The 53,288-nt window shown below is 38.3% G+C and overlaps 4 protein-coding genes across 4 annotated transcripts; 2 read left to right on the top strand and 2 right to left on the bottom strand.

The window, feature by feature from the left end:
- Nucleotides 1-9,028: 9,028 nt before the first annotated feature.
- Nucleotides 9,029-16,728, bottom strand: LOC128690407 (antifreeze protein Maxi-like). Its single transcript, XM_053779085.2, has 3 exons — nucleotides 16,642-16,728; nucleotides 16,457-16,485; nucleotides 9,029-9,915 (listed from the first exon to the last, which is right to left on the bottom strand). Exons 1-3 carry the CDS (start codon nucleotides 16,676-16,678, stop codon nucleotides 9,217-9,219), a joined length of 765 nt encoding a protein of 254 aa, XP_053635060.1. The 5' UTR covers nucleotides 16,679-16,728; the 3' UTR covers nucleotides 9,029-9,216.
- An 11,126-nt stretch (nucleotides 16,729-27,854) lies between these two features.
- Nucleotides 27,855-29,701, bottom strand: LOC128690408 (antifreeze protein Maxi). Its single transcript, XM_053779086.2, has 3 exons — nucleotides 29,569-29,701; nucleotides 28,814-28,869; nucleotides 27,855-28,705 (listed from the first exon to the last, which is right to left on the bottom strand). The coding sequence occupies exons 1-3, from the start codon at nucleotides 29,609-29,611 to the stop codon at nucleotides 28,016-28,018; spliced, it is 789 nt and encodes a 262-aa protein (XP_053635061.1). The 5' UTR covers nucleotides 29,612-29,701; the 3' UTR covers nucleotides 27,855-28,015.
- An 11,034-nt stretch (nucleotides 29,702-40,735) lies between these two features.
- On the top strand, nucleotides 40,736-43,047 carry LOC128690618 (antifreeze protein Maxi). The gene is made up of 3 exons (XM_053779346.2): nucleotides 40,736-40,817; nucleotides 41,590-41,618; nucleotides 42,089-43,047. Exons 1-3 carry the CDS (start codon nucleotides 40,778-40,780, stop codon nucleotides 42,818-42,820), a joined length of 801 nt encoding a protein of 266 aa, XP_053635321.1. The 5' UTR covers nucleotides 40,736-40,777; the 3' UTR covers nucleotides 42,821-43,047.
- A 5,754-nt stretch (nucleotides 43,048-48,801) lies between these two features.
- LOC128690472 (antifreeze protein Maxi-like) lies at nucleotides 48,802-51,429 on the top strand. The gene is made up of 3 exons (XM_053779143.2): nucleotides 48,802-48,959; nucleotides 49,461-49,498; nucleotides 50,657-51,429. The coding sequence occupies exons 1-3, from the start codon at nucleotides 48,920-48,922 to the stop codon at nucleotides 51,335-51,337; spliced, it is 759 nt and encodes a 252-aa protein (XP_053635118.2). The 5' UTR covers nucleotides 48,802-48,919; the 3' UTR covers nucleotides 51,338-51,429.
- The last annotated feature ends 1,859 nt before the right edge of the window (nucleotides 51,430-53,288 follow it).

Raw genomic sequence — 53,288 nt, 5'->3', positions numbered from 1 at the left:
CGCCTTCCTTCCCCTACATATTTATACGCTTTCCATGTCATTCTATTTTGATCCATTCTCTCTAAATGACCAAACCACCTCAACAAACCCTCTTCAGCCCTCTGACTAATACTTTTTATTAACTCCACACCTTCTCCTAATTTCCACACTCCGAATTTTCTGCATAATATTCACACCACACATTGCCCTTAGACAGGACATCTCCACTGCCTCCAACCGCCTCCTCGCTGCAGCAGTTACAACCCAAGTTTCACACCCATATAAGAGTGTTGGTACTACTATGCTTTCATACATTACCTTCTTTGCCTCCATAGATAACATTTTTTGCCTCCACATATACCTCAATGCACCACTCACCTTTTTTCCTTCATCAATTCTATGGTTAACCTCATCCTTCATAAATCCATCCGCTGACACGTCAACTCCCAAATATCTGAAAACATTCACTTCTTCCATACTCTTCCCCAATTTGATATCCATTTTTTCTTTATCTAAATCATTTGATACTCAATCACCTTACTCTTTTCTATGTTCACTTTCAACTTTCTACCTTTACACACACTCCCAAATTCGTCCACTAACCTTTGCAATTTTTCTTTAGAATCTCCCATAAGCACAGTATCATCAGCAAAAAGTAACTGTGTCACTTCCTATTTTGTTAATTCCCTATAATTTAATCCCACCCCTCTCCCGAACACCCTAGCACTTACTTCTTTTACAACCCCATCTATAAATATATTAAACAACTATGGTGACATTACACATCCATGTCTAAGACCTACTTTTACCGGGAAGTAGTCCCCCTCTCTTCTACACACTCTAACCTGAGCCTCACTATCCTCATAAAAACTCTTAACAGCATTTAATAACTTACCACCTATTCCATATACTTGCAATATCTGCCACATTGCTTCCCTATCCACTCGATCATATGCCTTCTCTAAATCCATAAATGCAATAAAAACTTCCCTACCTTTATCTAAATACTGCTCACGTATGTGCTTCAATGTAACCACTTGATCTATACATTCCCTACCCACTCTAAAACCTCCTTGCTCATCCGCAATTCTACATTCTGTCTTATCTCTAATTCTTTCAATAATAACCCTACCGTACACTTTTCCTGGTATACTCAGTAAACTTATTCCTCTATAATTTTTACAATCTCTTTTATTCCCCTTCCCTTTATATAAAGGGACTATACACGCTCTCCGCCAATTGCTAGGTACCTTCCCTCTTTCATACATTTATTAAACAAAAATACCAACCACTCTAACACTATGTCCCCCCCTGCCTTTAACATTTCTGTCATTATCCCATCAATTCCAGCTGCTTTACTCCCTTTCATTCTACGCAATGCCTCACGCGCCTTCCCCACACTCACATCCTGCTCTTCACTCCTAAAAGATGGTATACCTCCCTGGCCAGTGCATGAAATTACCGCCTCACTTTCTTCATCGACATTTAAAGTTCCTCAAAATATTCTCGCCATCTACCCAAAAACCTCGATCTCCCCATCTACTACTCCCCTACTCTGTTTTTAACTGACAAATCCATTTGTTCCTTAGGCTTTCTTAACTTGTTTAACTCACTCCATTGTCTCTACGTCCACAGCAGGACTCGAACCTGCAAACTCTGTATCAGGCGCCCATACTTATCTGGGGTCTAGCTCCGTGGTAAATTACTGGTTACTCTGATACAGAGTTTGCAGGTTCGAGTCCTGCTGTGGACGTAGAGACAATATATACATTTATATATATATATATATATATATATATATATATATATATATGTGTGTGTGTGTGTGTGTGTGTGTGTGTGTGTGTGTGTGTGTGTGTGTGTGTGTGTGTGTGTGTGTGTGTGTGTGTGTGTGTGTAGAATGCATTGACAGAAAACACAAACATGAATACATTGGTACAATATATCAAAGATTACGAATCTCCTCCAGTTCCTCCGAAGCCGGACGCTAGCCCAGTACACAGCATACATACATACGTATATATATATATATATATATATATATATATATATATATATATATATATATATATATATATATATATATATATATATATATATATATATATATATATATATATATATATATATATATATATATATATATATATATATATATATATATATATATATATATATATATACGTATATATATATATATATATATATATATATATATATATATATATATATATATATATATATATATATATATATATATATATATGTCGTGCCGAATAGGCAGAACTTGCGATCTCGGCTTAAATAGCAACGTTCATCTTGCCATATAGGACAAGCGAAAATTTGTGTATGCAATAATTTCGCCAAAATTATTCTGAACCTAACGAAATCAATATATTTCATTGTGTTTGTTTAGTATTAAATTATTGTAAACAAATCTAAAATATATTTAGTTGGGTTAGGCTAAAATAAATTGCTCTTGTTATAACAAGGTTAGGTAAGTTTTCTAAGTTTCTTTTGGAGCAAAATTAAAAAAAGTTACATTATGAAAAAAATATATCTTTAAACGTATAAGAGAAAATTTTGGAAAGGACTTAATTTTAAATGAGTTCTTCCTAATTGACCAGTTTTACATATTCGGCACGACATATATATGTATATATATATATATATATATATATATATATATATATATATATATATATATATATATATATATATATATATATATATATATATATATATATATATATGTACATATATATATATATATATATATATATATATATATATATATATATATATATATATATATATATATATGTATATATATATATATATATATATATATATATATATATATATTATCAAGTCGGCCGTCTCCCACCGAGGCAGGGTGACTCAAAATGAAAGAAAATCCCCAAAAAGAAAATATTTTCATCATCATTCAACACTTTCACCTCACTCACACATAATCAATGTTTCCGCAGAGGTGCTCAGAATGCAACAGTTTGGATGCATATACGTATAAACATACACAACATATCCCTCCAAACTGCCAATATCCCAAACCCTTCCTTTAGAGTGCAGGCATTGTACTTCCCATTTCCAGGACTCAAGTCCGGCTATATAAAAATAACCGGTTTCCCTGAATCCCTTTACTAAATATTACCCTGCTCACACTCCAACAGATCGTCAGGTCCTAGCATATAAATATATATATATATATATATATATATATATATATATATATATATATATATATATATATATATATATATATATATATATATATATATATATGCAATAAGATCACGGTAAACAGGTCATTTTAAAATAATAAGCAAATAATAAACCTTATTTCTTGGGTAGAATATTTTGTTAGTGGGACTTCAGTAAGGCTTTCGATAGAGTTCCACACCAGAGGCTATTGAGGAAACTTAGGGCACTGGGAATAGGAGGAGAAATTTTTTCCTGGGTAGAGGCATGGCTGACAAATAGACAGCAGAGAGTTTGCATAAATGGGGAGAAATCAGAATGGGGGCACGTCACAAGCGGTGTTCCTCAGGGGTCAGTGTTGGGCCCGTTGTTGTTCACAATTTACATAAACGACATCGATGAGGGAATAAATAGCGACATAAGCAAATTTGCTGATGACACCAAAATAGGCCGTCCAATTCATTCTAATGAGGACATTAGAGCACTCCAGGATGATTTGAATAGACTGACGCAATGGTCGGAGAAGTGGCAGATGCAGTTTAATATTGACAAATGCAAAGTTCTAAATGTTGGACAGTTAAATAATCATGCCACATATAAACTAAATAATGTAGATCTTAATACTACTGATTGCGAAAAGGATTTAGGAGTTCTGGTTAGCAGTAACCTAAAACCAAGACAACAGTGCATTAGTGTTCGCAATAAAGCTAACAGAATTCTTGGCTTCATATCTAGAAGTATAAATAATAGAAGTCCTCAGGGTGTTCTTCAACTCTATATATCCTTGGTTAGGCCTCATTTAGACTATGCTGCTCAGTTCTGGTCACCGTATTACAGAATGGATATAAATGCTCTGGAAAACGTACAAAGGAGGATGACAAAGATGATCCCATGTATCAGAAATCTTCCCTATGAGGATAGACTGAAGGCCCTGAATCTGCACTCTCTCGAAAGGCGTAGAATTAGGGGGGATATGATCGAGGTGTATAAATGGAAAACAGGAATAAATAAAGGGGATGTAAATAGCGTACTGAAAATTTCCGGCCAAGACAGGACTCGCAGCAATGGTTTCAAGTTGGAAAAATTCAGATTCAGGAAGGATATAGGAAAGCACTGGTTTGGTAATAGAGTTGTGAATGAGTGGAACAAACTCCCGAGTACAGTTATTCAGGCTAAAACGTTGTGTAGTTTTAAAAATAGGTTAAATAAATGCATGAGTGGGTGTGGGTGGGTGTGAGTTGGACCTGACTAGCTTGTGCTGCTGGGTCTGGTACAGTGCTCCATCCTTGAGTGGGGATGACCAGACTGGGTGGGTCATTGGTAGATAATCCGAGGGGTGGGTCAATTGTCTAATCCGGGGGGGGACATGGACCTGCTCCGCATGGGTCAGTAGGCCTGTTGCGGTGTTCCTTCTTTCTTATGTTCTTATGTCGTGAGGACCTGTCTAGTTGGACCAGCGGACCTACTGCAGTGTTCCTCTTTTTTTATGATTCCGGTTTTGTCGCGCGTCAGGTGTTTCTTTGTTGTGGGAGTTGACTGTGAGGTGTAGTCTAAGCCCTTTAATTGCCTTCCTTTGATGTATTACATTCATAGTTCCTTGACAATGTGAGTAGTCACGAAATCGCTTGGAATTTCATTACTCTTTCACAGTGGTTGTTTTGCATATATATATATATATATATATATATATATATATATATATATATATATATATATATATATATATATAGAGAGAGAGAGAGAGAGAGAGAGAGAGGTACTACCTCTAGAACTGTCCTAGGGACCCTCATCCTCAGAGAAAAGAATAAACTTGCTTCAGGGAAAACTCAAGGTTCTCCGTGAAGCTGTTTGAGAATTTTCTCCTACCACCCCTATATTTAATATATATTTTATTTAAAGACAAAATACATTGACAAAACATTCACAAAGATACAATAGAAAGTAAAACAACATAGGTAACTCAGAGCTACATCTCGAATACTTCGTCCAGCTCCATGGCGGTGGGCCGTGTGCCCAGAATGCTGCAGGCATTTCCTCTCTGGATCTCAACACTGAGTCTCTGAAAGAGGAAGTTGGTCGCCCTGTGGTCCTTGGTTTCTATGATGAGCGTTTCACCCAGCTCTTTGAGGAACTTCAGAGCACACTTGCCCCATGCTCCAAGGGTCTCCGACCCTATTGGGATGAAGTTATAGCAAGGGGGAAGGTCTTCATATTTGTGGATCTTCTGGGTCTCCCTGTGGCTGGCAGCTCCACCCCCTTTCCACTATGGAGTATGGCAAGTAGGTGTCTGCCAATGTGGCGGCACAGGTGTAGTCCCAGGCAATCTGCTTTACATCCTTCCAAAGTAGCATAGTGGCTCCATCAGGACGCTTTTGACTTCCGTCAGACTTCTGCACTTGGGGTTCCCGTTGAGCTGGGCAACGGGCTGTGGCGAGGCCTCTCTTTATGATGTCATTGACCTCCTCATGCCTGGCATACTTCCCTTCTGCTGTGTGACACACGAGACCATGAAGTCCGAATTGATCAGCTGTCGCCCTGCCGCAAATACACTTACGTTCGGTGAGGATGGGGGCGGCTAGGCGAAGAGCAACACCAATCCGAATGGCCTGTGGGTCTAGTCGAGTGCCCAAGGAGGAATTGGGAACAGCTATCAGGAAATCTTCTGAGTGTGGTGCTTTCACTGCCAGGAGGCGAGCTTTGTCCTTTCCTGAGGCGTTGGAGAGCATTGTGTTGGCGATTTTTACCATGATTGGTTTGTCCCAGTGGGACTGTTTATGTTCTTTGGGAGGAGCTGGTCTACTGGGGGAATCTGTGAGGGTGTCCCACCGAATCGTTGCTTCAGTAAACCTGGGGTTTTGAGCTCCTACCACGTCTCTCAAGCGTTCGGGAACAATCTTCTTTTCTAATGCACTGGAATCCAAACACGAAGACAGAAAAGCAGGTAAAGCAACATGCGTAGCTTTGCGCACCCCTATACCTCCCAGTCGCACTGGGAGGGTTGCCTGATCCCAATGCTGATCCTCTAGTGACAGGTTCAGTGCCTTCTTAAAGGTTGACCTCAGGTGTGCGTCATATATATATATATATATATATATATATATATATATATATATATATATATATATATATATATATATATATATATATATATATATATATATATATATATGCAAGGAATTCGCAAGAGCAGGCGAAATATACACAAACACTGATCTCTGGCTGAAGGAGACTCGAACCTACGAACCTTGGAACAAGGTACGCAGTGCTTTACCAATCTACCCACACTGGACCAATACCTTGGAGTCCAGCTTGCGTTAGACTTTGATCCAAGGCAGCCAGCTTTCAGGGAGAAGGCTTACAGCTTTTCATCTGAAGGTTCGAGTCTCCTTCAGCCAGAGATCAGTGTTTGTGTACATTTCGCCTGCTCTTGCGAATTCCTTGCATTGTTCAAATCTCTAGTAAGGCTGATGCATGCAGGGGATGAGATGAAAAGCTGTAAGCCTTCTCCCTGAAAGCTGGCTGCCTTGGATCAAAGTCTAGCGCAAGCTGGACTCCAAGGTATTGGTCCAGTGTGGGTAGATTGGTAAAGCACTGCGTACCTTGTTCCAAGGTTCGTAGGTTCGAGTCTCCTTCAGCCAGAGATCAGTGTTTATATATATATATATATATATATATATATATATATATATATATATATATATATATATATATCAAATGATGAAAGGGCACGGCAATTTTTTAATTTCAAAAATACTTAAGCATTGACCGAATATGCGATGTTATTTTTAAAATTTTATGCATGTGATTTCAGCCCAACGAAACAAAATATGTTAAATATTATTGAGTGATATATGTATTAAACAGACTGAAATAAGTAAATAAGAGTAGGATTGTATGATCTATTCAGGTTTAGCGCTTGTATTCAATAATAATAATAATAATAATAATAATAATAATAATAATAATAATAATAATAATAATAATTAGGCCTAATACATAAATATGTGGCATACATTTTTTCTATAAATCCGCTACTGAGGTTGTTTGCTTTAAATTTATCAGTCAACAGTCACCGAAATGTATTGCACAGGTTCTATCAGATCCTGGTGTAAATAAATGCAAACTGATACTGCAGAATACACGTTTGTTAGTTTAGCTAAGTAATGTGAAAAGTGAACACACTATACAAATTTCAGGCATATGATCATTGTCGATTAAGTCTCAATTTGTTTTGGATTTTCTTACATCTATCTCTTAAAAATTTAGCTAAAAAATGATAAATGTTGGACTTAGGGGCTACCTACCTGGAGGGTGTTAATATTTATTGAGTTCTCTCTCTATGTACTTGTTGCTCCCTTGTTTTTCATTGGAGGTATCCAGCATTGTCTGCCAAGCTTCTCCAGTATCTTCCAGGTGTAGATTATGATGATCTATCTCACCTGCTTCCTAAGGTGCACAGTTCAAGGGACTTCAAGGGCTCCCAGTAATTCAGGTGTTTGACTAAGTTTAAACGTGCTGTGAAGGTTCTCTACATTTTTCAGCTCAACAATTTCGTCTGCCTTGAAAGGCGCCGTCAGTACACAGTAATACATGAGCCTAGAGAGAACGAGTAACCTGAAGAGTGTCATCATTGGTCTGGCATCCTTTGTTTTGAAGTTTACAGTTATCTAACCTATCATTTTTCTTGCAGTTGCAATAATAACGCTGTTGTGCTCCTTGAGTGTGAAATCTAACATTATCACTCCCAGGTCTCTTACATTTGACTTACGTTCTGTTGAGTGATTTGAGTTTGCACTCTGAAATTGTGATTTCCTCCATTATTTTATGGCGTAATAACTGAAATTTGTCTCACTGAAATTCACATTGTCGACTGTGGCCCACTGAAGATTTTGTTTATATCAGGTTGGAGGATTCCTGTCTTCAATGAATGACACTTTGAAAAGGCTCTAGTATCGTTTGCAAAGGGTGATACAGTGCTTTGATTGATGTCCCTGTCTGTGTTACAAATGAGAATAAGGAAATGAAGTGGGGCGAGTACCTTGCCTTGCAAGACAACTTTTCACTGTAGCAGCCATTGATTTCACTCCGTTTACTATTACTCTCTGGGCTCTGTGAGGAAGTTAAAAGTACATCTGCCCAGCTTCCCAGTTATTCCTCTTGCACTGATTTTGTGTGTAATTACCCCATGGTCGCAATTATCAAAGGCACTTACAAAGTCAGTGTATATATACCACACCTATATTTTGTCTCTCCTCAAGAGAATCCAAGACCACGTCGTTGCCTTTGGCAACTGCAGGACCATTACGACCTGTTCTGAACCCATGTTGACTTGGGTTGTGCAATCTGCTGCACTGGTCGCCGTTGCCCAGCGGTGAGAGTAGCCACTCTCATTGCTGAGGTCCAGGTAATGAACCCTGGAGATTAACATGTGCAGTCTGCTGCGTTCCTATATGATTGGCAATCTTGCTTCTTAAAATTCTTTCAAAGATCTACTTAATGTGGGATGTTAGGGCTATTAGTCCGCAGTTTTAAGCCAATGCTTTACTAACACCTTTGCTGTGCAAGAAATAAATATTTTTACAGGGCTATGGATAGACTGCTCTTGTTATAGAAATGAAAATAAAGAATTAATTTGTTGGAGCCCTTGAATTCAATATTAGCCAAAAGAAACAATTATGTATAAAAGCAGAACCATCATGGGTTCAGGTGATTATACGGATGTTTAAATTACTGCTTGACAAGTAACCTGCGGCAAACCAAACTTTGTTGTCATCGCCTTATATTGGTCGGAGGAGTATGCAGGGAGATATATTGAAAGCAGGGAAGATAATTTCATATTTAGCTTTTATAAGGATCGCATAATATATACATATAAGATTATCCATCAGGGATAAACATGTGTTATTACCATTGACAGCCTCACACCAGCCTCGCTAATCTCCTCATTATTTGAACGACACACGGGTCTTCTTCACAGGTAATATAATGAATGGAAAATCAAGAGGAAATTAGAGATCGTTAATGTCCGTAGCCATAGCCGCCGCCGTAGCCACCCCCAGTACCCTTAGCCTTAGCTAAAGCCTTGGCAGCTGCTGCCTGAGCTTGATTTGCTGCTCCCTGTGCAGACTGCAAGTCGCTAATGACAACAACTTGCTGTTGATGGAGGGAGGCGGCCGCCTGCTGGGCTTGCCAAGCCATGGCCTCCTGTGCAGCTCTCACTGCTCGGGAAGCCTGCAGAGCATTGAATGCCTGGGCAGTGACAGCTCGGGCCTCCTGACGGGCAGCAGCCAAATCATTAGCTACAGCAACGGCCAAGTTGTAGGTATTTTCTGCAGCCTGCTCAGCAGCAAAGGCTTGCCCGGAGAGAGAGGACTCGGCAAAGGCTGCTGCTTGCGCACCCTGTGCAGCTTGTGTAATTTGTGCGGCTTGGGACTGCTTCTGTGCAGCTGCGGCTTGAGCAGTTTGTGCCGCGGCTACTGACACTGCAGCAGCCTGATTAGCTGCGGCACGTGCAGCTGAACTAGAGGCTCCTTGAAGACCTGCGGCAGCAGCAGAAGCCTGAGCAGCAGCCTGGTTGGCGATGTCAGCAGAAGTGGGTCCGTGGCCGCCTCCTCCACCAGAACCAACAATCAAGTAGCCACCACCGCCACCGCCGCCACCATAACCGCCACCGGCTCCATACCCAGCAGTAAAGGCTGTATTAAATCCTCGCTTGTCCTGCGAAGACATAAGGTCAAAATGACATACAAACTATGCATATTATTGTTACTATGTTAAAAAGTCAACGATAAACTTTTAGATACTATATGCTTATGGCAAATTTGGAGTTGTTACACTGAGGAACACAGGCAAATACTACATAAGCTAACAGTTATGAAACATTGTGAAACGGATATTAGTCTTTGTGTATCACAGTTTTTTCTTTTTTATATTTTGAGAGTAAATGTAATATACCAGACCTTTCATATGCTCGGTTTCAGAATTCATAGATCGGTTGTACATTTTTATCGACTCTTTGAAATCATAGTGAAGTATAAAATTTGACGGTTTCGACCATGGTAAGCAGTAACACTTAACCACTTGTGACACAAACCAGTCATTCTAAGTCCGTTCAATCTAGCCAGTGTTCAGTTTGGTATCAAGGATACCCTGATAACTTACCTCACGTAACAAAAATAGATAAAAATTCCATGGAGATGCTGAAACAACTGAAACACACTACAAAGGTAAATGGAGTCCTGAAATTCTTGTTGAATGCTGCTGGGTGTTAAACAAGACCAGCCAGCTAAGGTCTACAGATGACAAAACCTGGCTAAACACTTTTAAAATGTTTGTGTGGTTTATTGATATTATAACATTCTTCGCAAATGTTAATTGGTTGACTAACTGGATTTAAAGCCTATGGACTACACAATAGTCTTAATATTAAGGCTGCATAGAATTTCTTCATACCAGTTAATACTTTAATCCCTAAAACAGAGATTAACGAAAGCTCTCACCATATATAATATATTGAGACAAATACACGTATTGTTGTATGTATCATTGTGCACATGTTGATTGTTTGACTAACTGGGTTTAAAGAGCAATTAACTACACCAGGGCCATTAAGGTTGCGTATATTTTTAAAACTTAAATTTTGTTGAGCAGTATTATTGGAAAATCGAATTATATAAGTTGGAATACCAGCTAAGCAATTTGCTTGATACTGTGATGCTTAAATTATTGTCAAATAGATGCTCTTTTATATATACATGTCAGTATAAATTACTAATGTAAAAAGAAAAAGTTTTTGTGCGTTGCAAAAAAAAAAGTATGTATATAAATATATATATATATGTCGTGCCGAATATGTAAAACTGGTCAGTTAGCAAGAACTCATTTAAAATTAAGTCTTTTCTAAAATTTTCTCTTATACGTTTAAAGATATATATTTTTTCATTAATGTTGATGTAAAAATTTTTAATTTTGCACCAAAAGGAACTTAGAAAACTTACCTAACCTTATTATAGCAAGCGCAATTTATTTTAGCCTAACCCAACTAAATATATTTTAGATTTGTTTACAATAATTTAATACTAAACAAACACAGTGAAATATATTTTTTTCGTTAGGTTCAGAATGATTTTGGTGAAATGATTGCATACACAAATTTTCACTTGTACTATATGGCAAGATGAGCGTTGCTATTTAAGCCAAGATCGCAAATTCTGCCTATTCGGCAAGACATATATATATATATATATATATATATATATATATATATATATATATATATATATATATATATATATATATATATATATATATATATATATATATATGTACATGTTTACAGAGGGGCAATTGATATATCGGATCATTATTTAGTTGTACCTACAGTTAGAGTAAGAGGTAGATGGGAAAAGAGGAAGGTGGCAACAACAAGTAAGAGGGAGGTGAAAGTGTGTATAAACTAAGGGAGGAGGAAGTTCGGGTGAGATATAAGCAACTATTGGCAGAAAGGTGGGCTAGTGCAAAGATGAGTAGTGGGGGGGGTGAAGAGGGTTGGAATAGTTTTAAAAATGCAGTATTAGAATGTGGGGCAGAAGTTTGTGGTTATAGGAGGGTGGGGGCAGGAGGAAAGAGGAGTGATTGGTGGAATGATGAAGTAAAGGGTGTGATAAAAGAGAAAAAGGTAGCTTATGAGAGGTTTTTACAAAGCAGAAGTGTTATAAGAAGAGCAGAGTATATGGAGAGTAAAAGAAAGGTAAAGAGAGTGGTGAGAGAGTGCAAAAGGAGAGCAGATGATAGAGTGGGAGAGGCACTGTCAAGAAATTTTAATGAAAATAAGAAAAATTTTTGGAGAGTTAAACAAGTTAAGAAAGCCTAATGAAAATATGGATTTGTCAGTTAAAAACAGAGTAGGGGAGTAGTAGATGGGGAGATGAAGGAATTAGGTAGATGGCGAGAATATATTGAGGAACTTTTAAATGTTAAGGAAGAAAGAGAGGCAGTAATTTCATGCACTGGTCAGGGAGGTATACCATCTTTTAGGAGTGAAGAAGAGCAGAATGTAAGTGTGGTGGAGGTACGTGAGGCATTACGTAGAATGAAAGGGGGTAAAGCAGCTGGAACTGACGGGATCATGACAGAAATGTTAAAAGCAGGGGGGGATATAGTGTTGGAGTGGTTGGTACTTTTGTTTAATAAATGTATGAAAGAGGGGAAGGTACCTAGGGATTGGCGGAGAGCATGTATAGTCCCTTTATATAAAGGGAAAGGGGACAAAAGAGACTAAAAATTATAGAGGAATAAGTTTACTGAGTATACCAGTTATAATTGAAAGAATTAGAGATAAGACAGAATGTAGGATTGCGGATGAGCAAGGAGGTTTCAGAGTGGGTAGGGGATGTGTAGATCAAGTGTTTACATTGAAACATATATGTGAACAGTATTTAGATAAAGGTAGGGAAGTTTTTATTGCATTTATGGATTTAGAAAAGGCATATGATAGAGTGGATAGAGGAGCAATGTGGAAGATGTTGCAAGTATATGGAATAGGTGGTAAGTTATTAAATGCTGTAAAGAGTTTTTATGAGGATAGTGAGGCTCAGGTTAGGGTGTGTAGAAGAGAGGGAGACTACTTCCCGGTAAAAGTAGGTCTTAGACAGGGATGTGTAATGTCACCATGGTTGTTTAATATATTTATAGATGGGGTTCTAAAGGAAGTAAATGCTAGTAGGGTGTTCGGGAGAGGGGTGGGATTAAATTTTGGGGAATCAAATTCAAAATGGGAATTGACACAGTTACTTTTTGCTGATGATACTGTGCTTATGGGAGATTCTAAAGAAAAATTGCAAAGGTTAGTGGATGAGTTGAAAGTGAACATAGAAAAGAGTAAGGTGATGAGGGTATCAAATGATTTAGATAAAGAAAAATTGGATATCAAATTGGGGAGAAGGAGTATGGAAGAAGTGAATGTTTCCAGATACTTGGAAGTTGACGTGTCGGCGGATGGATTTATGAAGGATGAGGTTAATCATAGAATTGATGAGGAAAAAAAGGTGAGTGGTGCGTTGAGGTATATGTGGAGTCAAAAAACGTTATCTATGGAGGCAAAGAAGGGAATGTATGAAAGTATAGTAGTACCAACACTCTTATATGGGTGTGAAGCTTGGGTGGTAAATGCAGCAGCGAGGAGACGGTTGGAGGCAGTGGAGATGTCCTGTTTAAGGGCAATGTGTGGTGTAAATATTATGCAGAAAATTCGGAGTGTGGAAATTAGGAAAAGGTGTGGAGTTAATAAAAGTATTAGTCAGAGGGCAGAAGAGGGGTTGTTGAGGTGGTTTGGTCATTTAGAGAGAATGGATCAAAATAGAATGACATGGAAAGCATATAAATCTATAGGGGAAGGAAGGCGGGGTAGGGGTCGTCCTCGAAAGGGTTGGAGGGGGTAAAGGAGGTTTTGTGGGCAAGGGGCTTGGAGTTCCAGCAAGCGTGCGTGAGCGTGTTAGATAGGAGTGAATGGAGACGAATGGTACTTGGGACCTGACGATCTGTTGGAGTGTGAGCAGGGTAATATTTAGTGAAGGGATTCAGGGAAACCGGTTATTTTCATATAGTCGGACTTGAGTCCTGGAAATGGGAAGTACAATGCATGCACTTTAAAGGAGTGGTTTGGGATATTGGCAGTTTGGAGGGATATGTTGTGTATCTTTATACGTACATGCTTCTAAACTGTTGTATTCTGAGCACCTCTGCAAAAACAGTGATAATGTGCGAGTGTGGTGAAAGTGTTGAATGATGAAAGTATTTTCTTTTTGGGGATTTTCTTTCTTTTGTTGGGTCACCCTGCCTCGGTGGGAGACGGCCGACTTGTTGAAAAAAAAAATATATATGTATATATATATATATATATATATATATATATATATATATATATATATATATATGTATATATATATATATATATATATATGTATATATATATATATATATATATATATATATATATATATATATATATATATATATATTATTGTCGTGCCGAATAGGCAGAACTTGCGATCTTGGCTTAAATAGCAACGCTCATCTTGCTACATAGGACACAAGCGAAAATTTGTGTATGCAATAATTTCGCCAAAATCATTCTGAACCTAACGAAAAAAAAATATATACCCCCGGTTAACGAACTTTTTTCATTCCAGTAGTATGTTCAGGTGCCAGTACTGACCGAATTTTTTCCCATAAGGAATATTGTGAAGTAGATTAGTCCATTTCAGACCCCCAAACATACACGTACAAACGCACTTACATAAATACACTTACATAATTGGTCGCATTCGGAGGTAATCGTTATGCGGGGGTCCACTGTATATATATATATATATATATATATATATATATATATATATATATATATATATATATATATATATATATATCGGTCAGCAAATTTCTGCAGGGTGATAAGCAAGGTGATGAGAGAAAGAAGCCAAAGAAAGACAAGACTGAACGTGAGACTAAAAGGAAGGCGTATGGGAAGAGTAAATATATATATATATATATATATATATATATTTGTAACCACGAACGAGTGGTATTAATTAATAACAAGACTGCGACTAGCCGAGGATTCGAACCCATGTCGTTTTGGCCCGCCTCATGGTGAGCGAAAATCACACATGACGCTCTAACCCACGGGACCACACAATCCTACATGAATCAAGCACCCAGCAGAGCTAGGTGTTTTACCTTCATCCAAGGACATACGGTGGTGTGGATGCTTCAGCTAATTTCATTCTACTTCCCGTTTGGTGTACTAGCCTCATGAGCAGTGGTATTAATCAATAACAACACTGCGACTAGCCGAGGATTCGAATCCTCGGCTAGTCGCAGTGTTGTTATATATATATATATATATATATATATATATATATATATATATATATATATATATATATATATATATATATATATATATATACATATATATATGAAATTGTAAGAATGAAAGAATGTAAGAAGACTGTCGGTAGAAATAAAAAGGGGAAGGTATCAGAGCATAGTAGTGACAACTCGCTTAGTATGGGTGTGAGGTATGGTCTTTAAATGTTGCATCATGGAGGTTGGAGGCAGTTTAGATACATATAAGTTACTGTATAATATTTAATTACTCTGATACTTTTAAATAGTTGAGGTGTAACTTATTTTATCGGATAATAGACAATATTTTTTATAAACTCATTTTCAATCATCCAATATTTGTTGAATTGTATCTGTGAAATAAAGAAATAAAACATTTCAAGCCATTAATCAGATATGCAAATTGAAGTTTTCAAATGATCTTGGTACAAAGAATATTTCAATGTTTAAATTAATACTATAATTCCAAGTATTGTAGGTCCAAGAATTATGCTTCCTATCCACAAAATGATACATGACCTACTATGTCATCCCATTTCAAGAACATTTTCACCTTCGTTTTCTTTTTTAAGTTTGTAATGTAATTGTTCATACATTTCACTTTCATAAATTTTTAAGCTAGCATGTTTGATTTCTTACCTTTTCTGTTGATATTTTATAATACTTATGTTGACCATTTGTGCTGGGTATTAATTAATAAACCTGAGCTTTTCCGTGTACTGAGAATTTAACGTCAATAAATCAGTGAATATTTATAACATCAGTCATATTGCTTGTTAGTTTATCTCATATTTGGCATCTTCATAAAAAGTATTTGAGAGAAATGGAACTTAGGTTAGACTAGGTAAGGCTCGTCAGGAAACAGAACAAGTGTTTCTTGACGCAGGTCTTAGTCGGATGATGACCCGCCGTTACAGCTTTTTGTCATCTGACTGAGGCCTTCCGCTGGCTTACCCCTCCACTCCTTAAAAATAATGGTGATAGTTATAACCATTTAGTAATAATAAATGGAACTGACCCGGCAGCCTCACATTTGCATGTCCACGGTTATTCCCCTGGTTCGGTTCTCAACAAATCATACACTACTTATAGAATTAGAAGGCTGTTTATAGCAATACAGTTATTAAGAGTAAATAGCTGCTAATTCTTAAAGATTTACACAAGCACTAAAGCGCGACAAAATGAGTCTTGATTGTTTAGAGCCTTGATCATTTATATTTTTGGAAGCAACATTAACCTAAAATTTTCCAAATAATAATAATATAATCTCAAGAAAAGGTAAGGAAATACATTATTAAGTTACAAACAGAAAATTGCTTAAATCACAATTAACTAGACTTGCAGTACTCACGCGCACTGCTTCATCGCCGACCACAAGGCCTGTATGGGAAAGTAAAAAGTAAATATTTATTAGAAAAATATGTAACTACACTTGAGAACAAATGTAATTCACTTTTATCACAGTTTTATTTAGATAATCTCAGATATGTAGGTGCTGGCTTTTTTTTTTTTTACGGAAGTCATTGGGTGACAGACCCACACATAGGAGAGCAACGAGAGTCTTGAGTGTCATGGCAGTGCTGGCTGGCCGGGTGTGCGGTGACTGGAGTGTGCGAGGTGGGTTTATATAGTGGCCGTTCCCACTGTGGCATGACGCTGCTTAACAGACAGTTGTGTGCCAGCCTAACACCATCTATTGTACTACACTCCGCACCTCACAGTACTAGCACATTTAGCACGCTTGTGGGAATGCAACCTGACCACCGGGTTCGATTTCATATGACTCCTCGTACACAGAGGATTTTATCCTGCATTTTTTTTTTACACAGGGTCTGACAAGGTTAAGGATCCCTAGTTTTATTGACAAGCTATTTAGAGGTTAAGGATTCCTAACTTTATTGACAAGCTAAGAGCTGTTACCTACATCAGCTCATTTGAAAGCAATTTTATTGTTATGAGATATACAAGTAGGGAACAGGATGAAGTTGGAGCCATCTGTGGGCCAGCATTTTCATTTGATCAACTGACGTTATCTCGTTGACATCATTATGCTGTACGAATGTGTTCCATACTCGAATCATCCTGGGTATATATGATCTCAGATGGAGTGATGTTCTGGAGAAGGGTACAGCCAAAGTGAAGTTGCTGCTTTCTGCCCGTCTTGTGGCATAAAAGCTTGTTTCACTCTGTCCTCGAAGTGGATCCAAGTGAGGTACTTTGACAATATTGGTCTTATACATAACAGTAAGGCCACCCACATCCCTCCTGTGTTGAAGGCTCTGCTGAAATGACAGATCTATCCAGGATGGGTCCAGGCGAGAGATGAGACGTCTTGCTCTGTTCTCCACTCTGTCAAGCAGTCGCAGATGAGAGGGGGGGGGGAGGCAGGCAAACCAAGAAAGTGGAGCATACTCAAGGTGTGAGCGTACTTGTGTCTCGTACAGAATCTTGCAACCCCTACTGTCAAGCAGATGCGAGATACAGCGAAATGCTGTAAGCTTCCTGGCTGCCTTGTTTGCTAGCTTTACAACATGGTTCTTCATGGTTAGTTTGGAGTCAAATTTCACCCCAAGGATATCAACTTCTTCTCCAGGTGCCAACACCCTCCCATTCATCATTACTACTGTACCAGCATTACCATCATGGTGCCTAGAGACGATCATCATTTGCGTTTTCTCAGGTGCAAATGTTACTTGCCATCTATTTCCCCAAGCTGATATAGCTCTTAGCTGGTGATTGATGTAGCTTAGAGCAGCTGGCATTTCTTCTCTTTGATAAGTGAATGTCAGTGTACAGTCATCTGCATATGCATGTGATTCTGGGATGAGATGAAGAAGATCGTTGAGGTAGACATTCCATAACAATGGTCCCAGCACGCTTCCTTGTGGAACACTTGCCCCAGTAGGATGTCTTGCTGATTCCGTTCCATTGAGAACTACCCTTAGAGATCTACCATGAAGGTAATCATTGAGGAGACATAGCGTAGAGCCTGCAATTCCCAGTGCTATATTTTCATTGTTGTGAATTGTAGTGTCATCCTGTTCCACCTTTGAACTGTAATGCCTATCCTTAGTCAGTGATAATAACCCCGTGGCAGTCGCCCAAATTACGTATTGTTGTGCTCTTTAAGGCACCTGAGTTCTTAGATTAAGTCTTGGATACGTTGTGTGTTGGCAGGCGGAAGCCATGCCTAGTTATATGCCAGATGTTGTATCATGTTGTATAATACGTGATTGCTTGTGTATGTGTGTACTTTTGTGTGCTTGCTACGCTATGTCTCCTCAATGATTACCTTCATGGTAGATCTCTAAGGGTAGTTCTCAATGGAACGGAATCAGCAAGACATCCTATTGGGGCAAGTGTTCCACAAGGAAGCGTGCTGGGACCATTGTTATGGAATGTCTTTATATTTTCCTGTGTTTTGATTTTATTATTTATTATATAATAATAATCTTGTTAGTGCCTGGTATCTCGTTGACATATTATTTTATGCACCCATATCTATTTTGTACCTGAGTTTTAAATAAATAAAAAAAAAAATCCCAGTGCTTGAAGTTTTGCTAAGAGGCCCTTGTGCCACACCCGGTCGAAAGCACCAGCAATGTCCAGTGCTACCACACAGCTGACTTTGGATTCATCCAGTGACTGGTGCCACTTAGTGGAGAGGTTTAGCAACAGATCAGCAGCAGAGTAACCTTTCCTGAAGCCATATTGACGATCACAAAGTAGTGAGTGGTAGTCAAAAAACTCTGTCATTTGTCTGAGATTGTTGTCTCAAGGATCTTACCAGTGATTGACAGGAGTGACACTGGTCTGTAGTTGCTGATTTCTGCTCTGCTCTTCTTTTTGTGAACAGGGACTACATTTGCCTCTTTCCACAGAGAGGGCCATTTACACTGTACTAGGCAGTGCTGAAAGATGCGAGTTAGAGGTGCTGCTGGCTGGTCTGCACATCTTCTCAGCAATCTTGGGCTCAACTTGTCTGGGCCCACAGCCTTTTCTTGGTCAAGCGATTTAAGAAGGAAACGCACCTCCTCCTGCCTTATTGTCACCACTGACAGTTTTGACACAGTTCTTGCAGCTAGCCAAGGAGGGTCCCTTGCTGGATCAGGAACTTGCATTTTGGTAGCAAAGTGTTCAGCAAATAGGTTTGCCTTCGCTTGACTACCGGTCGATTTAGAGGTGTAATGAGTTCATCAGGCAGATAACCTTGTCTGTCCTTGACCAGGGACCACCAGGTTTTGGAGCCTACCCTACCTGATGCTAGCTTTCTTTTTGTGTCCACCTCCCATTTAGCAACGGCCCACTTTTGAACGTCACCCATATGCCTACTTTTAATTTTAGGATAATTTACCTTACAGGTTCCTGTGAACTTCAATGCATAACAGGGATCAAACGGTTAAAGATTTTATCTTTACTTGAAAGGTAAAGAAAAGAACTAATTGATTACGATTAATAAATATCTACCCAGAGGATAAAGTTGTGAAACTAGCATATTGCCCTTAACCTTTCTTCGTACAGCATTCCCCAAAGCACTTGAACTAGTCCTGTTGCAAACCTTTGCACCGTCTCTAATTCTTTAACGTGCTTGACCAGTTGTGGGTTCCAAACTGGTGCTGCATGCTCCAGTATGGGCCTGATGTACACTGTGTACAGAGTTTTGAACGCTATCGGAACGCTATTCTCAGGTTTGCCAGGTGCCCATATGCTGCAACAGTTATCTGGTTAATGTGCGCCTCAGGAAACGTGCTCGGTATTATACTCACCCAAAGATCCTTTTCCTTGAGTGAGGCTTGGAGTTTTTCCCACCTAGCCTATACTCTGTCTGTGGTCTTCTTTGCCCTTCCTCGATCTTCATGACTTTGCATTTGGCGGGGTTAAATTCAAGGAGCCAATTGCTGGACCAGGCATGCAGTCTGTCCAGGTCTCTTTGTAGTCCTGCCTGATCCTCATCCGATTTAATTCTCCTCATTAACTTCATTAAAGCATTATGTTGCATGTGTCTCCTTTTTTTCGATCAGGTTATATGCAACCTTCATGATCTTCATGTAGTCGATAGGCTTTAAGCCTCATCAATCATTAACTAACAGAATATCACTGAATATATTCTGATAAATATACATCTCTGAGTGTGTTTGTACTGAGAACACCAGTGCATGCACACGTGGAGGGATACATATCTCAGTATTTTTTACTCAGAGTTTATTTTAAGGCAAATAGGGTCGTTTTTGGAATTAACGTATTGACTGATGGTGAGCAATTGACCTGGTTAAATGACTAGTAGGATATAAGCACCTAGAGATGTTTATCTCTTAGTATATATACAATGAATTTACTTTAATCCCTAAAATAGTATTCTTGACTGGTGGTGGTTCTAGATTCGCCGATTTAATTGCCCGGCCCGGACTTTTTCCAAGGGGTGGCCCGGCCTTGGCTCCCTTTCGCGGGAGAGTCTCAAACCAATGTCTGCCATGGGAGGAGGTACAAGTACCTCCTCGTCTTCTGGGACCAGCTGTCCTCAGGCCTAGGCCCATTCCCCGCCCTCCAAGGGGCTCGGAGGGAGAAGCTAGGCACCTTGGGTTGCCACAAACCCCGCCCACACTGGGCTCGAAGGGTGTGGCAGCTGCATAGCACCAGATGATGTCAGGAGGTGTAAAGGCAGCAAGCACTACAGGATCCTTTTCGAGCCACACCCTAGCTTTGGGCTTAAAGCCCGAGCACTGGGGAAGCTCAAGAATGCCTCTTGCTGTGAGTGTTTCTGCTGCTAATTCACTTGTCCGTTGCACTCTGATTTTCTTGTGATTGGTGGTGAACTGGTTACGTGCAACTTTAATGACGCTCGAGTAGTCAATAGGCTTTGAACCCCATTAACCAACCAACTATGGTTCTATCTGTACATGTTCTAACGATTATTTCGTGATGTGTGCACTGAGGAGGGCAGGGCGTGTACACGTGGAGGGGTATATGTTTTAGAGGTTACTTTAACCCAATAAGCCTATATTTGGAACTAAAGTATTCTTGACTAGTGAAGATGTGATATGCAGCCTTAATGACCTTCGTGGTTCGAAAAGCTTTAAGCCTACTTAAGAAACGAAAGATTCCATCTTGTTTAAGCAAGGGTCCAATTCTGTAAGCTGTAAGCAGTGTTTGCCTGTGATTTTGCAAGGGTTTAGTTAATATACTGCTTGATATAAGACATGGAAAGATTGATGTATGGCTTGTGTTTATGTTAGAAAATTTTCGTTGGAGTAAGTATTTATGGCTCTGATGGTACAGTCTCTGGGTTTGACTTCTACTCAACATGGCTTCCTCTTTTGGATTTAGCAAAATTAGGTACACCTGCAAATATACTGCTGTCCTACGTGACATAATAATTGCATTCTGGAAACAAAAAGATTATTTTTCCCGTCATATTTCATCACCTGGTATAGGTTGCATATATGAAATAATGAAATCTGTCAGACTAAGGTGGGAGACTTCAGAAGGATAAAAGGATATCGTCAAGCAGTTCACTCTTCAATTCAGTTGTTGTGAGAGCTTAAATACGGTTTCCTGCCAACTGAGCACCTCATGACTTAGTCGGCGAACTTGAACTTGTATGACCAGAGCTTTGATAAAATGGGGAATGAAGAAGGATGGGTAACGATGGAAATATAGGAAAAGGGTGGGTGGGGGAGGTTAGGTGGGATAATAAAGGTAAGTGGCCTAACCACTTTGGACTTAGTCGGCGGGTGGGTGGGGATGACTGCAGGAAGTGCTTGGGTGCGTAGTTACAGGTAACAGTTAGATTGACTTCCCAGTTCCTCCTCCTAGTAAAACAAATAAGTATAGTTACAAAAATTCATAATGTAAATTTTTGCTGTATGATATTACGAAAAAAAAAATATATAAGCTTCGATTGCTTAGTTAGTTTAGGTGCAAAAAAAAATAACATTAGTTTACTAACTTTCCTGGGAAAAGGGTGAAACTTCAGGTGATCTGCAGCATATGAGCTCAAAATTTTATTTGGTTCAAATGAAGATATTCTTCAACTGTCAAAATTTCAGTACCGTATAATTCCAACGTGTTTAACAGTTTATCATCAATAAAATATATTAAAGTAAGAGTTCATTGTGAAATTTCACAACTAAATTTTAACAATTTAGATGCACATACAAGGCTGCTCACTGCAGTCACCTCCTCCCGTTAATTTTTCCAACTTCTGCTCAAATAAAACTTGTTTTTAACTATATTTCTCCAAAATCTGTATTTTTTCAGTGAAACATTTCCAAAATTGTTTCCAATTTTGTGTTTTTATCCACTATGGTTCAGACTACTGCTTGTTTTGTTTTCAGAGTAGCTTGGTCTAACATTAAACTAGTTCATACACTCACTTTTTGCCTAGTACAGACTCACCTAACATACCTGTGACCTAGAGGTGATTCATATCTCATCCTTAAATCGCCTATTCCCCATTTTTTCCAAGGCAGTCACCAGACATGTCTTCATAACTCTCACGACATCACTTGTGTAAACTTATAAGCAGAGGACAAAAAGTACTAGTATTATTATATTTTAAATCTTTTTATAGTGTTTTGACCATCAAAATTTGCACAAACCAGGAGAGATTTTGAAAGCAGTATCATGTTACTTTTATGTTTGATTGAACTACCTGTTAGTGACTGACTTTAAAACAACATTTAATATGTTTGAAAATTACATGTGAGTAATGGCTTGTGTTTTATATATATTAAGCAACAATAGTAAGGTGGCTGGCTTGATTAATATCGAAGATTTTGATCCAAGGACTCGGAGCCATTTTCCCCTCCCTCGGATCAAATGTGTTATCTCCCATTTGCCAGGAACTATATGATGAGATTGGGTTTAGGGCTCCCATATGAATATAATTATAAAAAAATAAAATAATAATAATAGCAACAGTGTTAAAATTGAGAAAGATCAGTGACAAACATAGCAAGGATTATTTTTCATTTTTCTTTGTGCCCGTAGGTTTGAGATTTAATTAATTTGCATACCTAATGGTTTCCTTCGCTTACAGAATATACCAGTAGGAGCGCCCAGGGGTTGGTTGGTAGGCTTCACCCCACTACCCTCCCCATAATCTTCACCAGCCTTCCATAGCCACCAAAAATAAAAAATAATAATAAGAATCCTTAGACAGCTTTGGTGTTTATTGATCTGCAAATGTAGTTTCAAGCCAAGTCCCAAAGTCCACTTTCAATCAGTGTGACACCCCTAAGCCTCTCCTATATAGAAATTATGGAGCCGGCCCTGGTATATCATTGAGGGATATGTACCTCAGTGTATATATGCACCGAAAATTTATATTAATTCCTATTCTAGAGATTAATATTTTGAAAGCTAGTGTGCAATTGGCCTAGATTTAATGGCCACTGGTGTGGGTAGGCATTATACCTTACAAACTATCTCAGTGAGGCTTTCCCTTCAGACTCGAGATTTTTGTGTCATTTCTCACATCTTGTGTGTCATACTAATATATACGTATTGTTAAATTACATATTATTAAAAAATCACCGACAGATATAACATTCAATTTATTTATTTGGAAAGTCGACGTTCAGTACGTTGTGTTTCTTCGCAAATAAACTTATATTAGCAGATTTTACGAATGAGTATTATATTTAAACAAATAATGATTTTTAAATAATATAACTGCATATTATTTATTTATAAATAATAATTAAAGAATGCAAGTTTTTAAACATGACACGAGAAGTCGAAGGTTAATAAAACACGAGCCCGGAGACCAGTGATGGAAGTGTTTCGAGAGTCGAATTGGTTTTGTGCATTTCCGGACAGAATTCTGGAAAAATCTGAGCCGTAGTGTTTTCACAATAAACAGCAATGTGACAAAGAAATATGCAAATTGCCTTTAGTGATGCTACTTTAAAGCAAAAGCTCAAAATATGTGTTAGAAAATTTGTGAAGCTGGAAAATGCCGCCAAAATTACGTACATCATTTAGAGGAGATTCATGCTCACATCGTGTAAGTTTGTCCACGATGGAAGTAACAGTAAGTGTATAATTAAGCTTCGCATGTTTTCTCATTATTTAGTCTTTTCAAAGAGAGGTTTCGTGATGCTGGTGAAAGACTTCATCCAAACAAGAATATAAGAATGAAGGAACATTACAGCAAGCCAGTTGGCCCATGCTTGGCAGGTCAAACTCGCACACACACCCACACCCTCATGTACCCGTAAACTTGTATTAACATTTATCCAAAGTTCTTGTGTCATTGACGCTGCCTGGAAGTTTCTTCCATTCGTCTACAATTCTATTGCCAAACCAGTACTTCCCCAATATCCTTCCTAACACTAAATTTCTCACACTTGGATCTGTTGCTGTAAGGCCTATCTTGGGTATATATTTTCAACACGCTATTTATAACCTCTATTTATTATCAAAAATGGTTTTAACCATAACCATAATTTTTAAAGGGGTGGACTAGCTGAAGGCCTCGGTCAAATGACCAAAAGCTCCAGCTGCGGGCTATCAATTGTTAAGACCCGAGTCAGGAAACACTTGCTCCTATTTTACTGACAAACCTTACGTAACATAACCTTGATTTATTAATCTTTTTCATTTGTAAACTAGTCATGTCCCCTCAAATTTCGCGTCTTTTGTTTTGCTCACCCACAACTCCGTTGCCAAACAAAGTTTTCCTTATTTTTAGGTCTATTTTGACCAACTTGGATCCCCTTGCAAAGAAGGCTGGTTAAAGTTCCTGGGAGGCAATTGGTAGGTCATTTGCAGTATATGGATAAGAACTAATATTGGCCGAAGAACGCTACCTCCTGTGGTACCCAGGGTTGATAATTTTGGTAAATGAGATTGTGTCAATGATAGTCACAGGCTGACGTCAGACCGTAAGATAGGACTTCATGGAAGTAAGAGCATGACCTCTGATTCCATGGTGTTCTAGTTTCAGCAGGAAGATGTTGCAGTCTACAGTGTCAAAAGTTTTTGTTAGATTAATAAAGAAGTCGATTGAATATTTATTATTTTCTAGATCTGAATAGACAGTCAAGCATCATTGGTACTTTTTCCTGGTTTGAAGCCAAACTGGCAAGAGTTAAAAATATTTTGTATAGCGATAAGTGTGCGTATATTCGTTTATTTATTACGTTTTCAGATATTTTTGATAACAAAGACACGTTAAGAGATGGGCCTGTACTTAGTTAATTTCAGCTAGGTCTCCATTTTTATGTTTTGGGGGCAACTCGTACAAGTTTAAGTATTGTAACTGTAGCCATGTTTTATATATTTAAAGTGCTAGATTATATTCACAAGATAATATAAATTCAAATAAGGATTTTTTTAATAATTTTACAGGGCAGTTCATATATTCTATAGAGCGAATTTTTATTATGACTAAGGTTGTAGAGACCAACTTAATGGGGTTGTCGACTCTGTATATGGTTCTTTTTTCCCACTTGCAGTCGCCTCCTCTGCACATGCAGCCTACTAACACTAACTTAATCACAGTAAACAAATAAATTACACTTTCGCCTGCCGAGTAAGGTGATGATGGTATCAAGCGAGTTACATAAAGAAAAACTGGATATTACATTGGAGGGAGGGAGTATGGAAGAAGTGAATATGTTCAGATATTTGGGAGTAGTCTTGTCAGCAGATGGGTTTATGAAGGACTGGGTAAACCATAGAATTGATGAAGGAAAAAGGGTGGGTCAAGCATTGGGTATCTGTGGAGACAAAGAACGTTATCCACGGAGGCAAAGATGGGAATGTATGAGAGCATAGTGGTACCAACATTCTTATATGGGTGTGAAGCATGGATTATAAATGCTGCAGCAAGAAGGAGGCTGGATGCAGTGGAGATGTCGTGTTTAAGGCCAGTGTGGTGTAAATATGCAGATAATCCATAGTGTGGAAATTAGGAGGAGGTGCGGAGTTACTAAAAGTATTATTCAGAGGGCTGAGGAGGGGTTGTTGAGGTGGTTTGATCATTTTGAGAGGACGAAGCAAAATAGGATGACTTGGAGGGTATATAAATCTGTAGTGGAGGGGAGGAGGGGTAGGGGTCATCCTAGAAAAGGATGGAGGGAAGGGGGTAAAAGGTTTTGTGTGCAAGGGGCTTGTACATATAGCAGGCGTGTGTGAGCGTGTTACATAGCAGTGAATGGAGACGAATGGTTTTTGGGAGTTGATTAGCTGTTGGAGTGTGAGCAGGGTAATATTTTGTGAAGGGATTCAGGAAAACTGGTTAGCCGGACTTGAGTCTTGGAGGTGGGAAATATAATGTCTGCACTTTAAACGAGGGGGTTGGGATATTGGCTGTTTGGAGTGACATCTGAACTGTCGTATGTGCGCCTCTGCAGAGACAGTGATTATGTGTGAATGATGGTGAAAGTGTTTCTTTTTCGGGGCACCCTGCCTCGGTGGGAGACGACCGACGTGTTGAAATTATATATATATATATATATATATATATATATATATATATATATATATATATATATATATATATATATATATTATATAGCACTGCTTACCATGTCCCAAGGTTCGTAGGTTCGAGTCTCCTACGACCTGAAGTTTGTGTTTGAATATTTCGCTTATTCTGCGAATTCTAAACATATGTATAATGTGTATATATATATATATATATATATATATATATATATATATATATATATATATATATATTTTTTGTTGTACCCACGAACAAGTGGTATTGATCAGTATCAACACTGCGACTAGCCAAGGAGTCGAACCCATGCTGCTTTGGCCTGCCTCATGGTGGGCTAAAAACTCATGCTGCCTTAATCCGTAGGAGTCGTGTGGTCCACAGGACCACACGACTCCTTGGCTAGTGGCAGTGTTATTGATATATATATATATATATATATATATATATATATATATATATATATATATATATATATATACATACATGCATACATACATAAATAATATAGGGAGGTACCACCTCTAGAACTTGACTGGGGACCCTCATCCTCAGAGAAGACAATAAACGTACCTCAGGGAAAACTCAAGGTTCTCCCCGGAGCTGTTTGAATATTTTCTTCTACCACCCCCAATAATTTATATATATAATGTGCCGAATAGGTAAAACTTGTGATTTTAGCTTAAATAGCAACGCTCTTCTTGCCGAATAAGGCAAGCTAAAATTTATGTATTCAGTAATTTCGCAAAAATCATTTTGAACTTAACGAAACAAATAGTATATATTTCAATGCGTTTGTTTATTATTAAATTATAGTAAACTTACCTAAAATATAGTTAGTTGGATTAGGCAAAATTAAATTGGGCTTATAATAAGGTTAGATAAGTTTTCTAAGATTCTTTTGTTACGAAACTACTAATTTATACATTAACATAAATGAAAAAATATATCTTGAAACGTAAAGAGAAAATTTTAGAGAGGACTTAATTTTAAATGAGTTTTTGCTAAATGACCAGTTTTATCTATTCGGCATTTATATATATATACATATATATATATATATATATATATATATATATATATATATATATATATAAATATATATATATATATATATATATATATATATATATATATATATATATATATATATAATATATAATATTTATATATAATTACACACTAAGATACACACCTTAGTATAAATACTTATGGGGCAGTTATGTGTTGTTGATTATTAAAAAATAATTAGTTTTGGATTGTAAATGATAGCATGCAGAGAAATTAAGCATTGACCCAACGTTTTATTAGGAAATTCATATATTAACGTAATGTTATGAGAATGCTTCACAGTATAAAGTTACTCCAGTTCCCCCAGACGACCGCTTACCACTGGCCTCCGTTCCGTGAGCCTTTTGACTGGGGAGTATCAGGTGGTGTCCCCTATGTGTTCTTGTATCCTTAGTGGCCGTAGCCGTAGCCGCCTCCATAGCCACCCCCGGTACCCTTAGCCTTAGCTAAAGCCTTGGCAGCTGCTGCCTGAGCTTGATTTGCTGCTCCCTGTGCAGACTGCAAGTCGCTAATGACAACAACTTGCTGTTGATGGAGGGAGGCGGCCGCCTGCTGGGCTTGCCAAGCCATGGCCTCCTGTGCAGCTCTTACTGCTCGGGAAGCCTGCAGAGCATTGAATGCCTGGGCAGTGACAGCTCGGGCCTCCTGACGGGCAGCAGCCAAATCATTAGCTACAGCAACGGCCAAGTTGTAGGTATTTTCTGCAGCCTGCTCAGCAGCAAAGGCTTGCCCGGAGAGAGAGGACTCTGCAAAGGCTGCTGCTTGCGCACCCTGTGCAGCTTGTGTGATTTGTGCGGCTTGGGACTGCTTCTGTGCAGCTGCGGCTTGAGCAGTTTGTGCCGCGGCTACTGACACTGCAGCAGCCTGATTAGCTGCGGCACGCGCAGCTGAACTAGAGGCTCCTTGAAGACCTGCGGCAGCAGCAGAAGCCTGAGCAGCAGCCTGGTTGGCGATGTCAGCAGAAGTGGGTCCGTGGCCGCCTCCTCCACCAGACCCAACAATCAAGTAGCCACCGCCGCCACCATAACCGCCACCGGCTCCATACCCGGCAGTGAAGGCTGTATTAAATCCTCGCTTGTCCTGGTGACAGCCATGAACATATTAGAGGCCTGTGACATGATGAATTATATGATGTACAGGTGTATCACATGCTAGTGCTGTTAATACGATTAAATTTATTGGACTTACTCTCGGGCTCTCTTCAGATTCCTTCTCTGCCTTTTCAGGGATGCAGACAGCGAAGCCTGTCAGAAAAAGACGAAATGATTCACAAAAATCCACACAAACATGAAAAAGGATAAATCATAAATTTCCTAATTTAAGATGCGTTATGATTCTGTATGTAAATATATCAAACATCTCAAGTCATTGTTTTTTTTTTCAGTTTCACAGCATTTTAGTGGATTATTTTGAGTGTAGCCTTAAATCTTAGACGAGCTGTGGTAAGTCTTATACTTGTAAGAGTATTTAGGAAATTCTGGTAGCTTTAATGTGAATTATATTAATCACAAAAATAGATGATTAATTAATTAATTGCTTCGCATACTCTTTTACTTGACTTTGTATGTTAAATTTGCATTCGGCAAAGATCGAATCTATACATTGTTTCAAAGGCTAAACTAATACATATATGCAGATTTGGTGCAAGACTGCATATGTCTGCAGTTGAAACAAAGTCTGTTTCCAGTTGCATTAATGAAACTTTCTAGATTTGTTTACGATATATCTCTTTATAATTTTGTTTCAGAGAAATTAATGTGAAGAAAAACTTCACACGAAGTTATTGTGATTCACACCTCCGTTTTAAGAACTAACAAATATTATTTACATTACATGATATTCATAGACTTGGGTTAATCTAAACAACAAAGTAATGAAATACAAATATTATCATGCTTTTGTGAATACCAAAGACTAGGACGAAATTAAGCACTGAGTCATACCAAGAGCGAGGCAGAGGACGAGGAGAGAGAGTCCGGCGTGCATCTTGCCTTCAGAGTATACCAAAAGATTGTGATGCCTAGCGCGGTGACTTTTCGGTTTATATATCCATGGATGCAATGACGTAGCACACTCCATCCAATGCGTAGTGTGAATGGCACCATGCTAGCTTCTGAGTATTGTTATGTGAATCACTTCTCCAAATGAGTGAAGTACTATGCCCTACAGTCAGGGTAATGCTAGTTACTGAAGAATGATAATTGACAACTGAGATGCCACTTGCTTCCTACGTACATTAATAATGCTGCTTTAAATTAGTGTTAGTTTATTAAGACTAAATAGTTTTCTTGAATTTCTTAAAGTGTATACGCTTGAGATAAACATCCTTTCATTATATATATATAGTTTGATTAGTTTAAGTCTTATCGATTGCTAGGATCATTAAGGCATTAATCAACATATTAAACAACTAGAAACTTGATTTTAAGAACAGAGTAACAGTAATTTACATTAAGGTTATTTTTATCGGTGTTGTGTGTATGTGAAATTACTGTACCTATTCATCGTTAAATAATTGAGCTAAACTTGTGGTGTCCCACTGTTTTAAGTGTACTGAACTCGCTTGGTTTCCCTTAGTTGCAGTCGTTAGGCGTCAAGTCTTAACCTTTGATCCCTGCCTCCCAGGTACACATGATTGATAACACTAAATTCATAAGCCCCTTGTATTTTATCGTACCTTTTCTTTAAGCCGTTTATTGCGTCTGTATTAATTACTCATCCATGTTCCATTTTCTACCTTTCCTCGAGTTAACGGAGCATGTCCTGCGTCTTTCCTTTTATTTCCTTTTGTATCCGGTCCTTCGCCTTTCAAACAATTTATATCTCTTCACATTGTCGAGTCTTCATAGTATTTTGTATGTCGGGATCATAACTTTCTAGGCTCTCCTGTGATAAATTTACTTCTTCAAGAAGGTTTATTAAGATGTTAATATTTAGAAATGTTTAATTTTTATCTTGTAATAGTTAAAAAACCCATACAATCCTGACTGAATAATTTAACTACCTTGCTACCGAAAGATAGTATTATGCAGTAAGCTATTGTTTCATAGTAGTTTCTCGCAAGCTAAGGAAGATCGTTGTACTGTACGTACAAGGTGGCACCTCCTCTCCTGACATCACAGTTTCTTCAAAGTTTATAGTAACTGAATTAACGGTAAATGAACATAAGCAATTAATTTTGTATACTATTGGCGACTGGTCATGTAATTGACATTAATAGTAAAAGTTTTTTTTTCACTATTTACCATTGCCTTTAGCCATAAAAGATATAAATTAAATATTTTGCTGTTCAGTATCTGTAAAACGTTATTTTGGTGCATTAAGCTTGATATGTTTGATACTCTCAGTTGACTGGCCTAGACATGCATCATGAGCTATGAAGAGAGAGGCGACAGGACTTCACATAGTATATGTAGTAAAGTATCGATACAATGGCAGCCATGACTTGCCTTGTGTCAAGAAAACAGAAAACCTGACTGAACTCGTTGGAAAAATTAGGACTCTGAAACACATGATTTGTTTGGCTCAATAGCCATTGCTTTGAGGTGGTTTGTGAAGAGTATTGACAAAGACCTGTATTATGTAAAACAGGCTGAGGCAATTCTAATAGTTTGAGGAAACATGTTCGCATTTGAAGAAAAAAATCGCCAATTATATTTTGATATATAAATTTGACAGCAAACGGCGAAGTTTGAAAAACTTAGAGCAGTTTTGTTATAGGAGGAGAAAAATTGTCAAAATAATTAACAGAAACTCGGAATATCAGGATATGTCACTATGACATGTATTCATCATCAGCAAGTGAAGGAAATGTATAGAAACTGAAGATAGGCATCATTTGGGATATGTAGTGGGTCTTGTTGAAATAAATGTTTTACTATAAGGATGAAATATTTAAGCATAGTGAAAGAAATCTGTAATTGGTGGTTATTGTTAAGAGCTGTTGCAGAATGCTTCTTATATTTTCAGTGATTTTATTGCCGTTCCCGTTATGTAAAATTATTTATAGTACGATAACTTGTTTCAAAAGAATCATGCAAAAGTATTTTTATTTTGAACATTTAAGATAAATATGACCAATAATTCAACTTCAGAGCTTTTACACAATGTTCAGAGAGTTATCTTCAGACAAAAGAAAGTAAGTCACAGTTCTGTGCTAGGAACACCTCACAACACATCTTGGAGAGGAACCTTAAGATGATGTTTCGGTCTCCTGGACCACTCGCGATTTTATAATGATTCAGGACGAACCAAAATGTCGTCTGAAGTTTCCTCTCCAAATTATGAGTTAGTTGAATATACTCAGATTCTTTGCCCTTCTTGGTGTGACTCCATCTTTAATATGGCATCGATGTAAAGTCATTCTTTTGAATCACAGTTAATAACATTGAGAGTAGGGTTAGATCAAAGGCTAGTTTGTTTTAGACGTAGTAGTCAGTATGTTAGACGAAGGGTTTACCCAGTTTTGTATGACCTAGTAACTTAATTACCTTTACTTTGTAAAATTATACGATGCTGTTATGTAGCCGTGTAATAGAAAATAAATTACCATTTTTGAGATAAGATTAGAAATACACGTACGAAGAGATTTATAAAATGATTTCATAATGTTGAAAGGAAAATTTTTCCAATAGATAAGTGCAACTTTTAATGGAATCACTTCACTTAAAAAGATCGGTAATCCAACGGTAACAGTGGGAATGCCTGAGTTGTTTCATTTAGGGTTTTTTGGGCAACACAGTGATGGCTTTGTCTTATTCGAAATACCCTGTATCAGCGCAATACTCCATTGTTTCACACTCCTTTCGCACAACACTGAGAGGTGTATATTTTTCAGTATATACTCTGCAAAGATATTTAATTTATGTTTTAGGGATTAGTGTACAGGTTAATTGTAGATATAATGGTCCACATGTTCTTTAAACAAACTAACAAACTATTTTGCACAACCACACACTTCCATGTAAAATAATTTTTTGATATGCAAATGGTCATAGATACCTTTTCAGCATTTTCGATGTGATACTGGTTTGCCAGTTTCGTATGATTAAAGTTAAGTACCACATGAAATAGGATAGCCGAATACTGCTGTATATTATAATTAACACAATGTGGCCTCTAAAATTACTGTAAAAAGACTGCAGTTTTATGGTAAAATAGCAACCATGATGTATTACAACGTTTCTTTGGACAAATATTCGAGTCTTGCTATTTAAAACAAAAGCAGAGTACACATCGTAATCCGTGTGTCATAACAAGAGTGTTGGGGGGGGGGAGACGAGGCGGTGACAGAACTGTACCTATTTGCTGTCATGGGTGAAGTGTATTATTAGATTTAACTGTTTCTTTTTAACAAAAAGCGTCAGAAAAAAAATGCTTAGTTGCTTTTAACAAGAATTTATTTACTTAGATAAGGAATTAAATCATAAGAACATAAGAAAGGAGGAACGCTGCAGGAGGCCTGCTGGCCCATACTAGGCAGGTCCTTTACAATTCATCCCACTAACAAAACATTTGCCCAACCCAATTTTCAATGCCACCCAAGAAATAAGCTCTGATGTGAAAGTCCCACTCAAATCCAACCCCTCCCACTCATGTACTTATCCAACCTAGATTTGAAACTACCCAAAGTCCCAGCCTCAGTAACCCAACTAGGTAGACTGTTCCACTCATCAACTACCCTATTTCCAAACCAATACTTTCCTATGTCCTTTCTAAATCTAAACTTATCTAATTTAAATCCATTACTGCGGGTTCTCTCTTGGAGAGACATCCTCAAGACCTTATTAATATCCCCTTTATTAATACCTATCTTCCACTTATACACTTCGATCAGGTCTCCCCTCATTCTTCGTCTAACAAGTAAATGTAACTTAAGAGTCTTCAATCTTTCTTCATAAGGAAGATTCCTAATGCTATGTATTAATTTAGTCATCCTACGCTGAATGTTTTCTAACGAATTTATGTCCATTTTGTAATACGGAGACCAGAACTGAGCTGCATAATCTAGGTGAGGCCTTACTAATGATGTATAAAGCTGCAGTATGACCTCTGGACTTCTGTTGCTTACACTTCTTGATATAAATCCCAGTAATCTATTTGCCTTATTACGTACGCTTAGGCATTGCTGTCTTGGTTTAAGGTTGCTGCTCACCATAACCCTCAAGTCCTTTTCGCAATCTGTATGGCTAAGTTCTACATCATTTAACTTATAAGTACTAGGGTTATGGGCACTCCCAAGCTTCAGAACCTTGCATTTATCTACATTGAACTGCATCTGCCACTTTTCTGACCAAGAATAGAGTTTGTTTAAATCCTCCTGAAGTTCCATAACATCTACGTTTGAATCAATTATCCTACCTATCTTTGTGTCATCGGCGAATTTGCTCATATCACTAGTAATTCCCTCATCAAGATCATTGATATATATTATAAACAACAACGGGCCCAAGACTGATCCCTGTGGAACGCCACTTGTTACAGATCCCCACTCGGACTTAACCCCATTTATGGACACTCTGCTTCCTGTCAGTGAGCCATGACTCGATCCACGAGAGCACTTTTCCCCCAATGCCATGAGCTGCCACTTTCTTTAACAGTCTATGGTGCGGAACTCTATCAAAAGCCTTACTAAAATCTAAGTAAATAATATCAAATTCTTTATTGTGGTCAACAGCCTCAAAAGCTTTACTGAAGAAAGTTAATAAATTAGTTAGACAAGACCGGCCTCTTGTGAATCCATGCTGAGTATCATTAATCAAGCTATGCTTATCGAGATGGCTTCTTATAATCTCAGCTATAATTGACTCTATTAATTTGCCTACAATTGAGGTCAGGCTTATTGGGCGGTAATTTGACGGTAACGACTTGTCCCCTGTTTTAAAAATAGGAATTACATTAGCCATCTTCCACATATCAGACACTACACCTGTTTGAAGAGATAAATTAAAAATATTAGTTAAAATCATATTTTGTCTATACTGGATACAAGGTATAACATGCGATAAATATATAAACTCTTTCTTAAGCAGAAGTTGAATATCGTTTTTGGTGCTATAACTTTACAGGCTGTGAATTAATCAACATTTCATGAGATTTAAAACTCTAAAAAATGCAAGATATCACAATTCTTACTTGAATTCTGAGCTAATACTAAGAAAAAATCTTGAAACACTCACAGTAGAGACATTTGCATCAACAACGCCGCCTGTTCCAATGACTTCCTCTGGCAGACTCACCTCATTTACCTGCGTAATTCTGAACGAACCTGCATTTCTTAAGATTAAAACATAATGGTTTTCCCAAAAATTTTCATTTACAAACGCTTTCGAAAACTTGACAATTATCTTCATTCATTATCATCATATTACCATCACAGTTTATTTAGTTATGGGGTACCACTTCCTGTATGATGTAAAGGGTGGTGAGCATGAGTTATATATGACAGGTTAGGAGGTTGGTGTTTATATACTAGGAAATATGCGCTTATAAGTGTAGCTCCGGTGCAGCTCCCTGACTAAGTGCAGCTGCTACTTAATCAGGGGTTCCAGTTCCACTTTGATTCGCCGGCGTAGTCCCTCTCTGGGTCTTGTCCATAAGTAAGTAAGTTTATTCAGGTATACACAAATACAGTTACATAGAATTATCATACATAGCAGCATGTGTAGAGAACCTAGGATAACCCAATAAAGTCAGACAGTGACTTATTTCCATTGGGGTCCGTTTACCTTATTACTATAATATAAAGGTTATAATATTTTCTTGTTATTCTATAATGAAGATAACATCTTATTATCATACTAAAAAGACTATCTACTACACGAGGGTCATTAAGACTATCTACAATACGAGGGTCATTACTAGGAATAAGGTAAAAATTTACACGTATGTTAGCTAAAAAATAGAAAATCATTCCCCTCCCTTTCTGTAGCTACATTCATCAGACACCTTTTGGCACTCTTCTTGAACTGGTTCATGCTATGACTGGCTTTGACATGTGCGGGCAGTCTGTTCCATTCCTTTACTGCTGTACAACAAAAGGTGTTTGAAGCCTGGCCACTGACTGTGGGTACTACAAAGTTGTGCTCTCTCCCCCTAGTACTATGATTGCTTTGGTTCCCAACCTTGGCAAAATTGACAGCAAGATATTCTGGACACTGTTTGTGAGCAATTTTATTAACATGATTTAGCTTCAGTTGTTTTACTCTGTCTTCAACATTCAGCATATCCAACTGCTTTAATTCATCTTGGCCTACATGTTCTCTTGGTCCCAGCCCCAGGATGAATCTTACGATTTTGTTCTGGGTGATTTGCAGTCTATCTTTCAATTTTTTTGTCAAGGCAGAGTACCATGAAGAGCAAGCGTAATCCATATGGCATTGTATAAGGGCTAGACATAGGGTCCTGCGAGCCTCAGTAGGTAGACACTGGGCTTGTTTATACAGGAACTTCAGTCTGGCATTCGCTTTCTTTACTACACTGTTCCCTATCAATTCTCCTGACATGCATGGGTCAAAGGGGATTCCCAGATATTTTACTGATGAAACCAAAGTGATGGGCTCCCCATTACACTGGGCATTAAAATTATTTACCCTTCTCAGTTTATGTTTCGTGCCAAAGAGAATGGCTTCAGTTTTCCCGAGGTGTAATGATAGTTTGTTGTCTACTAACCATTTGCTGCAGGACTCCAGTTCCAGTGTTAAAACATTAGCTATATCTTGTGGGTCTTTACCTGACACTAACAGAGCACTGTCATCTGCATACAGTAGTAGTTTGCACTTGACACTGATAGACATGTCGTTAACATAACATAAGAATAATAAGGGACCCAGAATACTACCTTGGGGAATTCCACATGCTATCGGCAGGGGTTCTGATTCCGTTTTGTTGATTTTGACAATTTGTCTCCTGTTGCTAAGGTAGGACTTAAACCAGTCTACAGAACCTATACCGATAGCTTGAAGTTTCTTACATAATATATTGTGGTTGACAGTTTCAAAGGCCTTTTGCAAGTCTAAGGTTACCATACCTATGAGGTTCCCCTTTGACATTTCAGTTCTCAGGTAATCCATCAGATTAATTAGGGAGGTGTCGGTTGAGTAAGATTTTCTAAAGCCCGATTGATAGCTATGGAGAATGTTGTAGTCATTAAGGTACTTAACTACTTGAGAGTACACCGCCCTCTCTAGAATTTTGGATATTATACTGAGTATACTAACAGGCCTATAGTTGCTGACATCAGACCTACTATTTTTCTTGAAGATAGGAGTAACTCTGGCCTCCTTGAACCCCTCCGGTACGGTATTAGTGGTGATTGATAGATTTATGTGAGCAATAGGGATTGACAGTTCAGAAGCACAATCTTTTAGGAGCTTAGACGGGATGTTATCAAGGCCTGTGCTCTTAGTTGGGTTTAACCTGCTTAGTTCTTTTTGAATAAAATCATGAGATACACTTACTAGTTGACAACTGTTTGGGGTTACCCCTTTATTGGTATAGTATGTTTGAAACTTATCAGAGTCTGTGTTTAAGGTATTTGATGCAGCTGGTAGTTTACTTACTAGTGTTGATGCAACAGATGTGTAGTAGGAATTAAAGCAATTTGCCACCTTAGATGTTTCGTGGCATACCTCGTTATCGATAGTGAGTACTATGTTAGACCTATCTACTGGCTTATGGCTATACCCCAGCTGTTTTAGTTGTTGCCAGAGCTTTCTGGGGTTATGCTTATACTCTTCAATTTTTGAGCAATAGTGCTTTGCCTTTGCTCCTTTTATAAGTCTCTGCACTCTGTTCCTCACCCTGGCGTAATCAGGGGTACATGATACAGGTAGGCCAGCACCCGGCCAAGAAGTTGTTCGTTCTTGCTTTAGGTGCTTAAGTGACAAGGTTATTAGCACGTTCAGCAGTTGCTTGATTACTGAACAGTTCATCATTTAAGTAAAACACACGCCAGAAGACATTTTTTCTTTAAATAAAACGCCATTACCACACTCCCACCCTAATGTCTCCAAGCCATATACCCCCTCAAGGGAGGTTCCTTGATGCTGGTGAGGGGCTCTTGATGTAGGGAATTGGATTTGTGCTCCAGTTCCCTGAATTGAGCCTGAATGCCTTCCATCTCCCTCCCCCCATGCGCTGTATAATCCTCTGGGTTCAGCGCCCACCCATGATTATAATTCTAATAATCCAAGCCATATAAAGCATTACATCGATTCAAACCATACCATGGTTGGGGTTAGAACCCGCGATCAGAGAATCTCAAAAACTCCAGACCGTCGCGTTAGCCCCTGGGCCAGCTAGCTTCACGGTTTTGAGGCTCAGATCGCGGGTTCTAACCCCACCCGTGGGATGGCATGTTTGCAATCGTGTCATTACGATTTCGTGAGTCATTACATCGATTCTTTTGTATTATTAAATTCAAAGTATTAATACATTATTAGTATATTACCTAAATTTAGAAGTAAGAGTTATTTTATATGTAATGCACTTCACTGTGCAATATAAGTACACAACATAGGAAAGGAGGAACACTGCAGCAGGCCTGTTGGCCCATACTAGGCAGGTCCTTCACAATCCATCCCACTAACAAAATATTTGCCCAACCCAAGTAGACGGAGTTTACTTTTAAGCTCTGGAAAAATAAGGCATTTTTATGTATTATGTGTTGGATTATAGTCTGTCACATGAATTGCTTTCCCTTTCATCGTGACGGGCCACTTTCTTCAGTGTTTTGTTCTTACACAAAAGATGCACTTTTATCTTCGCTCAGAGGCACTCTCAGATAGTTGTAAGCAGCTTCTTATGGCAGCGGAAGTGTAACGTGAAAAATACTTGTCTTCTGCATACATTGTTTCCACCTTCTTCTCATCATATATGTGATAGGAGATTTATATCTCTAGAGTAAGGAAACTTCTTATGATGGTTACAGTTTGTATGTATATGACTGTAGCATCTTATAGCATTATACTTCATAATCTTACCAGGGAAAGTCTCTGTCAACCTTTCACAAACAAAACCACTATAAATTCCAGGGAATTGTACATATTTTAGCATTAACAAATTATGTTTTCGTAAAACTTACAACGTACAGTGCTTTGGTTAATTTTACGAGAGCACCAGTTATAATTATGTTTAATAATAATAATAATAATAATATATTTAAGGGAAGCGCTAAACCCGAAGAGGGAATGGGAGGCAGTCAGGTTCGACCCAAGGAAGGAGAGGACAAGTTCAATTCCTTGGTTCAAGAGCCCCTCACCAGCAACCTCCAGTTGATTAAGGCACAGTAGCAGCAGTTAGAATCATCAGTGAGATAGCGTTTCGCCTGAGCAGCAAGCGAAATTGCTTTTATTTTTTTTACTACAACTTGTTGGTAAACCTATACCACCTACTATTACAATAGTAGTAGAAATGACTCATGGGTAAACGGTTCTAGACAAAGCAGCTTGTTTTCCAGAAGGGAAGATATATCGGGGAACCAAAGAGCAAGTTACAACGTGGCTTATCAAGCGGAGTCAGCAGCTCGATGGATGATGCTCTGAGCCTTCGAAATTTGCTAAAACAAACGTCATACTAAAATATTGGAATGTGACGTGCTCAAGGTATTCATAACTTACGTCCCGTATTAAAACAGTATGTACTGAATTATCGCGACCGTTCAGACAAATTATTATTAAATTTATAGGAAAGCACTGAACACATGGGCGTCATTCAGCGTCTGGGGAATAAGAGGTAATCAGGTATGATTTGAGAAAGGGGAGAGTGGCTCAGATCCTTTGAGTAGGACCCCTTCACCAGCAACAAAGAAAGTCTCCCTCCCCATGAAGGTCCGTGTAAGCAGTGCCGTGGATGTGTGACATTGTGCAAGCGGCGGGAAAAGGTCGTAGCGGGATAGTTTGCAAACAATACCTCAGTGGCGCCCGTCAGGGTATGTAGGGAGCTACCACCTTAGGTGAATCACACGTCTTTCAAACACTAGCCATTGGATTAATTGGTGAATCCTAATTAGATACTGAGAACCATCTTGTTGATTCGTACATAAACCTGAGCTAAGCATTAACAGGAACGCAATAACAGTTATGCATAATAGTTCGATTCAGGATAACACAGGTAATCACAGCAGCAACTTTTGATGTAAAAACTCTACTTGTTCGCTTATTCATGGCGTTATTTTAGATGTAATAGTATGTTATTGCCAGTCGCAGTGCGTAAATCAAAATACTTTAACAAAAAAATATTGTTTCTGGACATTATCTCACAACCACAGGCAAAAGATATACAATTAAGCAAAATTTTCGGTTCCTTAATTCTCACGTTATTAAAACTGACTTTGTTGATGTAGTTAGTCTCTTATGAAGCTGCTTTATTCTAATTATATTAAAATGAAGCTTCTAAACATTTTTCATTCGAAATTTAGTAATTATGAGTCGTTATAATTCTTTTTAATGTAAACAAATTACTAGTACAAGCAGTCATATTTTCTGCCCTATTCGCACATATTGTTTTGCCTCTTTTCTACAGCTTCAAGAGTCACAGAAACTCATCCTTTCTTAATAATCATAAAATTTATCCTCATCGGGAGTTTATGTAAGTTAAGAGGGTCACAAAGTTGTTGATTTGAAATCTCTGTAGCATATCTAAAAAAAATATGTATAAGTTATTGCTGTGTAAAGTGTTCATCAAGATAAAGCTAAGGTATTTAAGAAATATATGATGTAATAGTACTTGTAAGAAAGTACCGGTAATATTTGTATAATCTTATGACATACTGATATTCTTCAGATCGAATGTAGTATACGTATTGATCGGTATATTAGGTTCATACACTCAACAACTTTAATTCCAATCTTTGAAGTTACAGTAATCTTTGATGCTCATGTCTAGGGTTATAGACCTTGAATGACTCGTGCAGACGACAGGCCTGAAACTGATTTAATTTTGTTGTATTTGTCAAGAGACAATTTCCATTTATATTTTAAAACGCCTTCGGATCCCCATTTACAGAAAACAATGTACGCTAGCTGGATAAAAGGAATACCGGCAACCTGTTTGAATCAAATGGGTGGGGGGGCTTGAGGTATATATAGTGGTGGTTCCGACCACTTTAGTATCACTTCCCCTTCCCCGGCAAGGAGACGCATATACTCAGTCATGCTGTCTTGCAAGTTCTTCCTCGTGGTTCTCTGTCTTGGTATGCGCTCAGTCTATATATGCAGATTTACATGCATTTTAACCAAATTTCATTTTCTGATGACTAATTTCAAAACGCTGTATCAGTGATATACGCTATATCATTATAAATAAATACTATTTTAAAGGGTTTTCTAAAATGTGTTTTTTATAAGTAATTTCTAAATTTATATAAAAAAATATTTTTTACATTTTTTATTTTGCTGTCTCTTAATTAAGAAAAATGCTAAATTCTAACTTAGATAAAGTGCCATAAAAATTCAGGGATAATTTGTTATTAAAACTCTATTTCACTTATTACTAACACACATGGATCGTATTTTCTCTAGATATATTTAATTCATATTATTTAATTAATATTCGTATTTTTGTGAGTTCATTTGAATAAGTTCTCGCTAAACGAGTTTTAGTTTTGCTTTCATGAAAAGTAATTATTAATGACTGTTTTACGCCTCTATACAGTTTAGTTGCAGTCTTAAAATACTACTGCTAATAATAATAACCCGGCTGCTTTTGTTAAGTATGTTCCAAGGCATCGCATATTCTGTACTTGTCTTGCATAAGTAATGGTAATAGTCATTTTATATCTAACAAGATATACTTGAATCTTTAAAATAAGAACTAACGTGAGCTCGGTGTTTATACACCGAACGTTACACACCTCTTTATATATTTCCTGAGTTTTACGTATCACTGTATATACACTTGAGCTATACATTCCTCTTCTTATATATACCTAGACATATCTTACAAGTTGGTGTTGGTTATTACAGGTGTGGCTGCTGCCGAGGAAACCTCTAGGGTGAGTGAACATCTTGTATTGAAAAGTTAAGAGGTATATTTTCAGCTAGTGTCCATTTATAAGACTTGTCACTTTTCTGAATTCTCATAATGGTGTCAAAATGAGAGATTTACGTGCTTTCACACTTAATTTTCGACTGTAATTTGAGATGAAGATATAGTAGCCACTAAGAAAGTATGATTATTATTTTTTTCAAGTGTTTAAGGTAAGGATATCATAAAAGTTCAAAATAAATTACTAATAATTATGTCTAACATAGCTAAATATGGTACTTATGCTCACTGCTTGATTTTTGTAATATTATTTAGTAATATTAATATTTAGTAATATTGTAATATTAATATTATTGTGTATCACTATTTCATATGTCTGTAAGGCAAGAATTTAAAAATACCGATTGCGATACAAAGCTATGATTAAACTAAATTAAAGGCATTATTAGTAGAATATATAGGTAAGTACTTTAACAGGAAAAACGTGGCTTCGCTGGAGGTTACGGAGGCGGCTATGGTGGTGGCGGCGGTGGCGGCGGTGGAGCTTATGGTAACGGTGGCAGCTACTTGGTGGTGGGTGGTTATGGTCATGGTGGACATGGTCCCACGGCCGCTGACATCGCTAACCAGGCTGCCTCTCAAGCTACCGCGGCTTTCGCTAGTCTAGGAGGGGCAGCTCACTCTGCAGCTGCAGGAGCAGCAGCAGGTGCTGCAGCTGCTGCTGCCGCTGCCTCACAGACAGCTCAGGCTGCCGCAGCCAACAGACACGCACAAGCTGCACAGATCACACAAGCAGCGCAGGGAGCTCAGGCGGCGGCCTTCCAAGAGGCATCACTAGCTGGCAAGGCTCACAAGGCTGAGCAAGCAGCTAAGGTGGCCCATTCCATGGCACAAGCTCTGGTCAGTAACTTGGGTCAAGTCTCTGGAGAGACCAACGCTCTGGCAGGTCAGGCTACCAATAGTCTGGCTGCTCAGGAAAGTGTCCTTAACTCGCAGAACTCCATGGCGTGGCAAGCCCAACAGGCTGCCAATTCTCTGCGCACACAGCAGAATGTTGTCATCAACGACTTGCACTCCGCTGCAGGCGCCGCCTCTCAGGCTCAGATCGCAGCATCCAAGGCTCTCGCTAAGGCAAAAGGGGCTAATAATGGAGGGTTTGGGGGTTACGGAGCAGGACATGGGTTTGGATATGGAGGGGGATACCACTGAAGATAAGGAAGAAATATCGTCCTCCAAAGTATGCGAGAAACTGTCAGAATCAGATGCAGTGGATCGTGTTAGTAGGAGCAGCATCTTGAAGAATGTCAGTAGTAGGGCTTGCAGGATCTTCACGTACCAGATAATCTTGTACGCAGCTGCAATATTTCAGTTATTGTACATACCCTCCTAATAAAAGAATGGAGGCTTTATTAATAAACAAGATATATGAAGAGTAATTTTTGTTTGAAAATCTTATTACCATTTAAATTTAAATCTTTCGTATCACACTAGTTGAAACATTTCTATTCATTCTGTTGGAAACATATCACCGGGAGGTATATATTTAAGATCCATGCCAATGTTTTATGAATGATATTGGCGTTAAAATTCTCTCTCTCTCTCTCTCTCTCTCTCTCTCTCTCTCTCTCTCTCTCTCTATATATATATATATATATATATATATATATATATATATATATATATATATATATATATATATATAGCAAAATTGTAAAGCAACAAGTCTTCCGTACTAAATTGTCCTACGGTGATTTGATATTGCTCAAATCAGAAAAAAATCTTGCTACCTGTGCTTCACTGGAAAATACTCTAGTAATAAAAAAAAGTTTTTCTGTATCTTTTTTGTTTTCATACTGCCTTGGGTTTATTTTTTATAATATATAGACAAAATTCAAGCTATATAATAGGATGACTGTGTTTGACGTAAGTTATTTTTTGTTAGTTGTAAAAAAAAACTGCTTGTTGTGTAGTCTTTAAGTCACAAATACTTATTTTTTTTTTCAATATTTAATTGTTAGCGTGTTCATTGGAGGGTCCCCTTGTATGGAGGCACCTTGTTGCTGGTGAGGAGTCGTCTTGATTCCATGAGTTTTAGGTACACTTCCTCGAATCATGATTACTTTTCATTTCTCTGGCGTGGTATGACTTCTACGAATCTAGCGCTTTCTGATGAATATAATACAGGAGAATTGCCGAATGTTTGAAGGTGAACAGATCTGCACATTGGTACAGTAATCGCAGGTGTGTGAAGGAGCGCATGCCGACGGCGTTATGAACTCGATATGTTTCAGGAACATACGGGAAAGGGATTCTAAGAGAATGATCGATATTGAGACCTGCAACGCTAGCAAGAGTGGATAGTTTATTTTTAGGTATCCCTGTAGGAGTTCCTTAAAGTGGTTCACAGAGTTCCCCCAAGGTTTTCGTTAACTTGAGAACGCCTCGTCTAATCTACTTCAGATTTTTAATGCTGGTGAATTATAACTAGGGAAAGGTTCAAAGAACTATTGATGTGCATGTGCCCTCTTGTAAATTTTATATAGACAGTTTACTATTTTGATCGACTTCAAACTTTGAACATGGGTGTAATCTACTTTGAAGAAATTTGACAATTATTAGATTGTGTAGGTGCCAATTTGTCAACTTTATTTCTGAAAAGTATAATACATAGTATCCCTTTTCTGAACGGCTTCCTTCTTTAATGGCTAATTCACTCAACGAAAAGGGTGATACCTGTTGGGTTTAGGTTGTGTAGTTGCAAATTTGTTAACCTTTAATAATCTTGGAATTGTTGAATTCTATAATCGGAGACTGCATCTTCTAGTCTGCTTCAAATTTTTAGCACTTGTGGTTTTTTCTCAAAAGAAGCTCTGCCAGTACATATTTGTATTATTAAAAGATTTGCTTTCTGTGCAATAACTAGAGAATGCATTTTTTCAGCTTCAAATCATAAACACTCGTGTATCTTACTTAGAGAAGGGTTTGGTTGATTTTGGGCTGTTTAGGTGCCAATATTCCATTTTTTATTATATTTTTTTTAAGAATTTGGATTCTTTTAATATTGGTTTTCTTGCGATAACTTGTGTATGCCACATCCAATCGCTTTTAAGTCTTTAACAGTGAGCGGCTTCGATGCTGTCACCGGGTCACCATCTGTAAAAGACCCGGGCCGGGACAAGACCGGCGAACCTACAACAACAGTGCTGTTGTATTTTGGAATATTGATCTTGGTGTGATAACTAGAGAATGTCTTTTGGTTAACTTTAATCAAAGTTGGTGTTTCTTATTGGAAGGTTGGAATTGATTTTGGGTTGTCAATTTGCATTGCATTTTGAAGAAATCGTGACATTCGTTTCTAATGCATTAACTTCGGAGTGACATTTTTGACTAGCTTGAAATGTCAACGCAGATATTTAACTGCATTAGAAATATATGCTACAGTTTATACTCTTCCTTCAGCAGGCATTGAGATAGAGGGGCTGGGTTATGGGATATGGGAATATCTGATTGCACACCGACTGAAATATATGGGAATTCTAAGGAATAACAGTGTTAAGGAATACCAAGCAATGTGAAAACTGGAATAATTAAGCGGTTACGACGTTAGTCTGGTAAGTAATACATGTGTCAGATATACAAAAAAGTTCTAGCACAAATATAATATCTAAAAGTTTTGAATGTGTATAAAATATGAGTATTAGTAAAATTGCCTTCTAGGAATACAGGTAGTAGTTTCATTGTGAATGTGAGTGTGGGCATGTGCACGCATGCACACGCGCGCTGAAAACTTGCAGGCTCCATACATAGTTTTAAGAGTATGTATGATAGGGCCCATGACACCAAGAGGGGAAAAGGGTGAATCTGGAGAGTAGCAAGTAAAGAGGCAGGGCCAGGAAATGATAAAGAATGTTTACGCGCGAACGAAGGCTGTTTCAATGTGAATGTATTCACACAAAAATGCACAAAAATATTCTTTTTCCCTGAATGTGATCATAACATACAAGGAGGCGTTTTCATTGTGAATGTGTCAACACATAAACGTAGCCTCTTTCACTGTTAATGTGTCCACACAGAGACGGAGGCTGTTTCACTGTGAATGTATCCTATACACAGTCGGATACTGTTTCACAGTGAAAGTGTTCACACACAAACTGACGGAGGCTTTCATTGAATATGTCCACACACACACACACGGTCGGATACTGTTTCACTGTGAATGTGTCCACACATTCATAGAAGTTGTTGCGTAGTGAATGTGTACACTCATGGAGTGAGGGTGATTCACTGTAAATGTCCACACACTTAGAGGCGGTTTCACTACGTAACCACACACATAGTGACTCACTGTGAATGTGTTCCTAGTCGCCATGAGAGTCTAGTTATTCTTAGTTCCCATGATCGTGTGTCCTCGTGAATGTTCAGTGTATTACGTTCATTGCATTTATTACTTTTTCTAGTACTGTTGTTGCTGCTCTGACTATCCACTTCTGATGCTCAAGAGTTCAGTTAATTTTGTCTCTGCCCCTCTAGATTTTCAGCCCTGAAATGTTATATAATCCACCAAAAATATATATGGAATAAAATTCATTAAATTACAACTAATATCATTGTTACTCCAACAATGATACTAGTAGTGGTGTTTGTACCATGTCACTGAGTCGGTTGAATGGAGGGCTATTTCTGTTATTTAATCAAAATTCATCAAATAAGAGTGCACCAAAGCTGAAATGCATGACTCGAAGGGCTCATGAAAATATAATTCAGATCTCGGGTTCTTTCTCAGGCATCACACGGGATAATGGCCATATTGTGATTGTACTTATTGTATAGTATAAGTGATTTAGTTTATGTTGAGAATTCCTGTTAATATTTACTTTATTGCACCATCTGAGTATCATCATAAAACCAATTTTTATTTTGAAAAGGGGCAGAGTGGGTCAGAGGTGGCCATTATAAAAATGTGTAAAAATGTGGGACTCATTAGCATAATAAAGTGGGAACTAATCATAATAGCACAGTATTTTCTATGCGTATTTCTTGTGGACATAAGATGTGACCATTGGTCTCAGCTGAAATTGTTGGCCCAGAACGTTTTATACATAGGCCAGTTTTCTTAATTGAATTATTTACCCCATTTTAAATTTTATCTCTAAATGTTGAAGATAATTATTTCAAATTTCGCAAGTTCTTGCCTTAGATCTGTGTTTATTAAACAAACCTTTACTCTTCCTCAGATGTTATATACGGTGGAAGCCTGAGGTAGATCTTTAACTCACTGTGATAATACGAACCTACTTCTGACAGTTTGGCATACATACAGATGATTATCAAACTAAATGCAAAGTATATGGTCAGTCTTATTGTATATCTGGTGTATATTGTTTTCTAAGCCCACGTTTATTTTCTGGTGCACTTTTCATTGTAGTTTTTCACTGTAGGTAGAAAGTGGGATTAGTAAGTACATATGCACCTGTATTGTTAAAACTCATGGTTTCGAAGACCTGTCACACACTTTAATTTTGCTAAGCTTCATTGTTTCATGATAAATACATATCTAAACCACGGCTTCATGCCTCAAAGATCCAAATCTTAGGTGAGAGCAACTAGTTAACAAGTACTTGTCACATTTAGCGGACCAGAGGGTTGAGCCTCCACCACTTCTTGCGCTGAGTGAACCACGTGGGTTTACTTACCAATTGTAATAAAGTTGGTAGAATTACCGACAATATGTAAAGTAAAAGGACACAAGTGCAACTAATGTGACATTTTATTGTGGCAACGTTTCGCTCTCCAGGAGCTTTATCAAGCCATTACAAACAATACATGGACACAGAGGGTATATAAAGGCTCAGAGTGAGGTGCAATACTAGTGAGGTACCATTTCGATGTTCACTAGTGGTAGTAGTAGTAGTAGTAGTGACAAAAGTAATACAATATTGTAGAGCAAATAATTCGTACATGAGTAAAAGGATATGAACACATTTACGCATGTAGGAACGATAACTTGAACAACGCCTGTGTACAACACCGAAATTCCACCAATCATCTCATGAAATTCAGAGACGCCCAATTAGTGATCAAAGAAACTAATTTCCGCAGACGCAAGTGCCTCGAATCAGCACTGATCGCTGTTTCAAATACAATTAAACAAAACAACGGCAGCTTCACCATCTCTGAAGTCTTAGCAAGAATCCTCCTGAAAACAGTAAACCCTGCCATCACATAGTCTCTCCTGTTATACTACACAAAGCACATTACAGAGTGAACACTGAAACAAGCTGCCTCTTTCCAGTCTATATTTGTCCAACCTATTTTTATGTTACCCAAGTAATAGCTTTTACATCCTTTTACTCATGTACGAATTAATTGCTCTACAATATTGTATTACTTTTGTCACTACTACTACTACTACTACTACCACTAGTGAACATCGAAATGGTACCTCACTAGTACTGCACCTCACCCTGAGCCTTTATATACCCTCTGTGTCCATGTATTGTTTGTAATGGCTTGATAAAGCTCCTGGAGAGCGAAACGTTGCCACAATAAAATGTCACATTAGTTGCACTTGTGTCCTTTTACTTTACATACTTACCAATTCACATAGAGTCCAAGTTGTGCTATATTCCACATCTGTTAAAGTATTTATGGAATATATCTAAATTCCATTGTTTTCCTGGTTTGCTAATCATATCTCATATAAAAAAAATCAGTATCACACAATCGAGTGGACCTTGTTGCAAACCATCGTTTCTTTCAAGATTAGTCATGATAATATTCGCTATCCTTTGAGCTGCAGATGGAAACCTGTGACAGTGCATATTGACACCTTAGGACTGCTGACTATTACGCTAATCTACGCGAAATAGTGGAACTACACGCAGGAGATTTTTACCATTAAAATTATATAACTGACAAAAATAGCTTGACGCAAAGGATCAAGATGGGAATTGTTGCAGCCACGGTATTGTGGCCTTTACTATTCATAGGCATCTAGCTAAGAATGGTGAGTAATTAGTAGTTAGATCACAGTTGTCGTTACTTTGCGCTTGACGGTAAATCGGCAACCCAAATATAAAATCAGTGACTTTCCTTTCCTGTGGGAGTGAGCTCAACAATACCTTGTAAGGAGGCTCGTCCAGAAACACTGGTAGTGCAACAATACCCGCTGAAACAAGAGGCATTTTTTTTTGTTGTTTCAATAAACCGGCTGAGTTGGTGGGGGACTGGGGCAGGTATATAAAGTGGGTGGAAGAGACGAAGGAGCCACAACTAGTCGTACCTACTAAGCGCTACCAACTTTCCATCATGATGCTCAAGGCTCTTTTGTGTGCATGCCTCGTGCTTGGTGAGTTCTCTCATGGCTCTACTCTCTTCCCTTAGGGCTTAGGGGGTTGCCTTGATGCTTGTGAAGTTCTTTTGATCCAAGGAATTAGAATTACCATCCCTTTCCTCGGATCGATCTTGATTTACCCACACCTTTCCCATTTCCCAAACACTTTTTGAGCCTAACGAGTTTACCGCCTCTCGCATGAGAATTTAATGAATTCTCATTTCCTGTTGTTTTATAACTTCTCTCGTCATTTATTAGTTTGAATTTTTTAAATTATTTGGGTTCAATCCTATCTTCCTAATACTTTACCCACAAATAAACTAAAGTATATATACACTGAGATACGCCCCCCTCAGTGTATACACGTTGTAAAAACTTTATTATTTGGATATAGATTTCCATTGATATTTGTACAGTATTGTAATGTAACAACCGAATACTGCTTCTTAGATTATGTGAATTTAAGTTCAATTTAGGTTTATAAGAAGGAAATTAAAAACCAGTTTTTTTTTTCAGGGGTATTAAGCGAGGAAAAGAAGGCTACTTCAGACAGGGTGAGTATTCCTGCCTTGATAGGGAAGGAAGTGTGATGCAGACTACCAGAAGACTAGGTCTGTAAATTTTATTACAAATAATAGGGAGTGCTGACACAGTGCAGTGGAGTTAGCCGGCAGTGCTACCGACGAGTTTGTGGTTGGAGGGTAACAGGAATTTCGTTGCTCATGATGACTGGAGTCGGAGCCCTGAATTCAACATAGTGACTACGAACGTATGTGTGAGTTATGGCTAGGCTGTCAAAGCTAATGCTATGTTAGGGTGGCTAGGTTAAGCAGAATTATGTCCTCCAACCCGTGACAGGTTGCCGTCAAGGGTAACAGCTGGGATCGGTTTTCAAACCTTTTCTTATTTTACCAAAGAATCACCGAATTGATTAGTAAACAATTACACACGCATAATTGTTTCTCGGAAACTAGCTTACATCTCTTAACATAAATTACATTTATATCAACAGTATCCACCAATTAATTTGTCAAGGAATATGATGGTTTTATTAAACCTGTTTGGTTTATGATACTCTAGTTAATGATAGTTCTAGTGATGTATCTTCTTACAATATAGGTGCAAGACATTTCGAGAATATTGATGGAGATAAGATTCAACTTGCCCTATAGGCTAATTAGTAGACTTAAATAACGATTAAAATTTTATTTCATTATACATGAACAATTATAGATCTAAAATAATAAAGAAATTTCTTAGTATTAATAGTAATAATAATAATAATAGTTGTAGTAGTAAAAGTAATGGAGGGAGTTCTAGGGGTCAACGCCCCCGCGGCGCGGTCTCGGACCACTACCTAAGTTTTTGCATCTAAGGAAGATAACTTTCTCTTATACAAATACTCATTTTAATATCTACTAATAATCTTAGAAGGTAAGCGATAGGCACATGCAGATCTTAAGAAAAAGTGCTGCAGATCAGGCTTCTAGAGCGCAAGATATGAATCTTTCAAAATTTTCGTGATTTAATCATAAATCTCGTCCCACAGGATAGTGTACGGATGACTACTGATATCACTTTTCCATTATTAATTATAGCATTATGGAATTTCTAACCAAGATATTTTAACGCTAGAGATCTGTCTGAAGATCATGTTATCCTTGCCGATTGTTCACAGGATAATAATGGTGCTCCTTGACCCCCGTCCCCAGGATAAGCGCGGGTTTGCTGGAGGCCATGGCGGAGGTTACGGCGGCGGCTACGGTGGTGGTCACGGAGGTGGTGGCAGCTACCTAGTGGTAGGTGGCGGCGGCGGCGGTGGTCATGGCCCCAGCGCCGCCGATGTAGCAAACGATGCTGCCAATCAGGCTACTGCTGCTGCCGCAGGTTTAGGAGGAGCAGCCCACGCTGCAGCCGCAGGAGCCGCAGCAGGTGCCGCAGCAGCCGCTAATGCTGCTTCACAAACGGCCCAAGCTGCGGCAGCCAGCAAGCAGGCCCAGGCAGCTCAGGTGACGCAGGCGGCACAAGGAGCTCAGGCCGCAGCCTTCGCTGAAGGTTCTCTGGCTTCTAAGGCTAATATCGCCTATCAAGCTGCCAAGGTAACCGCCTCTATGGCCAACAGTCTTGCTGCCAATATCGCTCAGATCCTGGCAGAGGCCAAGGCTCTGGCCAACCAGGCGGCCAACAGTTTGGCCGAGCAGCAGAACTTCCTGGCGGCTCAGAGGACCATGGCCTGGCAGGCTCAGCAGGCTGCCAACTCCCTCAACCAGCAGCAGTACGTGGCGCTCAACGACCTGGAAGATGCTGCAGGTGCGGCTGCCCAGGCTCAGGCCTCAGCAACCAAGGCCATCTCCAGGGCCAAGGGCAGCAGCGGACACGGATACGGGCGCTAAGATATACGTAGTCTTAATTATCTTAAGGTCGAAGGCTTAAGTTACAATTTATTGATGCGAAGTATTACATATTAAACGGCTTATGGAAGAAATATACCGCATAAATGTACAGAATACCCTTTCTGTTTACCTTAATGTTCTGCGATGTGCAGATCTAATAAATCATTTAAGAAATATCTCCAAAATTTTGACTCTAAAGGCAACCTAATGGTATCTGATGTAGGGAAAAGATTCAAAGGGATCGCAGAGATATGGAATTTTGATTTGGGCTATGTAATTCGACCTGTTCATCTATGCAAATTGTAAATATATGTAATATGTCTTAAAATTTTTTATATATGCTTAACAATTCGCAAACAGGCGAAATTATTTAAAAACATTGCCTCTACATCTACAGCAGGACTCGAACCTGCAAACTCTTTATCAGTGACCATTACTATACCACGGAGCTAGACCCCACTGGTCACTCTGATACAGAGTTTGCAGGTTCGAAAAAAAATATTACTGCGCATCATTGGTTACAGATATTTCTTTGTTTACTAAGCTCCTACCACAGCACTAAACGTTTTACATTTTAAACTACCCATCATACAACATACGAAGCTGATGTGTGATAACCTCAGTTTCGTGGTCTCAGTCTCGTTGTCACGTGTTGCAGTAGAGTTAATATAGTTTTACCTAAATTAATGTTTTAATTTATAAATTAACTTTTTTATTAAAATTTCCTGATGAAGATTTAGTTGAAGGTGTTCTTAGTTATAGATATAATGGTTTTGAGATGCCCAGGTGACTTGCAACAACCTTAGTAACATGTTTCCTGGAAGTTCTGGTAATAATAGCAATTTGATTTCTTTATGGAAATTGTTTAAGTACATTGTCTAAATGCTCTGTAGCTGTGGTTAAAACTGAAGTTTATCATTGTGTTAGATGTATTTCATCATTGATTTATTTAATACCAAAATGGTATACAATACCGACATGTTGGTAGGCAAGACACATGGGCAACAGTTAGGCAACTTTATTCGAAACGTTTCGCCTACACAGTAGGCTTCTTCAGTCGAGTACAGGAAGTAGGCAAGAGCAGTAGAGATGTGAAGACGATGTAATCAGTTCATCACCCTTGAAGACGTAGATTTGAGGTTGTCAGTCCCTCAGCCTGGAGAAGAGTTCTGTTCCATAGTCTGGACGTGCCCTTCACTGAGCAACTTTACCAACAGCTTAAGGAGCAGTTGAGGGTAGTGAAGCTAGAGATACGGCGATTGACGGAGAAAAACAAGAGGATTCGTAGTAGTCCTCCTGTTGAGAGTCCTCAGGTCAAGAAGGGAACCTGGGCAGTGGCAGGACAGCATGGAACGAATTTGAAAATCGAGAAGACGAATGGAGAAGTAGAAACGATGAAGAAAGAGACTGCTGTGGAAACTGTCGTGGAAACATCGAAAGCATTCTCCATGCTACCCGATGAATGTGATTTCGACTACTGGGAACGTCATGACGAACGACACCAAGGAAGGTAAAAACGTTGTTGGGGATAGCCAGGTTAGGTATATGGATAGGGCCTTCTGCTTGCAGGATAGGAGTAGGAGACAGAGGGTTTGCTTTCCTGGGGCTGGAATATAGGATATTGTTAGCCGGCTCGACATCATGAACTGTAATGGGATCAGTCTTATTATCTGTCTCAGTGCTGGAGGCAATGATGTAGGCAAGCATAGAAGTGAGTATTTAGTTAGAAGGTACAGACCAGCAATAGACATAATTAGGAAGAAGGGGGGGCGCCCTCTCATATATGGCATTTTACCAAGAAGGGATGTTGGAAATGAATGGTTGTCCAGAGTAATTGGTATTAATTGTTGGTTGGACAAACACTGTATGGATAATGCAGTACCATTCATTGACAACTGGGACCACTTCTACGGTAGAAATGACATGTATGCCAAGGATGGGGTTCATTTAT

The sequence above is a fragment of the Cherax quadricarinatus genome, chromosome 29 (genome assembly GCF_038502225.1).
Source record: "Cherax quadricarinatus isolate ZL_2023a chromosome 29, ASM3850222v1, whole genome shotgun sequence".
Taxonomy (NCBI): domain Eukaryota; kingdom Metazoa; phylum Arthropoda; class Malacostraca; order Decapoda; family Parastacidae; genus Cherax; species Cherax quadricarinatus.
Note: the sequence above shows the minus strand (reverse complement) of the source record. Positions and strands in the feature narration are given on the sequence as shown.

What these genes read in the sequence shown, in the direction of transcription:
- LOC128690407 (XM_053779085.2), bottom strand. Translation starts at nt 16,678, where the DNA reads ATGACACTCAAGACTCTCGTTGCTCTCCTATGTGTGG. An exon ending in CGTTGCTCTCCTATGTGTGG is followed by an intron (nt 16,486 to 16,641) that starts GTCTGTCACCCA and finishes TTTCCCATACAG; the next exon opens with GCCTTGTGGTCGGCGATGAA. An exon ending in TCGGCGATGAAGCAGTGCGC is followed by an intron (nt 9,916 to 16,456) that starts GTGAGTACTGCA and finishes ATGTCTTCGCAG; the next exon opens with GACAAGCGAGGATTTAATAC.
- LOC128690408 (XM_053779086.2), bottom strand. Translation starts at nt 29,611, where the DNA reads ATGCACGCCGGACTCTCTCTCCTCGTCCTCTGCCTCGCTCTTG. An exon ending in CGTCCTCTGCCTCGCTCTTG is followed by an intron (nt 28,870 to 29,568) that starts GTATGACTCAGT and finishes TTTTTCTGACAG; the next exon opens with GCTTCGCTGTCTGCATCCCT. An exon ending in AATCTGAAGAGAGCCCGAGA is followed by an intron (nt 28,706 to 28,813) that starts GTAAGTCCAATA and finishes GGCTGTCACCAG; the next exon opens with GACAAGCGAGGATTTAATAC.
- LOC128690618 (XM_053779346.2), top strand. Translation starts at nt 40,778, where the DNA reads ATGCTGTCTTGCAAGTTCTTCCTCGTGGTTCTCTGTCTTG. An exon ending in CCTCGTGGTTCTCTGTCTTG is followed by an intron (nt 40,818 to 41,589) that starts GTATGCGCTCAG and finishes TGGTTATTACAG; the next exon opens with GTGTGGCTGCTGCCGAGGAA. An exon ending in CTGCCGAGGAAACCTCTAGG is followed by an intron (nt 41,619 to 42,088) that starts GTGAGTGAACAT and finishes GTACTTTAACAG; the next exon opens with GAAAAACGTGGCTTCGCTGG.
- LOC128690472 (XM_053779143.2), top strand. Translation starts at nt 48,920, where the DNA reads ATGATGCTCAAGGCTCTTTTGTGTGCATGCCTCGTGCTTG. An exon ending in GTGTGCATGCCTCGTGCTTG is followed by an intron (nt 48,960 to 49,460) that starts GTGAGTTCTCTC and finishes TTTTTTTTTCAG; the next exon opens with GGGTATTAAGCGAGGAAAAG. An exon ending in AGAAGGCTACTTCAGACAGG is followed by an intron (nt 49,499 to 50,656) that starts GTGAGTATTCCT and finishes CCCCGTCCCCAG; the next exon opens with GATAAGCGCGGGTTTGCTGG.